Source organism: Helianthus annuus, chromosome 15 (assembly GCF_002127325.2).
Source record: "Helianthus annuus cultivar XRQ/B chromosome 15, HanXRQr2.0-SUNRISE, whole genome shotgun sequence".
NCBI classification, from domain to species: domain Eukaryota; kingdom Viridiplantae; phylum Streptophyta; class Magnoliopsida; order Asterales; family Asteraceae; genus Helianthus; species Helianthus annuus.
This window is the reverse complement of record NC_035447.2, coordinates 53,661,970-53,734,058: the sequence shown is the minus strand read 5'-3', so window position 1 is coordinate 53,734,058 and position 72,089 is coordinate 53,661,970. Positions and strand designations below refer to the sequence as shown.

Below are 72,089 nucleotides of genomic sequence, written 5' to 3'. Positions count from 1 at the left end.
ATAAATAAGATAATTAATCAATTACCTTTATGCCCTTTAGTAAAAAAACACTATATGACACATGTCACAATGAGATTGCTTCCTACACTTTGTAGAAAAAACACACTTTGTAGAGGAACCCCACCCATTAGATATATATATAACTTTCTAGGTACGTACAATTTATTCTCTTCAACAGTTTTCAAGTTTTTCCCATGACTTGCTATTGGAAATTAACCATGATGTTCATATTACATAAACAATAATTGTTATAGAAAATTAACACTTATGTTTATATAATGTTTTTTTATGACGCTAAAAAGATGAAACACAAAAACACTTTCATAAGTTAATTAAATTTTGCACAACCATGATATTTTTTTCTTGACACGCATTTAAATGTCATAAAATAAGTGTGTGTCATTATTCACGTGTCAATATTAATCTTGTTTTTTTTATGACACTAAAAGGATGACACACAAAAAAGTGTGTCATAAATATATTGAATTTTGTGTAACCATGACATTTTTTTTCTTGACAGACACTTTCGAATGTCATAAAATGAGCGTTTGTCATTGTTTGCGTGTCAAGATGAATCTTGTTTTTTTTATGACGCTAAAAACATGACACACAAAAAAGAATGTCATAGATTTATTAAATTTTGTATACCATGACATTTTTTTCTTGACATACGCTTTTGAATGTCACAAAATATGCGCGTATCATTGTTCGCGTTTCAAGAGGAGTGTATTTTCTAGTAGTGCATTTTAAGAGTTCAATGCCAACAACAATAAGAATGTAATTTATGTTTTAATAATATAAATAAATTGTATAGGTGAATAGGGTCAAGTTATTCTACAAAGTCTTCTAATTGTAAGAAGTGTAAGAAGGATTTATAGAGTAACAAGTGTCTAATAACCTAAAACTAAACCCACTACATCACCACCAAAAACCTAAACACCCACCCCCCCCCACCACCCAAAAACCTAACCCCCCCCCCCACCCCACCCCCCCCCCCCCCCGGGGCAAAAAAAAACTATACCTCACAAAAAAACCCCTAAAAAACCTAAACCCCCTCCCCCCACCCCCACCCCCCAAAAACCTAAAAAAACCTAACCCCCCCCACCCCAACCCCCCCCCCAAAACTTAAAAAAAAATCTAAAAAAAACTAAACACCCACACCCACCCACCCCCACCCAAAAACCTAAACCCCCACCACCTCGGCAAAAAAAAAAAAAAAAAAAATTTTTTTTTTTTTTAGGGTGGGTGATGTGTGGGGGAGGGGGGGGGGTGGGGGTTTAGGTTTTTGGTGGTGGTGGATGTTTAAGGTTTTTTTTTTTTTTTTTGTAGTGGGTTTTTTTGTGTAGTGGGATTAGTTTTAGGTTATTGGACACTTGTCACTCTATAAATCCTTCTTACACTTCTTACAATTAGGATCCTTTGTATTTGATCCTAATCCTAGGTGAATATGTCAGTTAATATTATCTGTAAATGTGGGGTAAGCTCACTTGATAGAGACTCTTGTCTCTTTGTGGGAGGTCTTGGGTTTAATCCCGAGCAAAAATAGACTAGGGTTAAATTTGGTGTAAATTAGGAGTGAATAAGGATTGAGGTTAAAAAAAATTGCTAATATTTTCTTCCAAAATAGGTAAAACAAATCCATAATAAATTGGATTTCATTTGGGTCATGCTTCTCCGACTGTTTAGCTGCTTGGGCTTTTGATTTTGGCTTTTGGGATGAAGTTTAAGACTATTATTCTTTGGAAGGACGTACACCATCGTAGTAAAGGACCTAAGGTTATGTCATCAGCCCATGTAATAAAATAATAATAAATGATTCTTTGTTTTTATAAACTACCTTAATAATAAAGGACTCTTTGTTTTTTTTTTTTTTTATAAACTACCTATATACACGTGAATCCTCTCGCACACCTCAAGTACCGTGGACATGACTAGTTGAATTTACTATAGGCAAATATATACTATCTATAAACACGCAAAAAATTCTTTAACCAAAGTAACATACAAGCATATATGTCGGAGATTTCTGATACAATTTTTGGATAATCTGAGAGTCGTGATGCACTTTCAGATCGAAATAACTTGGGGTTGAATCCGAATTAATTAATTGTGTAAAACTCAGAGTTTCAAGAATCAACTATGTGATCTGTGTGATTTTTTGAACTAGTAGTTTCTGACCAAAAATTGATTATCTCATATTTACTGGGTTGGAGTAAGAAAATTGCCTTCGGCAGCTATTTTTCAAAGAGTCTGGTTATCCACACATCCCCTCAATTTATCCACACATCCCCTAACCCTATACACCCCTCATTGCCCTATACGCCTGAATATGGACCCACCTGATAAGCCCTCATTGCCCTATACGTTTACTTTTTGGTTACATTTTCACACATCCTATTAATTGTCAATGATTGGATGTCAGCCAATGATTGCCCAATCATTGGCTCTTTTGTGTGGAATAAAATTGGGGGGATGTGTGGGTTTTCATTGGGATGAAATATTATTTAAAAAAAAACTTTATATATATATTTTTTAAATTGTTGTTAAAATAAAAAAAAATATAAACATTTATATTTATTATTATTTATTGTTATAAAAGGAAGGTATATAAATGTCATTTTTTATTTAATATATTTAGAAAAATGGCAACATTTTTATTAGCTAATTATTATTATAAAACGTCAATATTTTTTATAATTAATATTATAAAACTTCTACATTTTTTATCAAGTGTTAGTATAAAACGTCAACTTTTTTTAAATTAGTATTATAAAACTTCTACATTTTTTATCAACTCTTAGTATAAAACGTCACCATTTTTTTAATTAGTATTATAAAACTTCTACATTTTTTTTTATCAAGTGTTATTATAAAACGTCACCATTTTTTTTAATTAGTATTATAAAACTTCTACATTTTTTTATCAAGTGTTATTATAAAACGTCACCATTTTTTTTAATTAGTATTATAAAACTTCTACATTTTTTTTATCAAGTGTTATTATAAAACGTCAAATTCTCTATAATCCAAAACGCAAATGTAAGTGAACATTGTTTGATAAAATAACACAAAACACAACACTTTCATACAAAATGTAATACAATACATAGCCGAAACCCTAAACCCTACACACTAAATCGCTAACTATTACATATTATTACTTAGATTCACACGAACCCGTTGTGTATCTGAATCAGGTTCTCAAACAAACCGTGAAATCGAACAGTTTCTTCGTACAACTGTGGCTAATGGAAATGCATGAAGGGTATGGAGGGTTTTCATTGGGGTGAAATATTATTTAAAAAAAACTTTATATATTTTTTTAAATTGTTGTTAAAATAAAAAATATATAAACATTTATATTTATTATTATTTATTGTTATAAAAGGAAGGTATATAAATGTCATTTTTTTATTTAATATATTTAGAAAAATGGCAACATTTTTATTAATTAATTATTATTATAAAACGTCAACATTTTTTTAATTAGTATTATAAAACTTCTACATTTTTTATCAAGTGTTAGTATAAAACGTCAACATTTTTTTTAAGTATTATTATTTATTTTTTCATTATTATTATTTAAAACTTCATATTTTATTAAATGAATTGTGTGTATTATAAAATATCAAATTTTTTATTTATCAAACTTACTTTCCATTTGTTCGACGGTCCGGAGGTTTACCCGAACCATTCCATTTTATTGATCGCTTATGTCGAAGGTGTTTATTTTATCGTGGCTAAGTTAACGGGATGATTGCCCGTTAACTTATCGACCTATATGACCCTTATCGACCAAGAATGTTTATTTACCCAAGCATACATGATTTATTTGATTCAAAATTTTTCAAACTCATAATAATAATAATAATTAAAATAATAATAATAATAATAATAATAATAATAATAAGAATACGAGTGAATTTCAAAGATTGTCCTTTATCTTTATACCTATTTTCAGGCGCTGTCCTTTATGTTCAAAATTAATAAGTTTTGTACTTTATGTTTTAAAATCGATCACGTTTTGTCCTTTAGGCATAACTCAGTTTGTTTTTTCAGTTAAATGTGACCATATGCAGGTCACATGAGGGTACATTTGTCATTTAATGTCTCTTTTATTACCAACCTACCATGTGCAAATCATTTCCCCTAATAACTTCTCATTTCCCCCGAAATACAGATACAGGGTATATAAATTTGATCTTTAATCCCCAATATTCAACAAAATTATTCATCAACTCAATCCAAAATTAACAACCCAATCAATCCATTAAGGTGATTAAAAAGACTTGAGTAATTACCCAAAAAAAAAACCCCAACAATTTTATCCTTCAAACCCCACAACCAATCGTTAATCTGTTGAGAATTATTGGAGTCAATCAAACAAAATTAAAGGAAATATAGATGCACGTTCTCAGCTCACCTACCTCATCCTTCACAGCCCCATCATAATCACCAACACCATCACCACCATGATAAGCAACTCCATCACTTCTAGAACCGCCTCTGCCGCCACTCCTACCACCTCGCCTGAAGCTATCCCCTTCATCATTTGAAGAGAACCAACTGCCGCCACTGCTACCCCAACCACCCCTTCTAGAACCTCTGCAACTAATAACATTCACGGTTGTCACTTCGCCCAACCCCCAAATCGCAATTTCAGATCTCAGATCCACCGCCCAACCCCCAAATCACTATTTTAGATATGCGATTGCAATGGTGGTGGGAAGATGGTGCAGTAGGTGGTTTTGAGATGGGCCTGTGATGAGGTTGGAGGTGGTTTTGAGATGGGTGTTTGGAGGAGATGACGGTGCAGGAGTGATTTTAAGATGGATATAATTTTGACCAGCTTCAACTTGGGGGCAGGGATCTTGGGGTGTGCTTGTTTGAGAGGTTATTTTGTGTTTAAGGATTTTGTGTTTTTAGAGTTATTTTAAACCGTTGGATGAGGGGTTTGAATGGATGGTGGATGAGGGGTTTGGGATTGAGATCCATGTGGTGTGCTTTCTCACTGAGGGTAAAAGGTGTGTTTAGAGTTTAGACATGTGCTTTCTCTAGTGATGTGTTATATTAATATAGTTTAATTTTTTTTATCAGGTTATTTGTTTTTTGTTTTTTCTTATTAAATTTGATGGTTACTAGAAAAAATAATTAATGTTACAAATGAAAATTAAAATGTTTATTGATGTCTTGTTGTGTGGTATAATGGTATTATTAAATAGTTCGTTAGGAACGGCCGAAATACATAAGATTAATGTATATTTTCTTAGATTTTATTAATTTTTCACTATGTCATATGTCATGATAATCTCGATTGTCTTGGTGGTGGGTCGGCTAGGGTGGTAGTGATGGTGGTGGGTCGGCTATGTTGGTGGCAGTGGTGGTGTGTCGGCTGTGGTGGTGGTGGTGGTGGGTCGGCTGTGGTGGTGGGTCGGCTGTGGTGGTGGTGGGTCGGATCGGGTGGTTGTGGTGGTGGTGGTGGGTCGGTTATGGTGGTGGTGGTCCGGCTATGGTGGTGGTGGTGGGCCGGCTGGGGTGGTTGTGGTGGGTCGGCTATGTTGGTGGCAGTGGTGGTGTGTCGGCTGTGGTGGTGGTGGTGGGTCGGTTGTGGTGGTGGTGGTGGTGTGTCGGCTGTGGTGGTAGTGGTGGTGATGGTGGTGGGTCGGCTGTGGTGGTGGGTCGGCTGTGGTGATGGTGGTGGGTCGACTATGGTGGTGGTGGTGGGTCGGCTATGGTGGTGGTGGTGGTGGGTCGGCTATGGTGGTGGTGGTGGGCCGGCTGGGGTGCTTGTGGTGGTGGTGGGTCTGCTAGGGTGGTGGTGGTGGGTCGGCTATGTTGGTGGCAGTGGTGGTGGTGATGGTGTGTCGGCTGTGGTGGTGGTGGTGGTGGTGGGTCGGTTGTGGAGGTGGTGGTGTGTCGGCTGTGGTGGTGATGGTGGTGGGTCGGCTGTGGTGGTGGTGGTGGTGTGTCGGCAGTGGTGGTGGTGGATCTGCTAGGGTGGTGGTGGTGGGTCGGCTATGTTGGTTGCAGTGGTGGTGATGGTGTGTCGGCTGTGGTGGTGGTGGGTCGGTTGTGGTGGTGGTGGTGTGTCGGCTGTGGTGGTGGTGGTGATGGTAGTGGGTCGGCTGTGGTGGTGGTGGTGGTGGTGTGTCGGCTGTGGTGGTGGTGGTGGTGATGGTGGTGGGTCGGCTGTGGTGATGGTGGTGGGTCGGCTGTGGTGGTGGTGGTGGGCCGGCTATGGTGGTGGTGGGTCGGCTATGTTGGTGGCAGTGGTGGTGATGGTGTGTCAGCTGTGGTTGTGGTGGTGTGTCGGCTGTGGTGGTGGTGGTGGTGATGGTGGTGGGTCGGCTGTGGTGGTTTTTTTTTTTTTTTTTACAATATAAAAAAACATGCAATTTTTTTATTAAAAGTATACACAATTCATTTTATAAAAATATAAAGTTTTTTAATACTAACAAAATATTTTATAACAACATTTTATAAAAAAAAATTAATTTTCTTAATATTTCACCACTTCCCCATACAAATACCCTATCAAAATAAAGTTACTTACACCCCAATCATTGGTAATCATTGGCTGACACCCAATGATTAGCATTAGTTTGAGGCGTATTGGGCAATGAGATGCGTATAGGGTTTAATGCTCCAACTACCACCTTTTTAATACACTGCTCATAGGGCAATGATGGTTGTATAACTTTACTTTTTCTAACATAATTAATGCACTCAACCCCCTATACAACCCTCATTGCATTATATGGGGCTGCTAGGGGGGTGTGTCATTACTTTTAGGGGATGTACCAATACCCTCACCCTTTTCAAATTCAAACTACAGCCAATCTTGACAAATTATTCCGCCAATTTTAACCTCGAATTTCACATGTGAAATTTCTGGAAAATAAAATCTATGAATTTTTAACGAGGAACCCTTCAATTATCCAATGATACCTTCTATACTTTTTGTTAGCCCTTCAAATGAATACACAAATACCTCTTGGACTTCATGCTAAATTGTCAAATATACACATGGGTATCGTATTTTGATATTAGTCTTTTTGTTTAGTAATTAGATACGGACACTCTATCCAATTAGATAGAAATAAGGCTTGCCTATATTCCATTATTTCTAGACGCTACGGATAATTTGGTTATGGATGAGATTCTATTGGGCATGGTTGTTGTTTTAGTCTTTTTGTTTAGTAGTTGTATGATATTGGTTGATGTTTTTGCTTAGTAAAGTATGATGTTAGTTCATCTTTTCATTTAGTAGCTAATTGTACGATATTAGTCCTTTTGTATAGTAACTATGTGTTTTAGATGTGGTGAAGACTATTTATTTAAATTCCTCCTTAACTTTTGAATGTATAAGTTTTTATAAATATTTCATAAGTTACTGTTATTTCTCTGTGCGTTACTCTGCCTCCTTTACAGGAACAACTCCACTCAACATCATCTATGTATGCAGTGTATAATTGTATCCGGTTAGCGAATAGAATAGTTGAAGGACTTCGGGTTGACCAGCTGAATAGTTGAATACGAGTATCCAAACATGATCCATATATTTTTTCGTGTTACAAACATCAACCCTAACCCTGACATACTTAAAATCGTATTTGTATTGTGTTTCGGGTCGACTCGTTTAATGTTCTTTTGCGTACATGAGTAACATGGTGTATTGGTACATAATATAAGCAACTGATAACTTCATCTCAAAATAACTTTTTTTCAATGGAGTACAACAGACTAAATACCAAAGGAATTGTCTATCAGTGAAAACGCATGTTTTATACAGCCACAGATGATGCCAACAAGCAACTCCCCTCCATACAATCTCAAAGACTGAAGTTTTGCCACGAAAGATCAAAAGTTAAGTTGATCATTATTTGTGTGAATCTCGGCCATCCTCTAAAACTGGCATTGTAAGCCACTCACTTCTTGTGTTAAAGGGTATTAAAAGGGTTATTTGTTAAGATGTTAACCGAATGTTAAGATATTGACTTAATTATTCTATTCTTTTTGTAAACAAAAAAAGACTACTAAAAATAGGGTTAGATGAAGTTAATGGGGTTAAACCATTTCCTTGGAGTAAGGCATAGTGAAATAGAGTGAAAATAAGTGATGTGACACTTAGATGGAGTTAAGAAGGGTTAAAGTATACCACAAGGCCTAATTAATTTTACCAAACCGCAATGGTATCATTTATGTATATGACTAGTTGGATTCTCTATGCTTTGCAGCGGGCTTCTGGTTGATATTGGTTCGGTTCATTGCAGTATCTATACGATTGATGCGTGTGAAGTGTTATATATTTTAGGTGTATATTTTAAGCCCTTTTTACACTTTTTAGCCAAGTTTTAAATTTATAAACACGATATTCACTAACACTAAACACACATATGGGCAAGTGCACCCATCGTGGACGTAGTATAGTGTTGGTAAGATACCGAGGTCGTCCAAGGACACAAGAGCTTTTAGTACCAGTTTATCCTCAACGTCTAATCAAATCAAAATGTTAGAAAAAGGTTTTTAAACTAGATAAATAAAATTAACTAAAATGCTGAAAATAAAATAAAAATAAAACAGATAGACAAGATGAATCACTTGGATCCGACTCGTGTGTAGTGTAACCTTTGATTATTTTCGCACTTTTGCACTTGTTTAAGAGATTATCTTAGTTATTATAGTAGGCCCCTCTTTTGAAAGCGACGTTACCCTCAACCCAGTAGTTTGAGTCAGCAAGGATACAATCCTAAAGGGTCGGATTATTGAAAGATAATTAATTAAGTTATTAATGCATAATGTGGTAGGCCCCTCTTTTGAAGGCGACGTTACCCTCGGCTAAGTAGTCTGAGTCAGCAGGGATACAGTCCTAAGTAGTCGGGTTAAAGTTTTAATAGTAGTTTAACTTATGAGGGGATCAAAGAGTTTGGACCCCCGCCATCCAATACCGTTGGGTATTGAAGGAGGTCCTACTAAATTTGACCCAGGTCCTTTGCAGGATCTATACACTGAACAATGACAAGACTCTTACCAAACCGTTCCCTTAACGCCCGACCAGGTAGCCAACATACCTCCATATAGACCGTGGAGATATGAATGGTGAAAATCTTTTATTTTATATAGACAGTAAAATAATGCCAAGACACCACGGACAAACGATAAGGAAGAATCACCTTCAACATAAGAAACTAGTAATTAAAGTCATTAATACAAAACCAATTAAAAGTGCAAAAGATTAAAAATAAAAAGTATTACACTAAACACTTGTCTTCACCAAGTGATGTAAGAGACTTAGGCAAACATGACCTTTGATTGTCAAGAACTCTTACGATCAATCTTGGATCCCGAGACGACTCACACACTCTATGATGGACAATGGATGATGGTGGTGGATGATGGTGTTGTGATGGTGGTGGGTGGTGGGTGAAGTGTGAGAGAGGTGGTGTGCCAAGTGATGAGTTGCAAGAGCTCCAAGCACTCCTATTTATAGGCTGAACAGAAGCTCGGGCACGACCCTGTGCCCATCTGACTCTCTCTCTTCATTAATTGCAATTTCATTAAATGCTTCTGCATTAGTTGACCCCGCCCCCGTGTCTGCTGAGCACGACCCCGTGTGCAGAAGCATATCTGTACTATCAAGATTTGCCTGGATTTCGCGAATCTTATAGTTGACCACGGCCCCGTGTCCGCTGAGCACGGCCCCGTGGTGGGCAATAGAAGCTTCTACTACTTTGTCTTTTCTGCTGACACTTGGGCACGGGGGTGTTCTGGCTTCTGTCTTCTTGTTTTGCTTGGGAAGATGCTGTCGGGAGGTCGGGCATGCCATGTTTGTTCCTTTTCTTGTATTTATGTTAGATTTAGCCGCCTTTTTGCTTCTTTTGTTCATTTGAGCTCATTTAATCCTGAAAAATACAAAAGGAAGACAAAAGCACACTTTTTTCCAACATTAGTACTAAAAAAGGGTTAGTTTTATGCCACAATTGATGTAATTTATATGTTGCATTTTGTGCATATCAAATACCCCCACACTTGAATCTTTGCTTGTCCTCAAGCAAAACTCCTTATAATGTGGCTTTTTTCACTCCCAAATGGAATGGGTAGAAGAGAAGGTTTTAGGCTTGTCATAGAGTGTCGGGATTTCCAAGATTCTTTATTTAAGTTTTTATTTTTATTTATTTACAATCCTATTCGTCATGATTTATTCGAAACGTTTCATAAGATAAATTACTTATTTGGGCATAACATGCCTTTTTAAAATTCCATTTATATACAAGTTCACATACCTCACGGGGGATCACTCAACACTCGGCCGAAGGTGTATTTTTTTAGTGAATCACTCGAGAGCGGCATGGAACTTACTCCTACCATATATAAGCTTGCCAAGCAATCAATCCTCCTCCTTTTTAACTATATACATTTGTAAATATCAAGAGGACTTTTTGGGTGAAGGGTTAGGCTTGGGCTAAAGGTGGGTGGTTGGGTTAGTGGTTAGTGAAAAGGCGAAAAACGTAAAAAGCGTCGGTTTTTGAAAGACTTTTTATTTTTCACAATTTTATTTTATTTTGATGAACCATTTCTTTCAAACAAAGTAATTTTTGATGAACTTGTTTGTTTATTTGGTTTCATCATCAAGATATATATATATATATATATATATATATATATATATATATATATATATATATATATATATATATATATATATATAGTAGGAGTTGGGTGGAAAGTCTATTTTTCCTAGAAAGTTTAGGAAGGAATAAGAATTGGACATGTGTCATTGAGGGATTTTAAGTAGAAGGGCTATCATGTAATTTCACATTTTAATTTTATTTTTGGAATGTATCTTCATTAACTAAAATTCAATGATTTTCGGAATTTTTATTATTTTCGAATTCAAATCTGGAAGTCAATGTGTTCATTAACTAAAATTCCATGTCACATTACATCGCATATTCAATTGTTCAGAAGATTACTGGAATTTATCAGCATGTTCTTGGTGCTGTGTTTTAACAGTTTACAGGGCTAAAGTCAATTTTTTTATAGATCCCACAATATAAAGATGGTAAAACACAGGGTATGAATCTGATTGCTGTTAAAACACAACTGTATGAATCTGAATGCTAAAACACAACTGTATGAATCTGATTACTGTTAAAACACAACTGTATGAATCTGAATGCTAAAACACAAGTGTATGAATCTACTTGCTGTTAAAACACAACTGCATGAATCTGTTTGCTGTTAAAACACAACTGTATGAATCTGAATGCTAAAACACAACTGTATGAATCTGCTTGCTGTTAAAACACATTTGTATGAATCTGGGTGCTAAAACACAACTATATGAATCTGAATGCTAAAACACAACAGTATGAATCTGCTTGCTGTTAAAACACATTTGTATGAATCTGCTTGCTGTTAAAACACAACTGTATGAATCTGTTTGCTGTTAAAACACATCTGTATGAATCTGAATTCTAAAACACAACAGTATGAATCTGCTTGCTGTTAAAACACAATTGTATGAATCTGTTTGCTGTTAAAACACATCTGTATGAATCTGAATGCTAAAACACAACTGTATGAATCTGCTTGCTGTTAAAACACATCTGTATGAATCTGGATGCTAAACCACAACTGTATGAATCTGCTTGCTTCTAAAACACAACTGTATTAATTTGCTTGCTGTTAAAACACATCGTCAAGAAAACGGAGATGATAAGAACAATATTTGAATGGTGATGATGAACTCGGAGATGGTGGAGATTGGAGAAGTGTTTTAATTTGATCCGGTGCTCTCCATCGTTTCTAAAGTTATCTTCTTCCATGATTGTAGTTATTTTTGGTGGGGATTGGAGTTTCCAAGATGGGTTTGGAGAGAGAGAGGGAAAATCAATTGAATTTAGGAACTGGGCGGTTATCTAATTAATTTAAACACGACCATTGACAAAATTGCCCCTACTCATTAAAAACAATCAATTAATTAAACTCAAATACTACAAGATTGCCATTGATTTAATCTCAACCCTTAAACACTCCAATCGGATGGACCAGATCGCTTCCTAGACTTTCTAGGAAAAACACACTTTTTGTGTGAACCCTACTATATATATATATATATATATATATATATATATGTCATAAGAAAAACCGAGCTTTGTTACTAAAAGAAAGGGTTAAAATAAAAAGGTTTAGGTGGGTAAAAAAAGGGTGATTGTTTTGGGTTAAGAAATGAAAAGGTTTAGGCTCAAAGGGGTTAACTAGGGGGATTTTTGGTAGGTGGTAAAAAAAATGAGAAATAATGGTGTAGAAAGAAAAAAAGGGGTTAGTCCTAATGCCTCCATCATTTACTTACTCGGGTTTAAGTTGGTAAGGACCGGGAATGCATTGTTGTGGCAAGTTCTAGAGTCGTACGAACCAAGCGACTATTCTCTATGCTTTGCAGCGGGCTTCTGGTTGATATTGGTTCGGTTCATTGCAGTATCTATACGATTGATGCGTGTGAAGTGTTATATATTTTAGGTGTATATTTTAAGCCCTTTTTACACTTTTTAGCCAAGTTTTAAATTTATAAACACGATATTCACTAACACTAAACACACATATGGGCAAGTGCACCCATCGTGGACGTAGTATAGTGTTGGTAAGATACCGAGGTCGTCCAAGGACACAAGAGCTTTTAGTACCAGTTTATCCTCAACGTCTAATCAAATCAAAATGTTAGAAAAAGGTTTTTAAACTAGATAAATAAAATTAACTAAAATGCTGAAAATAAAATAAAAATAAAACAGATAGACAAGATGAATCACTTGGATCCGACTCGTGTGTAGTGTAACCTTTGATTATTTTCGCACTTTTGCACTTGTTTAAGAGATTATCTTAGTTATTATAGTAGGCCCCTCTTTTGAAAGCGACGTTACCCTCAACCCAGTAGTTTGAGTCAGCAAGGATACAATCCTAAAGGGTCGGATTATTGAAAGATAATTAATTAAGTTATTAATGCATAATGTGGTAGGCCCCTCTTTTGAAGGCGACGTTACCCTCGGCTAAGTAGTCTGAGTCAGCAGGGATACAGTCCTAAGTAGTCGGGTTAAAGTTTTAATAGTAGTTTAACTTATGAGGGGATCAAAGAGTTTGGACCCCCGCCATCCAATACCGTTGGGTATTGAAGGAGGTCCTACTAAATTTGACCCAGGTCCTTTGCAGGATCTATACACTGAACAATGGCAAGACTCTTACCAAACCGTTCCCTTAACCCCCGACCAGGTAGCCAACATACCTCCATATAGACCGTGGAGATATGAATGGTGAAAATCTTTTATTTTATATAGACAGTAAAATAATGCCAAGACACCACGGACAAACGATAAGGAAGAATCACCTTCAACATAAGAAACTAGTAATTAAAGTCATTAATACAAAACCAATTAAAAGTGCAAAAGATTAAAAATAAAAAGTATTACACTAAACACTTGTCTTCACCAAGTGATGTAAGAGACTTAGGCAAACATGACCTTTGATTGTCAAGAACTCTTACGATCAATCTTGGATCCCGAGACGACTCACACACTCTATGATGGACAATGGATGATGGTGGTGGATGATGGTGTTGTGATGGTGTTGTGATGGTGGTGGGTGGTGGGTGAAGTGTGAGAGAGGTGGTGTGCCAAGTGATGAGTTGCAAGAGCTCCAAGCACTCCTATTTATAGGCTGAACAGAAGCTCGGGCACGACCCTGTGCCCATCTGACTCTCTCTCTTCATTAATTGCAATTTCATTAAATGCTTCTGCATTAGTTGACCCCGCCCCCGTGTCTGCTGAGCACGACCCCGTGTGCAGAAGCATATCTGTACTATCAAGATTTGCCTGGATTTCGCGAATCTTATAGTTGACCACGGCCCCGTGTCCGCTGAGCACGGCCCCGTGGTGGGCAATAGAAGCTTCTACTACTTTGTCTTTTCTGCTGACACTTGGGCACGGGGGTGTTCTGGCTTCTGTCTTCTTGTTTTGCTTGGGAAGATGCTGTCGGGAGGTCGGGCATGCCATGTTTGTTCCTTTTCTTGTATTTATGTTAGATTTAGCCGCCTTTTTGCTTCTTTTGTTCATTTGAGCTCATTTAATCCTGAAAAATACAAAAGGAAGACAAAAGCACACTTTTTTCCAACATTAGTACTAAAAAAGGGTTAGTTTTATGCCACAATTGATGTAATTTATATGTTGCATTTTGTGCATATCAAATACCCCCACACTTGAATCTTTGCTTGTCCTCAAGCAAAACTCCTTATAATGTGGCTTTTTTCACTCCCAAATGGAATGGGTAGAAGAGAAGGTTTTAGGCTTGTCATAGAGTGTCGGGATTTCCAAGATTCTTTATTTAAGTTTTTATTTTTATTTATTTACAATCCTATTCGTCATGATTTATTCGAAACGTTTCATAAGATAAATTACTTATTTGGGCATAACATGCCTTTTTAAAATTCCATTTATATACAAGTTCACATACCTCACGGGGGATCACTCAACACTCGGCCGAAGGTGTATTTTTTTAGTGAATCACTCGAGAGCGGCATGGAACTTACTCCTACCATATATAAGCTTGCCAAGCAATCAATCCTCCTCCTTTTTAACTATATACATTTGTAAATATCAAGAGAACTTTTTGGGTGAAGGGTTAGGCTTGGGCTAAAGGTGGGTGGTTGGGTTAGTGGTTAGTGAAAAGGCGAAAAACGTAAAAAGCGTCGGTTTTTGAAAGACTTTTTATTTTTCACAATTTTATTTTATTTTGATGAACCATTTCTTTCAAACAAAGTAATTTTTGATGAACTTGTTTGTTTATTTGGTTTCATCATCAAGATATATATATATATATATATATATATATATATATATATATATATATATATATATATATATATATAGAGTAGGAGTTGGGTGGAAAGTCTATTTTTCCTAGAAAGTTTAGGAAGGAATAAGAATTGGACATGTGTCATTGAGGGATTTTAAGTAAAAGGGCTATCATGTAATTTCACATTTTAATTTTATTTTTGGAATGTATCTTCATTAACTAAAATTCCATGATTTTCGGAATTTTTATTATTTTCGAATTCAAATCTGGAAGTCAATGTGTTCATTAACTAAAATTCCATGTCACATTACATCGCATATTCAATTGTTCAGAAGATTACTGGAATTTATCAGCATGTTCTTGGTGCTGTGTTTTAACAGTTTACAGGGCTAAAGTCAATTTTTTTATAGATCCCACAATATAAAGATGGTAAAACACAGGGTATGAATCTGATTGCTGTTAAAACACAACTGTATGAATCTGAATGCTAAAACACAACTGTATGAATCTGATTACTGTTAAAACACAACTGTATGAATCTGAATGCTAAAACACAAGTGTATGAATCTACTTGCTGTTAAAACACAACTGCATGAATCTGTTTGCTGTTAAAACACAACTGTATGAATCTGAATGCTAAAACACAACTGTATGAATCTGCTTGCTGTTAAAACACATTTGTATGAATCTGGGTGCTAAAACACAACTATATGAATCTGAATGCTAAAACACAACAGTATGAATCTGCTTGCTGTTAAAACACATTTGTATGAATCTGCTTGCTGTTAAAACACAACTGTATGAATCTGTTTGCTGTTAAAACACATCTGTATGAATCTGAATTCTAAAACACAACAGTATGAATCTGCTTGCTGTTAAAACACAATTGTATGAATCTGTTTGCTGTTAAAACACATCTGTATGAATCTGAATGCTAAAACACAACTGTATGAATCTGCTTGCTGTTAAAACACATCTGTATGAATCTGGATGCTAAACCACAACTGTATGAATCTGCTTGCTTCTAAAACACAACTGTATTAATTTGCTTGCTGTTAAAACACATCGTCAAGAAAACGGAGATGATAAGAACAATATTTGAATGGTGATGATGAACTCGGAGATGGTGGAGATTGGAGAAGTGTTTTAATTTGATCCGGTGCTCTCCATCGTTTCTAAAGTTATCTTCTTCCATGATTGTAGTTATTTTTGGTGGGGATTGGAGTTTCCAAGATGGGTTTGGAGAGAGAGAGGGAAAATCAATTGAATTTAGGAACTGGGCGGTTATCTAATTAATTTAAACACGACCATTGACAAAATTGCCCCTACTCATTAAAAACAATCAATTAATTAAACTCAAATACTACAAGATTGCCATTGATTTAATCTCAACCCTTAAACACTCCAATCGGATGGACCAGATCGCTTCCTAGACTTTCTAGGAAAAACACACTTTCCGTGCGAACCCTACTATATATATATATATATATGTGTATATATATATATATATATATATATATATATATATATATATATAAGTCATAAGAAAAACCGAGCTTTGTTACTAAAAGAAAGGGTTAAAATAAAAAGGTTTAGGTGGGTAAAAAAAGGGTGATTGTTTTGGGTTAAGAAATGAAAAGGTTTAGGCTCAAAGGGGTTAACTAGGGGGATTTTTGGTAGGTGGTAAAAAAAATGAGAAATAATGGTGTAGAAAGAAAAAAAGGGGTTAGTCCTAATGCCTCCATCATTTACTTACTCGGGTTTAAGTTGGTAAGGACCGGGAATGCATTGTTGTGGCAAGTTCTAGAGTCGTACGAACCAAGCGACTATTCACACAAGAAACGAAAAATGAGCATTTAGTGTAAAGATATGTATTTGTATGCTCAATAAAGGCTCAAAACTCACTTTTGTGGGAATGGGTTTTTATGTGATCAAGTATATATAATCAAATTTTAACTAAGCTTGTCATGCCGTTTCATAATTTTCTTATGTTGGTTCTTTTTATCACGATGCTAGCGGTTGTAAACTTGTAGAAATATAACCTTTTTTAGAACTTGAAATTCCCAACTTAAACTTAGACAAGTAAAAAAAAAAAATTTTTTTTTGAAAAAATTTGGGGTGATTAGCGGTTCCAATAGAGTTTTGTGTAAGACTTGTTAATTAGGACTTGCAAGATTCAAAGTTTTAGTATCCCCCCCCCCCACACTTAAATTACACATTGTCCTCAATGTGTCCCAAAAATAAGTTTTTTGGTTGATTGAATGTGTAAAAGGGTGTTAAAAGCAAAATTTTATGTTACTGGCATTCTGTACACGGCCCCGTGTTCAGGTGCCAGTGACAAAATTTAGTAAAGAGAAACAGAAGCCTAGACACGGGGGCGTGTTCAGTGAACACGGCCCGTGTCCAGTTACCTGAACTGGGAGTTTTCTGCAGATTGTGCAGCACGGGGCCGTGTTGGACAGACACGGCCCATGTTGAACTTGCTGTAATGAAGAAATTTCTGTCGGATGGCCCTGTTTTCGTGCATGGGGTGATGTTTCTTGTTTCCCTTGTTATCCTTTACCATCCCGAGTGTGTTTTATTCCTGCAAATTAAAATTAAACTAAAAATTAATCTAAGCTAAACTAAGGATAGTTCCACGTGGTGCGCCACGTTTATAAGGGTCCTTGGCTAGACCCAAAGTGAGGTCATATATTTTCCGAGCGGGATGTTTTGCATCCCATGTTCCACCGTCGGAGAGCATCATCCAAACTCGAATCAATGACCTTCATGTAGTTGACCGGGTCATCGTCCTCTACTCTCTTCCCAACCCCAAATTTCACTTCCTTATCCCCAAACTTCAAAGTAAGTGTTCCGTCATTCATGTCTACCATTGCTTGCGCGGTGGCTAGAAATGGCTTCCCTAGTATGAGGGGGACTTCGGTGTCCTCTTCCATATCTAGTATGACAAAGTCGGCCGGGTAGACGAAATTGTCGACTTTGACCAATAGATTTTCAGCGACACCTTGCGGGTATTTGACGGATCTGTCGGCAAGTTGTATACTCATCTTGGTAGGGCTTGTTTTTCCTAGGCCGAGTCATTTGAACATTGATGCAGTCATGAGGTTAATGCTAGCCCCAAGGTCGGCTAGTGCATTACGAACGGGGGATTCCCCGATCGAGCAAGGAATTGTGAAGCTTCCAGGATCAATCTTCTTTTGTGGGAGTTTGTTGAGTACGAGGGCGGAGCATTCTTCGCCTAAGTTAACTAATTGCAATGATTTAATTTTTCTTTTATGAGTGAGGAAGTCACTCATGAATTTTGAGTATTTAGGCATTTGAGTTAGGACTTCGATAAAAGGAATATTAACATGCAATTGTTTTAGTAGATTTTCGAATTTTGCGAATTGCTCATTGGTCTTTTGATGAATTAACCTACAGGGATATGGAACCGGAGGAGCCTTGGTAGGCTCTTGAATTAGAGGAGAAGCCTTCTCTTGTTGGGGCGGTGTTGTGCTTCCCTCAGTTGGCGGTGGTGGAGCTTCTTCGGAACCCACGACACGGTTTCTTAATGTTACGATGTAACACCCAGATTTCCAAATCCGAAAGTAATATTATCATGCTATTATTATAATAAAATTCGGGCATGACCCGTTCGTAATAAGAGCAATTCCCTGTTTGACCAACTTATAAGAACTTAAATACGACGCAACGGAAAACATGAGTCCAAAAATTTCGTTCTTTATTAGACATGTCAATCACATGAAGGTTCAAATACGAAATACCATATATTCATTTAAACAGATTTACACATCAAGACTTATATAAATCTCATTGTGTGATCGTTCTACCCCGTACAATCCTTGCTCTCAACTCGAACTAAGCCCTGCTTGACTTCAATAAATGTAGAGAAAACCCAAGCGATACCTGTGGACACCACGTACAACCAAACCATTAGTCATTAACATACCATACAACATTAACCTACATAATAGAATTTCGTAGAGCATTCCATAAAGTAATCATGGAATTGTCCAAGCGCTTTCTTAAATACTCTTATCCAAATCCAGCTCCATTTCTTCATGAAGCCAACAATCCCATACCTACATTACATTCCAACTCAACGCACATCATTAGTAACCATAAATACTCGAACACTTTGATAACGTTCATGCATATGTCTTAAGCATTGAACATTCATTCACACATACATTCATACCTACGTACTTATTATCATACATACGTACATATATATATATATATATATATATATACTTATATATACATGCGTACCTTCATACATGCCAATGATTACTTCCTACGCACAATCAATTAATCACGAATATATACACAAGCTTCTTTTACCATTTCTTACATGTAGGTTTATGCCAGAATGACACATTCCCAACCTTACATAGCATAGACAATCTATGATTCAACCCACGTGCCTTTTGGATTCCTATACACATATACTTATAAATTTTCCTACACTAACACGAAACGATCGGTTCATTCACTAACCGACAACCTTTACATCATTGATATATGAAACCATCCTTATCATAACGTACGTGGCCTTAGAAAAATCATTTTTAGACAAGTCTCATACTCAAAACATCACAATTTCAGCAAAAAGCCGACAGCACGGTCCCTCGCGGGCCGCGTAAGCCATAGCTTACTATTACGCGGGGCGCGACAGCTCCACCGTAAGCTACGGTGGCTACCGTAGCTTACGGTGGCCATAAAACCCTTACGGTGAAGTGCTGCTGCCTTACGGTGGCCCGAAAGACTTCAGAACCCACCGTAGCTTACGGTGGCTACCGTAAGCTACGGTAGTGCCCAGCTCAACTTCCATTTTAAACATTAAAACTATCATATCTTGACCCATACACAACAGAATCATATATAAAACTTGTTCCTAATGGTCCGGAAAATGTTCCCCTTACATAATTGACTAAAAATTCTTACCCAAGGTCTTAACCATAACGAATTTCATTACATTACGCAACACATGCACATAAAATTCGACCCGTTTAAACCCACCAATTTTACTTTCGGCTTAAATAACAACCTTCTTCAATAATGAGGCATTATTAACTTTGTACTTCTAATTATTACATGTTCTTTCATGATGTTTCATAAACATAAGTATTAAAATCTATTAAACCTACTAAAAAGTGAATCGAAATTCACTTACCTTGAGTACTCCAATAAGTGTATTTGTCACCTTGCCTTATCTTGACCCGTTATCCTCCTATGCTTGACCTCTCCTTGACACGTTCCTATTATCTCATTCCATTACATTCATTCAATAGTTAGTATACATAATCATACGCATCACTAATCACACTTCTATTCACGTGTCAATCGCTTAACGAGTTCAACATGTATCATAATACTACAATGCTAATCAATCTAACAATTTATCATTCCATCATCACAAAAGTCATACATGAGCTTCTAGCATGCATAATTATGTATTTACATCATGTTCGTTATTCTTTCAAAATTTCCATACTTAGAATGATAACATTTTCTAAGTTAGGCAACTTGCTTCATATGTTAAACATTTCATACCATTTCTTAACACCTTGGTTTTTACACATCCATTCTACTATTTTCTATCAACAACCCGTTTCGACCCGTTGATGCAATTATATGCATAAACTAGTTGGTAAGTGTTTTAGACACTTAAAACAATCAAATAACTTACTAATAATTTATTAAAATCAGTAGTTCATGATTCATACAAGTGTGCATAGCAATACAACTATTTTTACTGAATATTTATACTAACATTTGTGCAGCAACTTTCTGCGCAGCAGCTGTTCACGACACATTTTAACCCATTTATCTTCTGATTCAGTTCTTCATGTTCAAATATGAAATGATCTACACTCAGAGATCTTTCTAAGCATATAAAGATCGTAACAATCGGACATTCCTATGATTTTATATGATTTTTACAAAATCAGCACAGAAGCTGAAATGCTTCCAAACAGCTTGTTGTCAAAACGAATTTACTAACTTTTCATGCTGTTTTGACCCACTAAATCTCATAACCAGCCTGTTATGACCAAATATGAAACGTAATATGCGAAACAACCTTTTCAACGATATAAGGCTCGTTGTCTAACTCCTAATAACGAATGAGATACGGCCTTTACAAGATGACTATCTAAGGCTGTCAAAAGTGACGAATTTACTAACTATTTTACACAAACTTTGTAGGCATTTTATCAAACACTTGGCGGGTTTCGCATTTAAGCATAATGTACAAATACTCTCATGTTCATCTTCCTAATTCTTGTGCTCACTTGCCATTAACATCTAAATAAAACTCGCATAACTTCACACCATACTAAATCTAACTGACAAAAAAACCAATAACATAAATCATAACACATCCGAATTTGCATAAGATTTGACATGGGTAGTATACCCATGTCGCCACCCTACCTATAGCAAATGGGTTTTCCCCCAATATTCATCATAATCAAAATTAAACATACTTTGGCATCTACACATTCATTATCACTAACATTCATGCTTAAATCTTACACTATAATCACAGATTACACAAAACCCACTTGATCAAACATCATTAAAATACCAAATTCGACTTACATGATGGTAGAAACACTTAAATGATCGACATTCCTGGTTCATGCATTCGATTAGCCCTTCAATCCTCCTTCAATTTGATGGATTTTGGTGATCTAGGGTTTTACCCCTTTTCCCTTCTCTCCTGGTCGAACATCGACCCACACACACACACTGAGTGTGTATTTTTTTTTGGGGTTTTAATTTTTTATTTTAATTAAACATAAACTTTCCTCTTTATTGACAACCTTGGCCCCTCTAGTTGTTACTTGATCACAAATGTAGTAATTTCCTTCCCTTGATTGTTTTCTTAAACATTTAACCAAGTTTAATAACTTAGTTATTATATTTATTTAATTAAACATGGTACCCTTCTAACGAATTTTAAAATTCGCGTTTTGGGATGTTACAAATCTACCCCCCTTAAAGGAGGTTTCGTCCCCGAAACCTCTTTCTCGTTTCCATTTGATACTAATATCTCCCCTTCGTAATTTATACATACCCCCTTTATGTTTAACTTTAACAATTGCATCATAATTATAAGTAACCATCCGATCTCAGTTCATATATTATTCATTCAATTGACTTTTTTTTTTCTAACAAGTCTATACTTTCTATACCATACTTCCACCTAACATCCTCATTTCCTTGACCCGTTAGTAATAGGTTAATATACATACTTATTCAAACTTGTAATAATACTTACATTCATACAATCCGTTCATAACAGATCTAATACCTTCACCTCATCCTTTAAGATTTCATTCTTTACATTTATTACATAACATTTAATTATTATTTTGTTATCACAACGAAGTTTCTATTTCATGGTCACGCGTACGTGCTTAACACCAAGGTCAACATCATTCTACATTTCCTATAGTGGTTTGTACCATGCATACCCTTACGTTACCTTCAACTCACCTCATTCATTCTACATTACTATTCCTTTCATTTCATGCATTACTTAAGTCGCATAAGCAAGCACGTCATGCAAGTTCATTAGACGAGAGCTTAACTAATACCCGAAATTTTTTATTTTTTTTTATATTTTTTTTTGCTCAAAACCTTCAAGATTTAGTTCTTAATGGCATAGTTTTCTTCTAACGTCAACTATTAAAGTCAAACATTCCATACCATACCATACCTATCCCATCACTCATCTCGTAAGCCGTTTTCAATTTACTAATCCATATCTATCTGGCATGAGTTAAAACATTTTACTTACCTTGATTTCATTTCATACTTCAGCGATCCGTAAACCATATTGATCCGCTTCTTCACAAGTACTAACCGTACCAGGCCAGCTTTCATTCATTCTTGTAATGGGCTTCCACTCGTGCACATTCTTTCAACAATTCGATTGGTTTCATCATATTCAGAATTCCACCATTAACATCTACAAAATTGTCGATTAGCACCTTTCATTCAAACAATCATTATACTAGATGATACCCACCTATTATCCCTTTACTTCTTCCTACATACATGCTATAACACATCCCACATTTCATCCCTTACATGCAATTCTTTTATTCCAGTTTCTTATTTCGTCAACCTTTACAGTTTGACTTTTCGAGGTCAAACTGACATGTCTTATTTATCGTATATGTATTAAAGTACACGTTCTTACTCCTTTTTCATTCATGCTTACTTGCCAAGACATTCATTACATCAATTCAGTATTCTTGCCATAACTTACCCTTCCCAATTATACTTAAATTATTGTCCGGATCGTAGCCCGTCATTTATTACGACTCCTAAGAGTCGATTACTAACACATCTAAAACATAACATGTTCAAAACTTCTTTCTTTCGTCAAAATTTAGGTTTACGTGCCAAACATTATGCTCACCTACAAGTATAAAACTTAACAAATCAAAACACTAAATATCGGTTTAAATGGCGATTACCATTTGACCTGCATGACTCATTCGTCTCTTTAACCATTCTTGCATATAAACATATTTGTATATATATATAAGTTTAAGACATAACTTGGATAATATTTGCTTTTTAAAGAATATTTAATTCCTTAGTCCGTAATTACCTACAACTTCGAATCTTTTCATTCTTATCGTTTATTATGTTTCTAACCGTCACGCGGTTTCTAACATATCATTCATACTTTCTTTCCTTCTTTGTTTCGAATCCATCTCGCGGATTCTAACATATCTTTCATACTTTCATTCCTTTCATGTTTCGAATCCGTCTCGCGGATTCTAACATATCATTCATACTTTCATTCCTTTCATGTTTCGAATCCGTCTCGCGGATTCTAACATATCATTCATACTTTCATTTCAGAAAGTCTTACATTTCTTTTCACCCTCATGTCCACCCACTACCTAATTCTAACTGACATACCTGTAACAATCATTACGGTCTCACGAACATCATATGTTTCTTGTGTACTGGCCAGGTACACAATCCACATACTAGTTTCGTGTCTTCGTGTAATCGTCACCTTATGTCCGAAGAATTAGGTTTCGGCACGTGTAACATTTTCATAACTTCGTTTCCATTATATTATTATATTTCATTAAAATTTTCCTTCACTCGATAACTTTTAGCATTACATGCACCCTTATGCAAAATTTACGTACCTGGGCAATGGTCTCATTACATACCTTGGTGTCGGTCCTAGACCGCATTCACGAATCATCCTCTTCCAAGCAATTATCCTTACCTTACACATGACATACTGTTAGTTTTCAAATACATACTTAAGTACACACTTACATTCGCTTCCACCTTTAGATCTTGATCGAGTCTCGGATTGTACGGGTTCCTGATCACAAGAGCGCGTAGGTTTGAGTTCAAGTATTTGCCTCATCATACTTGATTTCGCTCAAACCAGGGCTCTGATACCAACTTGTAACACCCAGATTTCCAAATCCGAAAGTAATATTATCATGCTATTATTATAATAAAATTCGGGCATGACCCGTTCGTAATAAGAGCAATTCCCTGTTTGACCAACTTATAAGAACTTAAATACGACGCAATGGAAAACATGAGTCCAAAAATTTCGTTCTTTATTAGACATGTCAATCATATGAAGGTTCAAATACGAAATACCATATATTCATTTAAACAGATTTACACATCAAGACTTATATAAATCTCATTGTGTGATCGTTCTACCCCGTACAATCCTTGCTCTCAACTCGAACTAAGCCCTGCTTGACTTCAATAAATGTAGAGAAAACCCAAGCGATACCTGTGGACACCACGTACAACCAAACCATTAGTCATTAACATACCATACAACATTAACCTATATAATAGAATTTCGTAGAGCATTCCATAAAGTAATCATGGAATTGTCCAAGCGCTTTCTTAAATACTCTTATCCAAATCCAGCTCCATTTCTTCATGAAGCCAACAATCCCATACTTACATTACATTCCAACTCAACGCACATCATTAGTAACATAAATACTCGAACACTTTGATAACGTTCATGCATATGTCTTAAGCATTGAACATTCATTCACACATACATTCATACCTACGTACTTATTATCATACATACGTACATACATACATATATATATATATATATATACTTATATATACATGCGTACCTTCATACATGCCAATGATTCCTTCATACGCACAATCAATTAATCATGAATATATACACAAGCTTCTTTTACCATTTCTTACATGTAGGTTTATGCCAGAATGACACATTCCCAACCTTACATAGCATAGACAATCTATGATTCAACCCACGTGCCTTTTGGATTCCTATACACATATACTTATAAATTTTCCTACACTAACACGAAACGATCGGTTCATTCACTAACCGACAACCTTTAAATCATTGATATATGAAACCATCCTTATCATAACGTACGTGGCCTTAGAAAAATCATTTTTAGACAAGTCTCATACTCAAAACATCACAATTTCAGCAAAAAGCCAAAAGCACGGTCCCTCGTGGGCCGCGTAAGCCATAGCTTACTATTACGCGGGGCGCGACAGCTCCACCGTAAGCTACGGTGGCTACCGTAGCTTACGGTGGCCATAAAACCCTTACGGTGAAGTGCTGCTGCCTTACGGTGGCCCGAAAGACTTCAGAACCCACCGTAGCTTACGGTGGCTACCGTAAGCTACGGTAGTGCCCAGCTCAACTTCCATTTTAAACATTAAAACTACCATATCTTGACCCATAAACAACCGAATCATATATAAAACTTGTTCCTAATGGTCCGGAAAATGTTCCCCTTACATAATTGACTAAAAATTCTTACCCAAGGTCTTAACCATAACGAATTTCATTACATTACGCAACACATGCACATAAAATTCGACCCGTTTAAACCCACCAATTTTACTTTCGGCTTAAATAACAACCTTCTTCAATAATGAGGCATTATTAACTTTGTACTTCTAATTATTACATGTTCTTTCATGATGTTTCATAAACATAAGTATTAAAATCTATTAAACCTACTAAAAAGTGAATCGAAATTCACTTACCTTGAGTACTCTAATAAGTGTATTTGTCACCTTGCCTTATCTTGACCCGTTATCCTCCTATGCTTGACCTCTCCTTGACACGTTCCTATTATCTCATTCCATTACATTCATTCAATAGTTAGTATACATAATCATACGCATCACTAATCACACTTCTATTCACGTGTCAATCGCTTAACGAGTTCAACATGTATCATAATACTACAATGCTAATCAATCTAACAATTTATCATTCCATCATCACAAAAGTCATACATGAGCTTCTAGCATGCATAATTATGTATTTACATCATGTTCGTTATTCTTTCAAAATTTCCATACTTAGAATGATAACATTTTCTAAGTTAGGCAACTTGCTTCATATGTTAAACATTTCATACCATTTCTTAACACCTTGGTTTTTACACATCCATTCTACTATTTTCTATCAACAACCCGTTTCGACCCGTTGATGCAATTATATGCATAAACTAGTTGGTAAGTGTTTTAGACACTTAAAACAATCAAATAACTTACTAATAATTTATTAAAATCAGTAGTTCATGATTCATACAAGTGTGCATAGCAATACAACTATTTTTACTGAATATTTATACTAACATTTGTGCAGCAACTTTCTGCGCAGCAGCTGTTCACGACACATTTTAACCCATTTATCTTCTGATTCAGTTCTTCATGTTCAAATATGAAATGATCTACACTCAGAGATCTTTCTAAGCATATAAAGATCGTAACAATCGGACATTCCTATGATTTTATATGATTTTTACAAAATCAGCACAGAAGCTGAAATGCTTCCAAACAGCTTGTTGTCAAAACGAATTTACTAACTTTTCATGCTGTTTTGACCCACTAAATCTCATAACCAGCCTGTTATGACCAAATATGAAACGTAATATGCGAAACAACCTTTTCAACGATATAAGGCTCGTTGTCTAACTCCTAATAACGAATGAGATACGGCCTTTACAAGATGACTATCTAAGGCTGTCAAAAGTGACGAATTTACTAACTATTTTACACAAACTTTGTAGGCATTTTATCAAACACTTGGCGGGTTTCGCATTTAAGCATAATGTACAAATACTCTCATGTTCATCTTCCTAATTCTTGTGCTCACTTGCCATTAACATCTAAATAAAACTCGCATAACTTCACACCATACTAAATCTAACTGACAAAAAAACCAATAACATAAATCATAACACATCCGAATTTGCATAAGATTTGACATGGGTAGTATACCCATGTCGCCACCCTACCTATAGCAAATGGGTTTTCCCCCAATATTCATCATAATCAAAATTAAACATACTTTGGCATCTACACATTCATTATCACTAACATTCATGCTTAAATCTTACACTATAATCACAGATTACACAAAACCCACTTGATCAAACATCATTAAAATACCAAATTCGACTTACATGATGGTAGAAACACTTAAATGATCGACATTCCTGGTTCATGCATTCGATTAGCCCTTCAATCCTCCTTCAATTTGATGGATTTTGGTGATCTAGGGTTTTACCCCTTTTCCCTTCTCTCCTGGTCGAACATCGACCCACACACACACACTGAGTGTGTATTTTTTTTTTTTTTGGGGTTTTAATTTTTTATTTTAATTAAACATAAACTTTCCTCTTTATTGACAACCTTGGCCCCTCTAGTTGTTACTTGATCACAAATGTAGTAATGTCCTTCCCTTGATTGTTTTCTTAAACATTTAACCAAGTTTAATAACTTAGTTATTATATTTATTTAATTAAACATGGTACCCTTCTAACGAATTTTAAAATTCGCGTTTTGGGATGTTACATACGAGGTGGACTTGTGCTTTTGGGTTTGTTTCGGTATTACTTGGTAACGCGCCTTGTGGTCTCTCGGAGAAATTTTGAGCTAATTGATTTATTTGTTTTTCAATGTTTTGTATACTAGCTTGTTGATTTCTAAAATTCGATTCCAATTGTTGAAATCGATCCGAGTTTTTCTTTTCAGTGTCGGAGATGAGGCGAGATATAGTATCTTCAAGCCTTTCTCGTCCACCTTGTTGTTGAGGAAATTTTGTGACTCATTTCTTGGTTGTTAAAAGTTTGTTCGTTGGTTTAGGTTTTGTTGGTTGCTACTACTGCCGGGTTCTCTCCAACCAAGGTTAGGGTGGTTACGCCATCCTTGGTTGTAGGTACCCGTTGGAGGACCCGACGGCCTAGGTCTATTATCAATGTAGTTTGCCGACTCTGGTTGATCATCTGTTTCTTTCATACAACTCCAACTTTCATGTGGCCCACCACACCTTTCACAAGCCATAACCGAGACTGTTTTTTTTTCATTTCTAACTTTTTGATTTTTGAAGAAAGAGCCTCGATTTGGGCTTGTAAAGAAGTGTTTTCATCAACCTTATAGGCGCCCGGGGCAATAGATTTATTGCCTCGGGAGTGTGCCACTGAAAATTGGTTTGAGCAATTTCCTCAATTTGATTGTATATTTCATGTGGGCGGTGATTACCTAAAAGTCCCCCGGAGCTAGAGTCAAGTGTTTGTCTTGTGTGTGGCAACAACCCATTGTAGAAAGTGGATACTTGTTGCCATACCGCAAGACCGTGATGAGGACACTTTCGCAATAACTCCTTGAACCTTTCCCAAGTTTCATATAAGGATTCCCCATCCTCTTGTGAATATGTATTAATTTCAGTCATTAATTTAGCCGTTTTAGCGGGAGGGAAATACTTATATAGAAACTTTTGGGCTAGTTTATCCCAGGTGTTTACCGAACCAACTGGGAGGGCGTTGAGCCAAGCTTTTGCTCGGTCTTTTAGTGAAAATGGAAACATTCAAAGGCGGATGGCGTCATTTGATGCTCCATTGATCCGAAAGGTATCACATATTTCTAAGAAATTAGTAATATGTAGATGGGGATCCTCGTCCGCAAGCCCATGGAAGGTTGCGGAGTTTTGAAGCATTTCTATCAAATGTGGCCGAAGTTCGAAGTTGTTAGCTTCGACATTTGGTGCATTGATAGCGGCCCCGAGATTACCCACGGTGGGTCGTAGGTAATCCATGAGGGTACGTTGGTCCGCCATTGGAAGTGGGTCCCCCGAAACCTTCTCTTGGTTTTTAGCTTTAAGTCTTTTTCTGAGAAAGCGTTCGGGTTCTTCTAGAGGTTCTTTTATGTCTCTACTAGAACTGGAGCTCATACACTACGTAGAAAGTTCAGATGTGGTGTCTGGTTCGAAGTCCAGCAATAAAAACAGAAAAGAATGTTGGTCAGGAAGTTCACCACGGCGTCGTGCTCAATGAACACGGCCCGTGGTCGGAGGTATAGCGATTATTTTTCGGATCCCTGTTACTGGAAAGTTGGACACGGCCCCGTGCTCAGGTCTCTGTAACTCAGAAAATAAAAACTGCTGGGCACGACCCGTGTCCGACCAGGCACTGCCCGTGCTGAGCTCTGCAGAAGCTGAAAAATTAAGAAAATCCAAAAACAAAAAAATAAAAAAAAATAAAAAAAAATGATTAGGCCGCTGATTCCTAACTTTCTTAAAATCCTTGTGTCCCCGGTAGCGGCGCCAAAAACTTGATGCGTGTGAAGTGTTATATATTTTAGGTGTATATTTTAAGCCATTTTTACACTTTTTAGCCAAGTTTTAAATTTATAAACACGATATTCACTAACACTAAACACACATATGGGCAAGTGCACCCATCGTGGACGTAGTATAGTGTTGGTAAGATACCGAGGTCGTCCAAGGACACAAGAGCTTTTAGTACCGGTTTATCCTCAACGTCTAATCAAATCAAGATGTTAGAAAAAGGTTTTTAAAGTAGAAAAAAAAACCTAACTAAAATGCTGAAAATAAAATAAAAATAAAAGAGATAGACAAGATGAATCACTTGGATCCGACTCGTGTGTAGTGTAACCTTTGATTATTTTCACATTTTTGCACTTGTTTAAGAGATTATCTTAGTTATTGTAGTAGGCCCCTCTTTTGAAGGCGACGTTACCCTCAACCTAGTAGTTTGAGTCAGCAAGGATACAATCCTAAAGGGTCGGATTATTGAAAGATAATTAATTAAGTTATTAATGCATAATGTGGTAGGCCTCTCTTTTGAAGGCGACGTTACCCTCGGCTAAGTAGTCTGAGTCAGCAGGGATACAGTCCTAAGTAGCCGGGTTAAAGTTTTAATAGTAGTTTAACTTATGAGGGGATCAAAGAGTTTGGACCCCCGCCATCCAATACCGTTGTGTATTGAAGGAGGTCCTACTAAATTTGACCCAGGTCCTTTGCAGGATCTATACACTGAACAATGGCAAGACTCTTACCAAAGCGTTCCCTTAACCCCCGACCAGGTAGCCAACATACCTCCATATAGACCGTGGAGATATGAATGGTGAAAATCTTTTATTTTATATAGACAGTAAAATAATGCCAAGACACCACGGACAAACGATAAGGAAGAATCACCTTCAACATAAGAAACTAGTAATTAAAGTCATTATTACAAAACCAATTAAAAGTGCAAAAGATTAAAAATAAAAAGTATTACACTAAACACTTGTCTTCACCAAGTGATGTAAGAGACTTAGGCAAACATGGCATTTGATTGTCAAGAACTCTTACGATCAATCTTGGATCCCGAGACGACTCACACACTCTATGATGGACAATGGATGATGGTGGTGGATGATGGTGTTGTGATGGTGGTGGGTGGTGGGTGAAGTGTGAGAGAGGTGGTGTGCCAAGGGATGAGTTGCAAGAGCTCCAAGCACTCCTATTTATAGGCTGAACAGAAGCTCGGGCACGGCCCTGTGCCCATCTGACTCTCTCTCTTCATTAATTGCAATTTCATTAAATGCTTCTGCATTAGTTGACCACGCCCCCGTGTCTGCTGAGCACGACCCCGTGTGCAGAAGCATATCTGTACTATCAAGATTTGCCTGGATTTCGCGAATCTTATAGTTGACCACGGCCCCGTGTCCGCTGAGCACGGCCCCGTGGTGGGCAATAGAAGCTTCTACCACTTTGTCTTTTCTGCTGACACTTGGGCACGCCCCTGTGCTCACTGAGCACGGGGCGTGTTCAGGCTTCTGTCTTCTTGTTTTGCTTGGGAAGATGCTGTCGGGAGGTCGGGCATGCCACGTTTGTTCCTTTTCTTGTATTTATGTTAGATTTAGCTGCCTTTTTACTTCTTTTGTTCATTTGAGCTATTTAACCCTGAAAATACAAAAGGAAGATAAAAGCACACTTTTTCCAACATTAGTACTAAAAAGGGTTAGTTTTATGCCACAATTGATGTAATTTATAGGTTGCATTTTATGCACATCAACGATTCTGACACTCAGTATAGCAACTGAAAGAGATATGCCCAAGAGAATATCAAAAAGTATTTTACATATATCGAAAAAACAGACTAAAGTGTTGGTATTGATGTTGTTCGGCTAGCATTGGTTCGGATGTATCGGTTGCGATACGCTGAGAAAACCATAAGAAAAAATAATGTACTAGTACCTAAGTTGTTTGGATGGTATCGGTTGGCTTCGTTACAGTAATGATAAAAAACCAATTGCATTTGTCCTCATTGTAATTAAACTTTTATGGAATCATAGATAAAGAATAAGTACGTCGCAACTACGTATTAGAAATTTCTTGAAATGTTATATTATAGGCAAATTGGATTTAAATAATCTCATCTTTCTCAATTTGGTCGATAATAATCTCAACTCAGTTATTGGCCGATAATAATCCGAACTGGTCCACTTTTGGCCGATAATAGTCCGCCATTAAAAATAACTTAACGGAGTTAAGCTTTTTTCCAAATTACAAACTGATGTTTTATGGATTTTGATCAGAACGAGGGTACGAGTCGATTTATGTAAAACTTACCTCGAAATGATGCTTCAAACGGCTTGATTTTTGTTAATTAGAAGTTTAAACACCCGAATTGAAGCACCGTTTTCGTCGTTTGGGGCAGTATTTCGAGATAAATTTTACGTCAATCAACTTTTATGCTCGTTCTAATCAAAAGCGCTAAAACATCAATTTGTAATTCAGAAAAAAACTTAACTTCGTTAAGCTATATTTAACGCAGACTATTATCGGCCTAAAGTGGAACATTTCGGATTATTATCGGCCAATAACTGAGTTGAGATTATTAGCGGCCAAATTAAGAAAGCTGGGATTATTTAAATCTAATTTGCCTATATGATATTACTAAAATTACGAAAAGAGTAAACGACGTCGCTTTATAAGAAAAATATATATCTAGATGTAGATAAAAAGAAGTACGTCGCAACGACATACCTATAATTTATAAACATCCTCTCTAAAAGGTTATAAGAAAAAAAAAACTAACATGCTCAAAAGTAGTAGAAGTAATAACAATAATAAAGTCTTATAAAAATTAAATAATAAAAAATAAAAATTCAACGAACTTAGAATTTTATACAAGATCTTCTCTAAAAGGTTAGACCATCACCAATGCAAGGTGATAAATACATTAAAAACGTGCCTAGTCAGCTGGCACATCAGATTTTCACAAATACACTAGTAATACACATTTTTACTCTAATCCTAGAAACATCTTTACCAATACTTATATTTCCACATCATCACCACTTTTACATTTATTTTTTAATAATTAAGTTATTTCTATTAATATATATATATTTATTTTCTCATTATTTATATAGAAAGTTATAAAAACAAAACATTGAACTTCTAAACATGAACATTAATATACACGTATCTTAAACATTTGTATTATTTTTTATTGAAGTAGCATCAATAAACTTATGTTTTAAAATAAAAACATTACATTTTTTTTTGTTATTTTGTCTGATTACTATATTTGAAATGAATAAAAAATGATATACAAGTTACTAAAGTTTACAATGTACAACTTTTTTATCTATATCAAAATAAATTAAAACAAGAAAAGAATAAAATAAATACAAAACAAACATAGGGGCCCATCATCTCACCAAATGCACCATTCTTCCCCAAGAACATTCCACTTACATGGAAACTCCTCCAATGCATTTTCCCTCAAATGCTAAATCTACATAAGCTAAGTGCTTTGCATTGGCAATGGTCTTATAAGAAAAAAACTAACATGCTTAAAAAGTAGTAGTAATAATAATAATAAAGTATTATAACAATAAAATAATAAAAAAATAAAATTCCGCTGCCTGCTTGGTACTATTCGTATTGATAATTTCAAATAGGGGTTAGTGTTTCGTGGTTCCGACTCGCGAGAACCTTGAACCCGAACCTTTTTGAATATATAGGTCCGTTTTCGGTTCTAAATTTATATGAAATATCAGTTCCGGGTTGGGTCGATTCCGACCCGGCAGTTCTAATATAAGAACCACCAAAACCGTTTGTATTTTAATTAGAACTAGTTTTTTACTATCGCCACGTTGCGGCGACCGTTTTTTGTTGTTTAGTCTGTGTTTACATGTGTTTTGAAATCACCACAAACGCGTTGCGTACGGAACCGCTGATAAGAATAAAAAGACAATATAGAAAAAAAAAACATTAAAAGATAACCAAAAGAAAACCAACAAAAAAAGTTGTGTGATAATGATGTTGTTCGTATGAAACTTGTGGTCAAAAATGAGCAAATGATACTGGGTACTAGTAGCGAATTTCCCGAACTGAAAGATCTTAAGTACCAATTCGGTACGACTTTTGGTGTTCCTTGTACCGGTTCGCTACTTGTTTTTACCTTCATATATACCGATACCGTAACTGCCGTAACTGGTATTTTCGGTACCAGTACCAATGTTTTGAAATCACTACAAGCACGTTGCGCACGGAACCGCTAACAAGAATAAAAAGAAAATATAGAAAAAAACACTAAAAGATAACCAAAAGAAAATCAACCAAAAAAGTTATTTGGAATGATGTTGTTCGTATGAAACCTGTGGTCAGAGATGAGCAAATGATACTGGGTACCGGTACCGAATTTCCCAAACCAAAAGATCTTAAGTACCAATTCGGTACGACTTTTACCGGTTTTTAGTTTCATATACCAGTACCGTAACTGGTATTTTCGGTACCAGTACCGATTCGATATTGGTTGGCACCAAGCTCATCCCTACCCCTGAAACGAAAAAAAGAAATCATTAAAAGTTGAAGAAAATCAACAAAAAAAGTTGCACGATACCGTTGTTGTTCGTACGGTGCCCGTGATCAGGGATGAACAAATGGTACCGGGTAGTAGTACCGAATTTCCAAACTAAAAGATTTTCAAAATCAATTCGATACCAACTTTTGGCGTTTTCTATACCAGGCTGGCGTCGGTTTTTACTTTCATGTACCGATAACTGCACCGGTATTTTCGATATCAATACCGGTTGACACAAGCGTATCCAACTTAAAAATAAAGAAGATAATAAAATCATTAAAAAAACTATATATTATTATAATACTTAGATCACTGTTCATTTGATTCTATTTTTAATTTTAACTAGATTTTTACCATGCCGCGCGTTGCGGCGGCACCAAAAACATAACCGGCTCAATATATTTTAAATGTGTACATAATTACTTCCATGCATTTACATATTCTGTAATGCAAGTAAATGTGTTTCTTTTCCCCCTACAAACTGACCCGTTCTCATCAACATCTTCAGTTTTTCATTATTAACAGATGTGTTCATGCACATGTAATATAAACTATAAATATCATGCTCCTCCAAGTTCACCAACTGCTCAGTAGTTAATGAAATGTAGATTCCAAATGAAATTAATGTGGGCTTCAACTTAATAAGATATAAAATTAGAAACATATCAAAAGGAAATAAAACAAACAATAGGGGTGCACAAACTAAAAACAAACCTGCAAAAACGAACCAGGTGATTGCGCCTACTCTTCGCAGCAAATATCGACTTAACATTGCAAACATTACCCGTAACTGATATCAACATACCATCGTCAAGTAATTAACGGAAATAAGCAAATTGCGAGCACAGGCCTGGGAGCAAATTGAAATCAGTTGGTAATTGGTATTGAACATATTGAACACATCGACTGAACGTACTTAAAGACTAAACCGAACCCTAAATATTTGTTTGATTAAACCGAGGCCCTGAATTTGGCAACATCTGAGAGAACACACTGAAAACATAGAAGGAAAAACTTAAATTCGTGAAACTAAATCGAAATAACGACGCATGGCAAACCCAAAAAATAAAAGTTGTAATCACTATTCATGGTTGTTGTGTCCTAACTACAATATGGGTGTTGAAGACATTGAGCATGTTCTTGTTTCATGCCCCTTGGCTAAGGAGGTATGGACTCAGATGCTTGCTTGGGTTCGGATGCCGACTTCGCTGCCCGAGGATGGAGTCAATGATATTCTCCATAATGTTTTGACTTGGAGTTCCAACTAAAAGACTAAAAAAGTGCTCTACACTGTTTTTGACTTGTTTACAAAGGCCACCGATATTTGTAATTCATAAAAAAACAATAAATATCCAAAAGCTAACTATGATACATGACCATAAACATTAAAATTTTAAAACAGCTTAAAAGAGAAGGTTCTTACATCAATTATTTTCTCAATAGTAGCTTCCTTGACCTTGAGTGTTTTCATCCACGAAAACTCAGAACTGTTGACTGAAGCAAATGCCCTACCAAAATACTCTGCAAATCTCATGAGCCGCATATCCCTGGTTGCGATTTATATGGTTCCTGCACGAAACAACAACAAAACCTAATTAAAATTCGTGTTCGAATTCACTGATCAACTCAACTTAAACCACATAAGTTCAATCAAGTCACAATTAGTTATCCCCAAATTACTATGACATCATACCGCATAAACGATGCCCATCCTTATCTTTTTCTTTAAACCTCATTTATCATGTTACTTCAGACCAAGGCTCTTCGGTCTTCTTTTCCATCTTTCTTATGGCTCCAACAAAGTAACATTTCAATTCTCACACAACCAACCATATTATCTCTTCAAGTAAGGTTAATTCCTAAATTACCTAAGTATTCTAATGCCAGTTCCATATTAGTTTTATACTTAGTACAGTTCACTTGTTACACCACAAACACACAGCGAAAGAGAAAACAACAGTATAAAGTGAGACATAATAGCAGTATAGCACGAATGCACGATCAGAGCAAATTAGAAAGATGTAGATGCAAACCAATAGCAAGAAAAGCATGAGTGAATATGGGATTTGGGCTTCAATGGGGATGCCAAATGCAAAAAGGAGGTGGCTAATATCAAATTCATCAAGTTGAATGACATGAGTAATTTATCAGATAATCGGGTTAGGTAAATGGCTCTATCACCACATATCAAACCCTCAAAAAATAAATAAAAACTAATCTCAAACTCAGCCCCAAACCAGATTATTCAACCCCAATCTCATCTCAAATATATTAGGTTTTAAGTTACCCATATCGGGTTCGAGTAATCGAGTTCAATTACAATGTCTGCTTCTCATTTCACACCCAAGACAGAATGACACCTCAAAGTCAGACTATCCACCTAGTGAGTGGCAATTAAATATTTGAAACATCTTATCTATAAAAAAATTGGTAGAACAATATTTTGGTAAACGTTATATATTCAAGTCTTCATCAACATTTATAAACATTTGTTGATATTTTCGTAGCAACGCGAGAGTACAGCTTCTTGTTTATTTGTAAAGTTTGTTATTAATCAAACAAATTGTTATAATTTTGAAATTACGTAACTTACCAAAAACGACAATCGCTGGAACCGTGTAAAGCCGTCGTCACCATCCATAGCCCGCCACCATCACCACCGACAACCGTTGTATCGGAACCCTAAAGGGTTCGATGAGCAAAACGATACGAAAAACATCAAACGGAGGCGGCAACGGATCTAGATGACAGAGCATAGCCATCGTCCACATTGACCGAGGCGCACACAGCGAAGCAAGACGGAGAAGATACCATAGATCGAGATACAATACAATCGTCGCCGGCAGGGACAGTCTCCGCATCCGATCTCTCTCTTCTCTCCGCCGGCGAGCATCTCTCTCTACGCTCTTTCTCTTTTTCTGTCCGATCGCGCCCTCCCTTTTGGCCGCCGGTGAGCATCTCTGTATCCGCTGTGACTGTCTTTTATCCGGTGACCATCCCTCTTTGTTTCTATTAAAAACCCTGAAATACCCCTAAGTTTTACTGTTCATTTCATTTACTGTTCATTTCATACTGTTATTAGGGTAACTAGTGGTATCAAATCGGAGCGTTGCTCCGGGAATTCACAGCGTAACACGACGGGAGCAAACGATGGTAATTTGGTCGGTATCAATTTGTTTCGTTATGGAACAAACACTCGTTATATAGTTATGACAACCTATTGATAAAAAATAAGTAAATAAAATTGTGATATAATCAAAAGAATACAACCTTTGATTTACATCAATGGAAGACAATTGTTCGGTAGGAATTGATTCGGCTCATTATGACAGAAATTCTTCAACTTGTAGCTGTATAGGCACACAAACGCAAACTCGGGAAAATCTATTGTACAAATGTTAACAGGTGAATGCAACCCGCTAGATCAAATTGATACAAATACATTAATTTACAACTTTAGAGATTGTGACAAAATGTTTAACAACAATAGAAGTGTCATATTGAAATGGAAGATATGAATGAGCTAAAGTATTAAAATGTTCAGAGACAAAATGTGAGTATGCAATGTTTCGAAGGTTGTTCGATTTCTTTACGAAACCTTTGGTATGACCGTATGAGTTGAATCGTCCTTTCCTGTGCGTGAGTAGTTTGGCATAGGGATGAGCGAATGGTACCCGGTGCCAAACCAGTATCGTACCAGTATCAGTATCGGTACCAAACCGTACCGAACCCATTCAGTACACCTCATCCCTAGTTTGGCAAGGGTCTTCTAGTGCTGCGAAGCTATAACGCATTATATTAGTGACACTATATTTGTAAAGATGCATCTTTGACCCGTTTAATTGTCACGTACTTCCTTATTTAAAAAAAGCTTCCTTAATTCATTGGATTGACCTGACCTGTTCTATTTCTAGAAAAAAATTATAAGGTTCTAATGTTCTAATGTACATCGGCTGTGATCAAATACTTATTTAAGTAATACAACTTAAGTAACTGAAATTTGGAATGTGGCAAGAGTTTTTTTTTACCTGGTGTCTTGCAGCTTTGCTTGCATAAGGCAATTGTCACCCTCGATCTCAGCACTGTGAACTCTTCCAGCTTTCCTATGAAAAAGAAGAAATTCAATGCTTGTAAATCATAATAAAATTCAGCAAAGACAAAACAAAAAATAACCTACATCGATTTTAACCAAAAGATCGTAACTACAAATTCCAAAACACAGAGTGTTGACTATTGACAATCAGGAAAAGCAAAACCTCAATATCGATCACTTTTCGCATTCCAAAGTCGGCTCATTACTAAATTCCATGAAAGATATATATGAAATTCCCGCAAAATAAGAGCAACCACGGTTACCCATTCCTTGGTATATTTTCCCTCACCCTTAAACTTCCAGCCATGGTACAAACACTCGTGTCTTTTATCAACAATTTGGCCCTCAGAAATTTTTTCTAGCTTAAACAGAATTTACGCGCAACCATTATAACGCGAAGGTAAAAAAAATCGTTGCTTTCCTACCTTGTTACAACTTATAGAGAAAGAATTTGGTTTCTAATCAGCTGCAAATAGGTCAACTTTTTTGGAGCCCAATCCACAACCTCTAACGCCCTGCTAGAAGTATTTGTAGGCCTGTGAGCATAAATTTCATAACATTGCTTTAGCTATAGATTATGGTAGCGATTAAAAATAAGCTATGAAAGTGAGTAATGATACATTTTTAGTTGATTGTTTCTAATGGATCTTTCCGTTCTAAAACTCTAGATGAGAAAACAAATTTAAATAAGATGAACTTGAATGTGCGAGTACAAAGCTTGACATATACATTCTTATAAAGCTACGAAGTGAGTAATGATACATTTAAGTTGACTTTTTTTATAAATCTTTCAGTTCTAAAACTCTATATGAGAAAGCACATTTAAAAGCGACCACCTTACCTGTTTTCGGCCTTCGTACGAAGCATTCGATTCATGCAAATCAATTTCAGCCTTCCTGCTGCTATCCTCCGTCAGCCACTTAAAATAAAACGGAAAATTAGTTAAATCCTGACTACAACATATCCAATGGACATAAAGATAAATAATTTAGTATCAGGTAACAAAAGGAATAAAATCTCAGTTTCACTTCTAAGATCTGGATACTACAGTCTCGCATTATGGAAATTAAATTCGAAACCTAAATAGCTATAAATTATTTGACCAGCCAATTTCGACCACTCTTGTCAACGTCTATACACCGGAGCTGTGGGGTACACATATGTAGATGGAACAGAGCTATTCCCTTCCCCTACAAAGCTGTTCCTTTTTTCCAGCAAACACGGTTTACTTTTAATATGGCATGGTTAATGTGAATTCATATGTATGTTTTTAACATTCCTTAAGTTCTCAGGTTCTTCGTTTGTCACAAAGGAAGTTTCACTGTATAGGAAAAAACTATTATTGTGAATTATCTCAACACATTTTGCTCTTTTCCTTTATTTCGTGAAATATATTGTTATAAGTAATTGATATTATTTTGCTCACAAACGTACATTTTATTTTTTTAACAAAATAATTTTAGCTATATCGACAAAATGGGTCACCTTTTCATTTACAATTCCTGAACAGTAAAGAATTTTCATGCCAGAAAATGACTATCAGTTAGTTATGGAAAAAAATGTTCACAAAACAGCAACGTTCTTCTAGTGATAAGGGATTAAAACCTCAAAGCTGCATAATTTGATTCTTTAACAGACAAAATTAGACTTCTTTGTTGACAATTGAGTACCAAAGTTTAGCAGGGATAGAAGATCTACTTGGACTTTAAAGCGTTGGGTCAAACTTGTTCATATCGCAGATCCCCTAGGGCAGGGGGAAAAAAGCAAGAGATCATTAGCTTTCTCTGTAAAAATCATGTTCCAAAAAAGGAAAAGAGCACGACCCAATAAAAAAGTGAACTCACCGGAATCTTAGAAACCCTAGCCGACACATTTCACCGGTCACCTGTACCTCATCAGATCTGGCCCGTTCTGCAAGAGGACGAGAGATGCGTCTCACCGTTGCTTGTTTGTCGACTGTACACTGAAACCCTAAGCCGTCGCTGACCTAGTCTTGCACCACCACTATCGTTCATCTGCTAAACCCAACCATCGGCCTCTTTGTCGGTCTGCTACGGCGGCATTGTTCCGGTACACTCTCTAGGTCTTTCCCCCTCTCCTATCCAAAGCGCTCCCCCTCTCTCTCTTACTTTTGACATTGTAATGGGGTGACACATGGTGACCGTGGTGGTGGTGTGACGGTGATGACCCTCCGGTCACCGCCTCACCAACACAGTCGGCGGAACTTCCCCGGAGTTCCCTTTTCTATGGTCGGCTCCCTCTTTCTATACCTAGGGCGGAGACATGTGTGGCCGCCAGTAACCACCTGACGGCATCTGTCGCCGCCGGCAACCACTGACGGCATCTGTCTTTCAAGGGTGGGTGTAGGGCAGGGTTAAGGGGTCAGGGGAGTGAGGATGAAGATGCGTATGAGATACCCAAATAACCCTTGTTTACTGTTCAAAACGTTCGATTACTGTTCAAAACGTTCTTTTGTTAATATATAGGAGAATATATATAGGGTAATTTAATATATATGTAAATGTAAATTTATAAAAAACCTACGATTTTAGAAATGGTGCAATAAATTTGTACTCTTAACGCAAAAATAAACAATTATCTTCTTTCGTCTCTTCGCTATTATCTTTTACGTGTTATTGTAATCGATTTCACTTAATATTAATACAATGTTATAAAGTATTATTTTAAATAATAACAACGTATTTTATGTGAAATATTTTCCAACTAGATGTATATGTATGGATACGATATATTACATAATATTTTTATTATATCCAAATTTGAAGTATTGGGAAAAGATCAAATAGGAAGTTTAGTTTTGGTAGGAAGGATAGAAAGCAATAAGAGGAGGACATGTGGCAAAGATGAAAAAACACAAGGAGGGACATTTTAGTCAAAACTCACAATCTTCAAAAAAAACCCAGCATCTGCAATTCATTTCTCTTCCCCGTATACTCAAATCCACCATTTTCAAAATCATAAACTACCACATCACAACCAACACCACCACCACCTCCACCACTATAACAACCCTCCTAAAATAATTATAACGACCCTATACGCCCTAAAATACACCCCGTATACGAAAATAGACCCTAAATACCTTTATTTTCATAAAAATAAAATAAAAACAAAAATTATTGGTCTCTGGCGGGGCGCGACACACCCTTGGGTGTCTGTCGCGGGGCGCGAGCGTATAGCTACCAGGCGCAGCCCGGTGCTGCCATGTGGTAGCAGCGTGTCGAGGCTATGGGACCAACTCAGCAAACCTAAACCCTAGCACCCCTAGCTTGCGGGCCGCGACGGCCATGGTTAACTCTCTCGCGGGGCGCGAGAGAGTGTCTGATCAGCCCTATAAATAGATGGGATCGGCCCCAGTTCACAAATCGCTCAACATTCAAAATTCTCTCTAAAATTATGAGCATTTGAAGTAGTATCGGGCATAATACCCCCTAATTAATGAAGCTCTGCCTCGTTGTAAGTATTTTAACCTCCGGTTACGTATTAGATACGTTGCCCGATTGATCTAGGGCTCCGTTACGGCTGTCGAGGCTCTGCCCGATGTAGTCGTTGGAGTTTCTGTCTCTGTATCGGGGAGGGTATAACTAAGTAAATTGGGTTATTATACTAACGCGTGTGCATTGTTTATTTAACTAGATTATAACCAGGAAATCACAAAGGAAAAACCTAAGGTAGCAATGTGAGTAATCTCCTTTTTGTAAACTATTTTTACAAAACCTTAAATAATTTAAAATATAATTAGCAGTGATTGAGTCTTTGTAATTCTTCAATTACTGCCGGTATGTTGGGGTTTTGTATACAAAATGTGGAACACGTTACCATTGGACAACGAGATAGCCAATGAATAATATGACCCACCAGTTAGGATTGACAATACTGATTGAGTAATTGTGTAGATATAAAACATTGTAACCGCTCTCAATACTGTAAAATGATAAAACTCTTCTTGATTAAATTGGGATTCACTCACCAGTATTTCCCACTGACAAAATGTTTTAAAACGCGTTTTAGGTAACAAAATGTGAAAGCCAATTAGAAGCCAGCTGGACAACACTAAAGGCTTGGAAAAGTGGCTATAAAGTTACCTAAATAAAGAAGATGTTTTATTTCAATAAAATAGGGTTTATCCCTATAAAATGTTTGTAATGGAAACTTGGGAATTTCCCATGTATTTAATATTATAAAATGTGGTATTTTACTCTGATAAAATATTTCCTAACTACGGTCCTGATGTAAATTCTGCTGCCAAATTGATAAATACCAATACCACTGAATCTGAGTTCGCGGCCGCCCGCTCACAGGTAATTAGGGGTCGGGGTTGCGCCAGAAGGTGGTATCAGAGCTACAACCACTGATTTCAGTCACTGAAGTGTTCTGCTGACACCAAAATTTTATCCATTATGTTAGGAAATAATCTACGTGATTACGTGCATATCTGTATATTATTGTTTTGTGTTATTTGACAATTTGTTAGTTTACAGTATGAGTGATCAAGGACGTCAGACGCTTATCGTCAATTGTCCAGCTCTACTAGGGGCGAAGGAAATTCTTCCCAGCCTACCCCCTCGGGGTATCCAGCTGATACCGAAGAAGGGATTTTCGTATTCAAAGCGCAGTCTGAAGAGCCATTCCCTACCAAAAAGAAAGGATGGTTCAGCAGAGGAGCTCACGAACGTAGATAAGAATGGGGAAATTACAGCAGCAGAGAGCTTTTGTTAGCGGAAGCCGTTATCATAATCGACATCGTATTCGTGTTCGTGTGTGTGTGTTTGTGACTCTGTACGTGTTTGTACAGAGAGTAACGAACTCTTGGTAAATGGATATTAAACTTGAATATCTTGGTGCCGAAAATATTACCAGCAAATGTTGTTATATACATACGAAGAGGGCAGTTACTTCGGTCGGTTATTCTCGGCGGGAATAACTACGGTTTTAAACCGGTATGTCTCAACCATCATGCCCCTTCACTTATTCGAATATACACATCTGTAATGTAAGTATAACTATCCTAACGACATATGTCACATAATAAATATAAAGTTTAGTTTAGAATCTAATAGCTTTAGCATCTGTGAATAGGGAGATGAATGCTCAAACTCAGGATATAATCAATAGATGACTTGCCAATTTCCATATACTAGCTACCACAACTGCAGACCCGAACCTAGAACAAATCATAGCACAACAGCCACTACCCTTATTCCCAACACAACCTATGGAAATCGAACCCAACCCAGGAGACCAAATTCCAGCACCTACTTCTGACCCAACTGAAATCTCTAGAGTCCCAGCACCCCATCCCCCAGATTATGATCCATGGTTTGACGACCACAGGGATTACCCAGAACTCCACCCACAAGAGGAACCCATGCAAAACCCAGTAGCACCCTATCTAAACCTGGACCCTCTAGATCCATACTGGGATAATGACCAATATATTCGAGAGATCCTAGAGAACCCGTACCCTTACGAAGAACCAATGCCACAATACCCTGACCCGATACCAGCACCCGCACCACCCATGAGCACTGAGAATGTGCAAGAACTCCGCACTTTCGGTGAGGAGTTGTTAGATGAAAGTGATAGGATAAGGCAAATAGGGGAGAGACTCGTCTGGAAATACGACGAGCGTAACATGCAATATTGGATGAACCCCTATCAGTAATACTAATAATAATAATAATAATAAGAATAACAATAAAACATATATATATATATATATATATATATATATATATATATATATGTATGTAAGTTGAAAAAAAATCCAATACCTATTGATGCATACTAGTATTGTATTTTAAATTCCAGTTGTGGTTGTAATAGATATAGATGCATATATATAAAATAGAGTAAAGGTCGCAATGCACGACGATTTTGGATTGATGTGTTGTTGTGTGAATATTCGCATTAATTATTGTTTCGTGATATTAATACTTGGTAAATGTTTATAATCCAGATGGACAACGAAGTGAATCAAGAAAACCAGAATAATGATAATAACGGAAACCAGATAGATAATAGTGCCATCCAACACATAGTGGCACAAGTGATTATAGACGCAATGCCATATATTATCAAAACGGTTAAGGAAGCAGTAAATAATAAAAGTAATAGTGAAAGTAAACGACCACCTACTGAACCTAGTCACAGCGTAAACAATGGACCATTACTTCAAGTGCCTACTCCAAAAAGAAGAAGAACCATGTCTTATGGTTGTTCTTACAAAGAATTCTGGTCTTGTAAACCAATAGAATTCTCGGGCAATGAAGGAGCCATTGCAGCTCTACGCTGGATAGAAAAGACTGAGGCAATCTCAAAAATAAGCAAGTGCGCAGAAGAGGATAAGATAATGTTTGCTTCCAATCTGTTTAAGAACGCAGCTTTAGAATGGTGGAACACTATCCTCCAGTCTAGGGGAAGTGACAGAACCTATAATATGGAATGGACTGAATTTAAGAATATGGTTGAAAGGAAATTTTGTCCTCCCAATGAAAAAGAACAGATAGCTAATAAGTTCTTAAACCTTAGAATGACTGGAGTAGATAGTAAGGGTTACACTATTGTATTATTTGAATATGCTAGAATAGTGCCAACCCTTGCATCACCAGAACCAGTATTAATCTCCCGTTACATCTGGGGTTTAATTAGTGAGATTAGGCATGTAGTCAAGGCAGCTAGACCACAAACTATAGAAGAAGCGGTAGAACTAGCAAATACCTTGACTGATGAATTAGTGCGTACGCAAGAAGAGAACCAAAGGAAGAACCTAGCTCAAAAGCTTACCCAAGAATTTCGCTATGGAAATTCCAGTCGTGGGAAAAAATGTAGGTTCTACTTCTACTCCTTACTGCAAGTATTGCAAAAGTAAGCATTCTGGAAGATGCTCTATATACTGCAATTTCTGCAAAATATATGGACACAAGGAAGAAGACTGCAGGAAGAAACCTAACAATAGGATATGCTACAATTGTGGAGAACAAGGTCATATTAAGCTGAACTGTCTGAAACTAGCTCCAGCCATGAACAACAAAACTACTAAGAATGTTAGGGCATTTGTTCTGACTGCAGAAGAAAGCCAAAATGGTTCCGGACGTGATTGCCGGTACATTTTTAGTTAATGATGTTTTTGCTAAAGTATTATTTGACTCTGGTGCAAACCAAAGTTTTATTAATACTTTATTTTGCAAACTTCTAAATCAACCATTAACTAAACTTCAACAAGAATGTCTGGTAGAGACAGCAAATGGAGAATCCATTAAGATTACTGAAATCTTGCAGGGAGCAAGAATAGAATTTTTAAATCAAAAGTTTATTGCAAATCTTTACCCAATGAATCTGGCATGATTTGATGTTGTACTAGGAATGGATTGGTTAATAGCCAATAAAGCATGATGTGTGTAAAATGCGACATATAAATTACATCAAATAAGGCATAAAACTAACCCTTTTAAGTACTAATGTTGGAAAAAGTGTGTTTTTGTCTTCCTTTTGTATTTTCAGGATTAAATGAGCTCTAATTAACAAAAAAAGCAAAAAGGCAGCTAAATCTAACATAAATACAAGAAAAGGAACAAAAGTGGATTGCCCGACCCCTCGACAGCATCCTCCCAAGCAAAACAGAGAAGGAAGAAGACTGAACATGCCCCGTGCTCAGCGAGCACGGGGCCGTGCCCAAGAAGTAGCAGAAAAGACAAACCTGTAGAAGCTTCTATTGCTCACCACGGGGGCGTGCCCAGTGAACACGGGGGCGTGCCCAAAGTACTGCAGGCGCATTAATTGTAATTGCGAATTACAATTAATGAGGAGAGATAGTGTCAGACAGGCACGGGGCCGTGCCCAGCGGACACGGGGCCGTGCCCAGGCCTCTGTTCAGTCTATAAATAGGAGTGCTTGGCTTCATTGCAATTCATCCCTTGGCACCACCTCTCTCACACTTCATCCACCACCCACCACCATCACAACACCATCATCCACCACCATCATCCATTGTCCATCATAGAGTGTGTGAGTCGTCTCGGGATCCAAGATTGATCGTAAGAGTTCTTGACAATCAAAGCCATGTTTGCCTAAGTCTCTTACATCACCTGGTGAAGACAAGTGCTTAGTATAATACTTTTTATTTTTAATCTTTTGCACTTTTTATTTGGTTTTGTATTAATGACTTTAATAATTAGTTGCTTATGTTGAAGGTGACTTTTCCTTATCGTTTGTCCGTGGTGTCTTGGCATTATTTTACTGTCTATATAAAATAAAAGATTTTCACCATTCATATCTCCACGGTCTATATGGAGGTATGTTGGCTACCTGGTCGGGGGTTAAGGGAACGGTTTGGTAAGGGTCTTGCCCTTGTTCAGCGCTTAGAGGTCCTGCAAGGGACCTGGGTCAAATTTAGTAGGACCTCCTTCAATACCCAAAGGTATTGGATGGCGGGGGTCCAAACTCTTTGACCCCCTCATAAGTTAACTACTATTAATACTATAACCCGGCTATTTAGGACTGTATCCCTGCTGACTCAGACTACTTAGTCGAGGGTAACGTCACCTCCAAAAGAGGGGCCTACCATAATTTGCATTAATAACTTAATTCATTATCTTTCAATAATCCGACCCTTTAGGATTGTATCCTTGCTGACTCAAACTACTGGGTTGAGGGTAACGTCGCCTTCAAAAGAGGGGCCTACTACAATAACTAAGATAATCTCTTAAACAAGTGCAAAAGTGCGAAAATAATCAAAGGTTATACTAACACACGAGTTGGATCCAAGTGATTCATCTTGTCTATCTGTTTTTATTTTTATTTTATTTTTCAGCATTTAGTTAGCTTTATTTTCTTAGTTTAAAAATCTTTTTTCTAACATTTTGATTTGATTAGACGTTGAGGATAAACCGGTACTAAAAGTTCTTGTGTCTTTGGACGACCTCGGTATCTTACCAACACTATACTACGTCCACGATGGGTGCACTTGCCCATATGTGTGTTTAGTGTTAGTAAATATCGTGTTTTATAAATTTAAAACTTGGCTAAAAAAGTGTAAAAAGGGCTTAAAATATATACCAAAAATATATTACACTACACGCACATCAAAGCCAGTATTCTATGTTATCAAAAGTCAATCCAAGTAAATTCACCAAATGGTGAAAAGATCACAATTAAAGGAGATAAGCCATCTAGATCCACAAAATTTATCTCTGTGATGAAAACAGCCAGTTATGCAAGAAAAGGATCACTAGTGTATATGATTTCTATAATCATTAACACTAAAGGAAAGGAACTGAAAGATATTCCCGTAGTATCTCAGTTTCCAGATGTGTTTCAAGAAGAATTACCAGGACTACCACCAGACAGAGAAGTTGAATTCAGAATTCATCTGCTACCAGGGATAGCGCCAATTGCCAAAGCAATCTACCGTTTGGCACCAGCATAAATGCAAGAACTAAAGAAACAATTGGATGATCTTTTGGAGAAAGGATTCATACAGCTCAGTTCATCGCCATGGGGAGCACCGATCTTATTTGTCAAAAAGAAAGACGGGTCAATGCATATGTGCATTGATTACCGAGAATTGAATAAGGTTACGATTAAAAATCGGTACCCATTACCGAGAATCGATGATCTGTTTGGTCAATTGCAAGGAGCTCGATTTTTCTCTAAGATCGATTTACGCTCAGGGTATCATCAATTAAAGGTATAGGAAGAGGACATTCCTAAGACCGCTTTCAGAACAAGGTATGGCCAATATGAATTTACTGTCATTCCATTTGGTTTAACTAATGCCTCAGCCGCATTTGTGGACATGATGAACCGAATATGTAAGCCATATTTGGATAAATTCATAATTGTCTTTGTAGATGATATTCTCATTACTCTAAGAGTAAAGAGGAACATGCAGCGCATCGGCATGTACTTCTAAATTTGCTGAGAAAAGAAAAGCTTTATGCTAAATTTTCGAAATGTGAATTTTGGTTAGAAGAGGTACATTTTCTTGGACATCTAGTTAATCATGAAGGAATTCATGTGGATCCCACAAAGATTGAGGCAATTACTAAATGGCAATCCCTTAATCACCAACGAAGGTTAGAAGTTTCCTAGGATTAGCCGGTTATTATAGAAGATTTATCCGAGATTTTTCTAGAATAGTCATTCCTTTAACAAAACTGACCTGTAAATCTGTTAATTTTGAATGGGGACCAAAACAGGAAGAAGCATTTAGAATTCTTAAGCAAAGATTAACCAACGCACCCATACTAGCATTACCAGAAGGAACTGAAGATTTTGTAGTCTATTGTGACGCTTCTAAGTTAGGTTATGGATGTGTGTTGATGTAACGTCAAAAGGTTATAGCCTATGCGTCTAGACAACTTAAGAATCATGAAGAAAATTATTCAACCCATGATTTAGAATTAGGAGCCATAATTTTTGCCCTTAAAATTTGGAGACATTACCTTTACGGTAGTAAGTTTATCATTTTTACCGATCATAAGAGTTTAAGATACATTTTTGGGCAAAAGGAATTAAATATGAGACAAAGACGATGGATGGAAATTGTTAGTGATTATGATTGTAATATCCAGTATCATGCGGGAAAGGCTAATGTAGTAGTCGATGCTTTAAGTAGAAAATATCACGAAAAGCCAAAAAGAGTACGTTCTCTTAAATTAAATCTACATGTAGATTTAAATGAGCGAAGTAGAGAAGTACAAGAATCAGTAATCAAGGATGATGCTGAGAAATTGAAAGTAATGATTAAGGAATTAGAACAAGGGACAGATGGAATTTGGAGATTCCATAAGAAAAGGATGTGGATACCTAAACAAGGACACCTACACCACCGAATATTAGAAGAAGCCCATAAGTCTAAGTATACGATGCATCCTGGAAGAAGCCTTTAGAATTCTTAAGCAAAGATTAACCAACGCACCCATACTAGCATTACAAGAAGGAACTGAAGATTTTGTAGTCTATTGTGACGCTTCTAAGTTAGGTTATGGATGTGTGTTGATGCAACGTCAAAAGGTTATAGCCTATGCGTCTAGACAACTTAAGAATCATGAAGAATATTATTCAACCCATGATTTAGAATTAGGAGCCATAATTTTTGCCCTTAAAATTTGGAGACATTACCTTTATGGTAGTAAGTTTACCATTTTTACCGAGCATAAGAGTTTAAGATACGTTTTTGGGGCAAAAGGAATTAAATATGAGACAAAGACGCTGGATGGAAATTCTTAGTGATTATGATTGTAATATCCAGTATCATGTGGGAAAGGCTAATGTAGTAGCTGATGCTTTAAGTCGAAAATATCACGAAAAGCCAAAAAGAGTACGTTCTCTTAAATTAAATCTACAGGTAGATTTAAATGAGCGAATTAGAGAAGTACAAGAATCAGTAATCAAGGATGATGCTGAGAAATTGAAAGGAATGATTAAGGAATTAGAATAAGGGACAAATGGAATTTAGAGGTTCCATAAGAAAAGGATGTGGATACCTAAACAAGGACACCTACGCCACCGAATATTAGAAGAATCCCATAAGTCTAAGTATACGATGCATCCTGGAAGAAGCCTTTAGAATTCTTAAGCAAAGATTAACCAACGCACCCATACTAGCATTACCAGAAGGAACTGAAGATTTTGTAGTCTATTGTGACACTTCTAAGTTAGGTTATGGATGTGTGTTGATGCAACGTCAAAAGGTTGTAGCCTATGCGTCTAGACAACTTAAGAATCATGAAGAAAATTATTCAACCCATGATTTAGAATTAGGAGCCATAATTTTTGCCCTTAAAATTTGGAGACATTACCTTTACGGTAGTAAGTTTACCATTTTTACCGATCATAAGAGTTTAGATACGTTTTTGGGCAAACGGAATTAAATATGAGACAAAGACGCTGGATGGAAATTCTTAGTGATTATGATTGTAATATCCAGTATCATGCGGGAAAGGCTAATGTAGTAGCCGATGCTTTAAGTCGAAAATATCACGAAAAGCCAAAAAGAGTACGTTCTCTTAAATTAAATCTACAGGTAGATTTAAATGAGCGAATTAGAGAAGTACAAGAATCAGTAATCAAGGATGATGCTGAGAAATGAAAGGAATGATTAAGGAATTAGAACAAGGGACAGATGGAATTTGGAGATTCCATAAGAAAAGGATGTGGATACCTAAACAAGGACACCTACGCCACCGAATATTAGAAGAAGCCCATAAGTCTAAGTATAGGATGCATCCTGGAAATGATAAGATGTATCAAGACTTAAGAAAAAATTTCTGGTGGATAGGAATGAAGAAGGATATAGCAGCTTATGTTGCCTTTATCTATTGTTTCTGATAGAGTTAGCCGTTTTACTTCTCATTTTTGGACAAGTTTCCAAAAAGCAATAGGAACCAAGCTAAATCTAAGCACCGCTTATCATCCTCAAACGGATGGACAAAGCAAAAGGACAATTCAGATAATGGAAGATATGCTTAGAGCTTGTGTAATTGATTTCGGAGGAAATTGGGACCATCATTTACCATTAATATAATTTTCCTATAATAACAGCTATCATACCAGCATCAATGCTGCACCATTCGAAGCACTTTATGGACGAAAGTGCCGAACTCTAGTCTGTTGGACAGAGATCGGAGAAAAGCAACTGTCTAGACCAGAAATAGTACAAGAAACAACGGACAAGATTATTCAAGTCAAAGAAAGACTGAAAGCAGCACACGATCGACAAAAGAGTTATGCTGATAACAGACGAAAGCCGTTGGAATTTCAAGTAGGAGATAAGGTATTATTAAAAGTTTCTCCTTGGAAAGGAGTGGTAAGATTCATCAAAAGGGGAAAGTTAAGCCCAGGTATGTTGGACCTTTTGAGATTATTAGAAGAATAGGACCTGTAGCCTATCAGCTACAACTGCCAGAGGAAATGGCAGGAATACATGATGTATCATGTATGTAATCTCAAAAGTGCTTAGCCAATGAATGGCTAGTAGTACCTCTTAAGGACATAGAGGTAAATGAGAAACTTAAGTTCGTAGAAAGACCTCTACAAATTGAAGACAGAAAAGTCAAGAATCTCAAACACAAGAGATTGGTTCTAGTCAAAGTGAAATGGGATTCCAAAAGAGGACCAGAATACACTTGGGAGCTTGAATCAGAGATGCAGAGGAAATACCCACACCTATTCCAGTAGACCTCGAGGACGAGTTCTAAAACAAGATGGGGAGGATATAACGACCCTCCTAAAATAATTAAAACGACCCTATACACCCTAAAATACACCCCGTATATGAAAATAGACCCTAAAAACCTTAATTTTTATAAAAATAAAATAAAAACAAAACTTATTGGTCTCTGGCGGGGCGCGACACACCCTTGGGTGTCTGTCGCGGGGCGCGAGCGTCTAGCCACCAGGCGCAGCCCGGTGCTGCCACGTGGCAGCAGCGTGTCGAGGCTATGGGACCAACTCAGCAAACTAAACCCTAGCACCCCTAGCTCGCGGGCCGCGACGACCATGGTTAACTCTCTCGCAGGGCGCGAGAGAGTGTCTGATCAGCCCTATAAATAGATGGGATCGGCCTCAGTTCACAAATCGCTCACCATTCGAAATTCTCTCTAAAGTTCTGAATATTTGAAATAGTATCGGGCATAATACCCACTAATTAACGAAGCTCTGCCTCGTTGTAAGTATTTTAACCCCCGGTTACGTATTAGATACGCTGCCCGATTGATCTAGGGCTCCGTAACGGCTGTCGAGGCTCTGCCCGATGTAGTCGTTGGAGTTTCTGTCTCGGGGAGGGTATAACTAATGTAAACTGGGTTATTATACTAACGTGTGTGCATTGTTTATTTAACTAGATTATAACTAGGAAATCACAAAGGATAAACCTAAAGTAGCAATGTCTCCTTTTTGTAAACCTTTTTGTAAACTATTTTTGCAAAACCTTAAATAATTCAAAATATAATTAGCAGTGATTGAGTCTTTGTAATTCTTCAATTACTGCCAGTATGTTGGGGTTTTGAATACAAAATGTGGAACACATTACCATTGGACAACGAGATAGCCAATGAATAATATGACCCACCAGTCAGGATTGACAATACTGAATGAGTAATTGTGTAGATATAAAACGTTGTAATCGCTCTCAAAACTGTAAAATGATAAAACTTTTCTTGATTAATATTATAAAATGTGGTATTTTACTCTGATAAAACATTTCCTAACTACGGTCCTGATGTAAATTCCACTGCCAAATTGATAAATACCTATACCACTGAATCTGAGTTCGCGGTCGCCCGCTCCCAGGTAATTAGGGGTCGGGGGTTGCGACAACCACCACCTACGATCGCCACCATCTTTCTAAAAACTAGATCTGAAACCACAACCACCACCTTCAACCACCTGTTGGTTTTTCAGATCTGAATCCACCATCCACCGCCACCGCTCCACCACCCACCGCCACCGCAACAAGTTTCCCCACGGTGTATCAGAGTTCTTTCTCCGTCCACTGTCGTTAATTAGAGTTCTTTTGTAAGCTGTGTTATTTTTTATTTTCATTGTGTTTTAGGTTATCAAACCTTAATTGCGTTTTTCACCTTATTATGTTTTAGTTAGAGTTCTTTTTCATTTTTGTTCTTCTGGATGTTAAAGCAGAGGCATGACCATGCTAAAATAGAAGCATGATCATGTTGGAACAAAGGCATGACCACGTTAAAACCCATTGCGTTTTAAACCTATAGTGCAAAGAACATGACCATGCTAAGACAGAGGCATGATTATGTTGGAACTAAGGCATACCCATGTTAAAACTACATTGCTTTTTAGAACCTATGTTAAAACTCCATTGCTTTTTAGAACCTGCAGTACAAAATATTAATTTTGGGTTTCATTGCGTCTTACAACCTGGAGTGTAAAGAACATGATCATGCAAAAATAGAAGCATGGTCATGTTAGAACAAAAGCATGATAATGTTAAAACATTAACATGGCCACGTTAAAACTCCATTGCTTTTTAGAACCTACAGTGCAAAATATTGATTTTTGGTTTCATTGTGTTTTACAAGCAAAGAACATGATCATGCTAAAATAGAAGCATGGTCATGTTGGAACAAAAGCATGACCATGTTAAAACATTAACTTGGCCATGTTATAACTCCATTGCTTTTTAGAACCTACAGTGCAAAATATTGATTTTCGGTTTCATTGCATTTTACAAGGAGATAACATGATCATGCTAAAATAGAAGCATGCTCATGTTGGAACAAAAGCATGACCATCTTAAAACATAAACATGGCCATGTTAAAACTCCATTGCTTTTTAAAACCTACAGTGCAAAATATTGATTTTGTATTTTGTTGCGTTTTACAACCTGTAGTGCAAAGAACATGGTCATGCTAAAATAGAAGCATGTTCATGTTGGAACAAAAGCATGACCATGTTAAAACATAAACATAACCATGTTAAAACTTCATTGCTTTTTAGAATTTGTAGTGTAAAATCTTGATTTTGGGTTTCATTGCATTTTAGAACTGGAGTATAAAAGAACATCAAAGAACGTGATCATATTAAAAGGGAAGCATGATCATGTTGGAATAAAGACATGACCATGTTAAAACATAAACATGGCCATGTTAAAACCCATTGCGTTTTAGAACCTGGATGTTGGAACAGAGGCATGACCATGTTAAAACAAATGCATGGCCATGTTAAAACAGAAACATGACCATGTTAAAACAAAGGCATGGCCATGTTAAAAGAGAAACATGACCATGTTAAAACAAAGGCATGACCTTGTGAAACCCATTGCGTTTTAGACCTGGAGTGTACGTTTTCAGAATTTGAGTGCAAAGAACATGATCATGCTAAAACATAAACATGATCATGTTAGAATAGAGGCATGACCATATTAAAACATAAACACGACCACATGAAACCCGATTGCGTTTTAGAATCTGGGTTATAGTGTGTTGTTCTATCCATTGCGTTTTACGCATCTGGGTTTTTGAAAAAAAAAATTAAAAGTATAGCAATATTGTGCTCGTTTTAAAGATAAAAAACGCTCGTTTTTATAGTGCAATTTTTATAAAAAAAATATTGTCGTATGAAAAGTTATTAACGTTTTAAAAACGATGGGGAGTTGGAGGAGAGAGAAACTATTCACTTGGATGCACTAGAATACCCTCAAACTAACTCACGCGCCTCTTTTTTTGTTCATTTTCACCCATTTAATCTTAGCCATTGATTATTAATAGATGGTTAAGATTACTTACTAGCATTCCTACCCAAATAAACTTCCGAGTATATCCGGACCCATAAGATATTTATATATGTTGCTCTAATTTGTGATAAAAATAAATGCAAACACACCACAGATTATGGTATAGTCTTATTACATAGCTTTGGATTACTAGATTATGTTTAATTGGGTATGTTCTTATCTATATATACAGGTATCTTTGTTTTGTGATGTATACATAATGGATTCACAAATGTATCGAGTGACGAGAATGCCACAAAAATGTTACTAAAACACAAGGCGGGGAATGAAATTGACTTAGAAAAAAGGAAGCTCATGTGCTATTGTTGGAACCATATGAAGGAATTTTTTGAAGAACATGTTAAAAGAATGGGAAGATGTAACCCTTCAAAGGCCTATTACATAAAAGGTTATGACCCATTAGACCCTTTACGTGACCCATTAGAACCTCTAGGACCCGAAACCACATAGCCTTTTAAGGTTCATTTCATGGTTCTCAATGTCATCAATAAAATAGTATTCGTTTCCGGTGGGTTCAGGTCAGATCAAATCGGTTCTGACCCTTTACACAACACTGTTTTGTCAATGAGCTAGTGGTGGAGTGGTAAGGAAGAGACCTTGTGTTTCAAGTGACCCAAGTTCAATTCCTGCCCCTAGCATTTAGTTTCTGCGGCACCTGGTGATGATGGGAGACTAGGCGAGTAGGCGGCGATCGCTAGTTCGATCCTTGAACTGAGCGGGTTTTACCTCACCGCACTGTCGTGCCTTCGGGCGAGTGTTCATGGGCTTCGGCCCTAGGTGAGGGTTTTCCCCGGTTCGGAAGACGAGTGTATCCCGATGTAGTGAATTTCGCTAGTAACCCATTTGGAGGATTCGTTGGCGGTTCAAAAAAAAAAAAAATAGAAGTGTTCCCTTACAATTTTTTTAACAAACAGAAAATTGCAAAAATTCAACTAGGTAGCCACTTGATTATATGAAAAAATATAATAAGTTAAATAATACAAGAATCTCTAAATACCTAAATAATTAACCATTTCAAATAAGTTGTTCGACTTTTACACAAATGTAACAGTTAAATAATAGAAGAATCTTTAAATATCTAAATATTAACCATTTCAAATGAGTTGTTCGACTAAGTGTCCAATATCAAACATGCCGTTAGAACAATTCACCATGCTAACCACCTGAAGGAAAGCAGACACACTACATGGCATCACTAACCGGCTCTTATGGTTTATGAGCCTTCTCTAATAACATTCTGAAGAGCGGGTGAGAAAGGTAGTGTGTGGGAATCAGAAAGCGTTGTCTCTCCTCTCTGACATAAATTGCAAAAAAATCCTATTGGGGTTGATGGAGCATAGGGATGGGATTGGTACAGTACCCGTGCCAGTACCGAAAATATCGGTACCGAATTTGAACAAAACTAGGTACCAAATACCGTACCAAATATATAGGTACGGTACGGGTATGAGTACGGGTACTGGTACGGGTATTTTCGGTACAGTACCCGCTTGGTACCATTTCGTTTTTATTTACTTTTTGAGCATTTGTACAAGGACTAAATAGGTAAAATTGACATGAGTACCAATATAGTACGAGTACCAAATAGTTAAAATTGGTACGTGTACCAATACGATACGGGTACCATATAGGTAAAATCAATACGAGTACACTATAAATACCATAATATGAAATAAAACATAATACAAAAAAACTTTTAAAGGTATACATAGAATTCGGTACCAATACCCGTTTTTACCCATACCCGTACCCGTACCAATACCAAAAGTACCGAATACCAAAATCAATAAAACTGGGTACCAATACATGTACCAAATACCTAAAATCGGTACGGGTACAGGTACGGGTAGGGGTACGGTACGGGTACGAGTACAGGTATTTGGGAAAAAAAGCCCATCCCTAATGGAGCACGATCATCTCCATCATATGTTGGCGTCAAAAGCTTGTACTTCGATGGTTCATTGTTTGACCACGCACCTTTGACCTTAATCGTCATGGCTAGTTTCTTGAAGAACTCAATCTTTTCCCCCAACATTTCATAAAGGAGAAAGAAGGAATGGTCTATATGTTGAAAAGGGTATGGATTGTTTGGCTTTTAAATTACAGAATTTTGATATTGTTTTCAGCTTTGGTGTTTGTTTTCGTTCTTAGACCATCCGTAGTGAGGCGTTATTTTTAAAAAAAATTGAAAAAAAACGCCCCAAAACACCCCCTCCCCCACTACACTAGGTGTTTTGGGGCGTTACTTTTTGAAAATTTGCATACAAGCGTTTTAATTATAACGCTTAAGAGATAAAGGGTGGCCAATGAGGAGTGGTTAACTGTTTGACTAACCAATGAGCACTATCTTTGTTTTTTTTTTTTTTTGTTTAATGATTGGAAGGGGCATTATTCCCACTACACCACTTTTGCAATAACGCCCCATGCTGATTGGGATGACAAGTGTCGGATAATACCCCATTGTAGAGGCATTATTTTTCTTAACCACTACACATGGTCTTAGCATTCTTACAGACTTGTTCTTATCTTGGATATACATCATTTTCAAGGTATTCTATTTCATGGGGCTCCACTCTGTAATAATAATAATAATAATAATAATAATAATAATAATAATAATAATAATAATAATAATAATAATAATAATAATAATAATAATAATAATAATAATAATAATAATAATAATAATAATAATAATAATAGTAATAACAATAATACTAATAGTAATAATAATAGTAATAGTAATAACAACAACAATAATAATAGTAATATTACTATAATAATAATAATAATAATAATAATAATAATAATAATAATAATAATAATAATAGTAATAACAACAACAACAATAACAATAATACTAATAGTAATAATAATAATAATAATATTAATAATAATTATAATATTAATAATAATAATAATTTAATATATATAATTTAATTATTTATTTATTTATTTAATATGTTTAATTGGAAATTGAATATTAATAGTGATTTAATTCTTATAATAATATATGGTTTTTAATATATTTTATAATGATTTAATTATTATAATTTATTTAATATATATATATATATATATATATATATATATATATATATATATATATATATATATATATATATATATATATACTAGTCACTTACCCGCGCGATGCGGCGGGAGTGGTATCACTTAAGTTGGTGAGTTTAGGGCTATCTACGGGGATGTAGTTTCCAATGTGGCTTGTGACGACGATGGTGGTAGTGTAGCAGAATGTGATGGTCGGTTGAGGCCTTCTTCAGCGGCGAGAATCAGCGATTTGCGGCGATTGGTGGTTTCGTGATGGCGTTTGGTGGTTATTGTGCGACTCAGGAGAAAACAAAGAAAATTGTTTGATTCTAGTTATGTTACCTGAAATAGACGGACTACCTAGGCTTTTGTTGGTTCAAATTGTGATACAAATTCACAAATAACTAACATTAACTACTATATTGTAAGATGTACAAAACATAGTCAAAAATTTCCCAAACAGTCTTAGGTTTGTAAGAGTCCTTAATCTTGAATTCCTAAGGTTTGGAACTGAAATTTGTCACAAAATAAAGGATTTCCTTCAATTAGTTTCTTAAGTTCAACCAGCATCATACCTCGAGCAGATTTAGTATCTCCATATTTGGATAATTGTTCATTCTCCCTAAAGTAGTGATCTATAAAAGTCAGTCAGCAAAGGCGCGATAGATGATGCTTAATACAAAAATTAAAGTAAGATAAATAAGTTCGTTTACAGACAAATGGTTACAAACAAATCAATCGAGTCGTTAATCAAACGATTAAACGCATAAACAAAACAATAAATATGAATTTGTACATTCTGATACATATCTACTTAGAGGTGGCAGTTTTTTTATTTTTTTATTAGCCATGCCGCTGCGCTCGTTGCGGCTGCCCTCACCGCGCCGCTGCGGCTGCACTTGTTGCGCTCGCATGCTCACTGCACCGATCAAATTTTAGTAAAGTACACGGATGGTAAGCCAGAGACAACTGAGGTGATGGCACCAAGCAAGAATGACACAGTGCTGAACACTGCTGTTCCCTATTACCCTGCATATACCAAACAAACTTGCGATTAGTTTATGCACAGCTATTCATAATCATTTTATCATGAAATAAGGATACCTGAACAAATGTCTCGCTCGACCAATAGTTTCCCTTGACGCATTATGCAAGGTTCGCTCGGTCCAACAACTTAAGCAAATGTTTTCTATGTTTTTTAGGGGGAAGATGGGTGCTTCTCTCCACAGGGCATACAAGACACAGGTTGTTGGCGGAAGCCCGCCAAATTTAACATATAAAGTTTTTTTATATGTTAAATATGGCGGGTTGCCGCCAATAACCTGTGTTTTGTATGCCCTGTGGAGAGAAGCACCCATGTTCCCCCTAAAATGCAAAGAAAACATTTGCTTGAGTTGTTGGACCGAGCGAACCTTGCACAGGCTCAGTTTTTGCATCACAGCCTCAAACACTTTCAGTTCAGATAGATTACACAGGCTCAGTTTTTGCATCACAGCCTCAAAACACTTTTACTTCAGACAGATTAAGAACACAAGCTCAGCTTATGCATCATAGACTCAACACTTTTAGTTCAGACAGATTAAGAACACAAGCTCAGCTTTCGCATCACAGCCAAACACTTTCAGTTCAGACAGATTAAGAACACAAAATCCGGAGTACACAACAAGAGTAATTTGCCACTAAACTTAAACAACCTTTAAAGCATGATGTACACGTGTTTTAAGCACAAGAAACAAATATGTAACCTGACAGACTCAGCTTATGCATCATAGCCTCAAACACTTTCAGTTCAGACATATTAAGAACACAAGCTCCGTTAGTTCTCGCAAAGTCAACCATCATAAAAAGAAATCAAGTATTAGTAAAGATTTGATATTAGTTATAACCAGTACACTATTAACTTAAAATAAATTTAATATAAATCACATTTTGTCAAGTTGCAAATATAAAAACCTTTATTCTAATGAAGCAGCGTTCAGCGTCACTAAAGCCGATTCCGAGACTCTCCAAGCAGATACACTTTCTCCGGCTGCCAGAAGATCGGAGTGAGCTTGTTCTGTAATAATAGTGATCGTGACAGTCGTTAACCAAAGGTATAACTAATTAAATTCAGTTCAGGAAAAAGCAACACTTTAATTTTGTGTGATCGACAGCTTGCTTGCTGCAGTCTCTATAATATATCAACACTCTTCCATACACTGTTTGAAAGACACCATGCTTGAAAGACAGCATGCTTGCTTCAGTCTCTATAAATAATTCAGAGATATCTACACTCTACTCACACTTTACAAACTCTCAACTACACTCAACTGAAAGACTCAGACATGTAATTGAGAGATGAACACAACTACGGGTAAAGCCATGGCTGCAACACACGGTTGCAAAGTGAGAACTATGCAACCTGGATATTGCCCCGCCAAGATGCTACTCGGATCTTCTATGTACCCTCAAAATACAATCATCATCACAGTCTATTGTGTTATGTAACCCCGCTTTAAAGCATGATGTACAAGAGTAATTTTCCACTAAACTTAAACAACCTTTAAAGCATGATGTACAAGTGTTTTAAGCACAAGAAACACATATGTAACCTCACAGGCTCAGCTTATGCATCATAGCCTTAACAGTTTCAGTTCAGACATATTAAGAACAAAGCTCAGCTTATGCATCATAGAGTCGACAGGCTCAGCTTATGCATCATAGCCTCACAGGCTCAGCTTATGCATCATAGCCTCACAGGCTCAGCTTATGCATCATAGAACACTTGGGAAATGAAAAAGTATATCAAAACATCCCACAGAACAAACTAAAATCAAAAGTACATAACAATCTATCTTTTCACTATTCCATATCTAAAATTGACCTAACTATCATAATTTTCATTGAACTACAACACTTATCATCCCCAAAAATGACCTAAATATCATAATTATCACAAAACCATGACACTTATCAGTCCCAAAATTAAAGGAAAAGATCAAAATATAACAGAACAAAGTAAAATCAAAACTACAAAAACAATTTATCCTTTCACTATGTCATATCTGAAATTAACCTAACTATCATCACCAAACATACAAATTCAAATATCACAAAACTTTCAACCTAATTTGAAATAACCGCATCTACTAACAAATCCACATCAAGATTAAAGATAAATCAACATTTAGAACCTAACCTGAGTCGATTCATCACAAAACACATGCGAAAATCCTTCGTAAACCTCAGCTTTCGTCCTTTGAACATCCGTCAATAAGGATATGTGAAGGACAAGATGGTAATTGAACAAGGTGTTGAAAAAACACTTAATGCACAATGTACAACTGTTAAGGCACAAGAAAACACAAACCCTTTTACCCTTTACAAGGGTATACATCTGCCGTCCAAATGTTTTACTTTCTCACACGGATAAATTGAGAGATGAACACAACTACGGGTAAAGCCATGGCTGCAACACACGGTTGCAAAGTGAGAACTATGCAACCTGGATATTGCCCCGCCAAGATGCTACTCGGATCTTCTATGTACCCTCAACATACAATCATCATCACAGTCTATTATGTTATGTAACCCCGCTTTAAAGCATGATGTACAAGAGTAATTTTCCACTAAACTTAAACAACCTTTAAAGCATGATGTACATCATGCTTTAAAGGTTGTTTAACTTTCTCACACGGATCAACATCGGGACCGTCCATTTGACTTCACACGGATCACCATATGCTTTGTCTCTCAATGCTCACACATCTCACAAAACAACATCAGATCTTCTCCATTGATCATCATCACAGTGAGGAAGAGCTTGACGGATGTTCAATTACCATCTTGTCCTGGATCATCATCACAGTCTATTATGCATCATAGCCTCACAGGCTCAGCTTACGCATCATAGAACACTTGGGAAACATCCAAGTGATATATCGTATAGTACTTTATAGAGACTGCAGCAAGCAAGGTGTCTTTCAGACATGTACTTTTAGATCTGTGAATCTGTGATAATACTTTTACAACTGGAAGACTCAGACATGTAATTGGGAGATGAACACAACTACGGGTAAAGCCATGGCTGCAACACACGGTTGCAAAGTGAGAACTATGCAACCTGGATATTGCCCCGCCAAGATGCTACTCGGATCTTCTATGTACCCTCAAAATACAATCATCATCACAGTCTATTGTGTTATGTAACCCCGCTTTAAAGCATGATGTACAAGAGTAATTTTCCACTAAACTTAAACAACCTTTAGAGCATGATGTACAAGTGTTTTAAGCACAAGAAACACATATGTAACCTCACAGGCTCAGCTTATGCATCATAGCCTTAAAGATAAATCAACATTTAGAACCTAACCTGAGTCGATTCATCACAAAACACATGCGAAAATCCTTCGTAAACCTCAGATTTTCACAAAACCATGACACTTATCAGTCCCAAAAATGAAGGAAAAGATCAAAATATAACAGAATAAAGTAAAATCAAAACTACAAAAACAATTTATCCTTTCACTATGTCATATCTGAAATTAACCTAACTATCATCACCAAAAATACAAATTCAAATATCACAAAACTTTCAACCTAATTTGAAATAACCGCATCTACTAACAAATCCACATCAAGATTAAAGATAAATCAACATCTGTCTTTCAGACATGTACTTTTAGATCTGTGAATCTGTGATAATACTTTTACAACTGGAAGACTCAGACATGTAATTGAGAGATGAACACAACTACGGGTAAAGCCATGGCTGCAACACACGGTTGCAAAGTGAGAACTATGCAACCTGGATATTGCCCCGCCAAGATGCTACTCGGATCTTCTATGTACCCTCAAAATACAATCATCATCACAGTCTATTGTGTTATGTAACCCCGCAGGCTCAGCTTATGCATCATAGCCTTAACAGTTTCAGTTCAGACATATTAAGAACACAAGCTCAGCTTATGCATCATAGAGTCGACAGGCTCAGCTTATGCATCATAGCCTCATAGGCTCAGCTTATGCATCATACCCTCACAGGCTCAGCTTATCCAAGCCATCTAGGTCGTATAACTTAGGACCTTAGTCCGACAACCATCAAACTCTGCCATCTGTCCGGCCCTTAGAAACACCTTTGTCTTACTAATCTGCATGTGACATATAAACAAACAAGTAAACATAAAAAAAATTAAAAAGGTAAATCCTAACTAAAACATCGGATGTAGGAAATAACCGCATCTACTAACAAATCCACATCAAACGGATCCCTTGTTCAAATCTGTGGATCCCTTGCCAGATAAAGCTCGTGATACATCTCATGAAACCCTAGATCTGCTCATCGAGCATCCCACAGAACAAACTAAAATCAAAAATACATAACAATCTATCTTTTCACTATTCCATATCTAAATGACCTAAATATCATAATTATCACACAACCATGACACTTATCAGTCCCAAAAATGAAGGAAAAGATCAAAATATAACAGAATAAAGTAAAATCAAAACTACAAAAACAATTTATCCTTTCACTATGTCATATCTGAAATTAACCTAACTATCATCACCAAAAATACAAATTCAAATATCACAAAACTTTCAACATAATTTGAAATAACCGCATCTATCTACTAACAAATCCACATCAAGATTAAAGATAAATCAACATTTAGAACCTAACCTGAGTCGATTCATCACAAAACACATGCGAAAATCCTTCGTAAACCTCAGATTTTCACAAAACCATGACACATATCAGTCCCAAAAATGAAGGAAAAGATCAAAATATAACAGAACAAAGTAAAATCAAAACTACAAAAACAATTTATCCTTTCACTATGTCATATCTGAAATTAACCTAACTATCATCACCAAAAATACAAATTCAAATATCACAAAACTTTCAACCTAATTTGAAATAACCGCATCTATCTACTAACAAATCCACATCAAGATTAAAGATAAACCTAACCTGAGTCGATTCATCACAAAACACATGCGAAAATCCTTCGTAAACCTCAGATTTCGTCGTTCGAACATCCGTCAACCGCTTCACCAGAAAAGTAAGAATCACAAAAGAACATGGTAAGATATATAACACTCATTGCAACAACATCAGAACATCAAACGGATCCCTTGCCAGATAAAGCTTGTGATAGATCTCATGAAACCCTAGATCTGCTCATGAAACGGATCTGGTGATAGATTCAAACGGATCTGGTGATAGATCTCATGAAACCCTAGATCGCCCAAAAGAGAGAGAGAAGAGAGAGAGAAGAAGATCTGATGTTGTTTTGTGAGATGTGTGAGCATTGAGAGAGAAAGCATATGGTGATCCGTGTGAAGTCAAATGGACGGTCCCGATGTTGATCCGTGTGAGAAAGTAGTATAGATGGACGGCAGATGTATACCCTTGTAAAGGGTAAAAGGGTTTGTGTTTTCTTGTGCCTTAACAGTTGTACATTGTGCATTCAGTGTTTTTTCAACACCTTGTTCAATTACCATCTTGTCCTTCTAATATCCTTATTAAAGTAGTATAGATATATATATATATATATATATATTAAAGAGAAAGGTCGGTGGCTACATGCCACGAACCCTACTCTCATTTTCTTTTGTCTTATATGCTATTAATTTCTTTTGTCTTACTCTTGGGAAAGTGACAATATGACAAATTGGTTTACTATATGCTACTAATTGAAGCTTAATTGGGTTTTTAACTGCCTTTTTTTTATAATGCAAGACACACGTGTGTTTCGGGTGATTACATGTTTTTTTTTATTATTTTTTTTCATCCTTATTCAAAAATATTTCATAATCTGATGTACTCGAAAAGGTTTTTGTTGAATACACTTTAATGTAATTTTTGTTTGGAAACAAGGCGAGTCAACAATGTAAAGTTTTGTTTTTATGTACGTTTTGAGTTGCACTTTATTTTGTCGTAAATTTTGTTTGGAAACAAGTCGAGTCAGATATAATACATTTTTCATTCAACGGTATGAATTTGGATTTCTCTACGCTTCAACGTAAATTTAGTTTGAAAACGACTCGGCGCCACCGCAACACGCGTCAGGTAAAAAACCTAGTATACTATTAAAGATAAAGGTCTTGGTGGGTGGAGACCTTTCTCTTTTAACTCTCAAGTTTTTTACTTTTTCACTTCTTTAAGGCCATTTTTTTGTCATGAAACACTATTAACGCTTATCTTTAAGTAAGTTGTACATTCACTTTTAACTTTCATTAATTGACAACTTTGACCTTCTTAACCTTTTCTACTTAATAACTTGAAACCTCCTTTGGTTTAAATGACTTTTACGACTTTACACCGCAACGTGGACAAATTATTATACTTTTTTTTATCTATGTTCTACTTATATTGTGTACGTTTTTTTAAACTGTATTTGAAAGCAAGTCGGTTCAAATATACTACGTTTTCATTCGATGGCGATGTAATTTTTTTTAAGTAAAGAGTCGGGTCAAATATATAGTACAAATACGAGTTACTTTAACTTTCGACGCCGCCGCAACGCGCGACGGGTCAAAATACTAGTATAATTGGAATTGGAAAGTGAGTATGAATAGTGATTTAATTCTTATAATATTATATAGTTTTTTAATATTTTATTATTTTATATTAAAATAGTTTATTATTATATTTATTTTAAGTTTTAACATATCTTTGTTTCCTTTTTTAAAATCATATTTCCTTTATCATTTGTTTTTTTAATAATTCTCATTTTAGTTTTTTTAAATTATATTTCCTTTATCAATTAATTTGATATATCTTTAATAACTTCCGTTAGTTAATTTTGTTTCCTCGACATTATGGTATAAGTTTTGTTAAAAATGAAGTTGTATACAAATTTGAGTTTTTATTTGGGATCGTAAAATGGTACGAATATAACCTTAACCTGAACGGATTCTAATGGTTTGACTTTCTAAATTACAACATGATTCATTTTCAAATAACGTTTGTTTTACATTATCATTTGTTTCGTTTCGCCGCAACGTGCGACGTCAACAAGTATAATTAGAAAGTGATCATGAATATAAATTGATTTTTATAATATCTAGATTTTTTTCGTCGCGCGTTGCGGCGAAACAGAGAAAATGATAATGTTAAACAAAAGTTATTTGAAAATGTAGCATGTTGTTTAGAAAGCCAAACCGTTAGTATCGGTTCAGTTTATCATCGTATCATTTTACGATACCAAATAAATACTTTATTTTTAATACAATTTCGTTTTTAATAAAACTTGCACTGATTGAGGGTAAAATTTAAGCACAGCTATGTAATTAAGCTTTTAGAAAAAAAATAACGAACATAAGTTATTAAAGAAATATCAAATTAATTGATAAAAAACATGATTTAAAAAAAAGAAAAAAGAATTATTAAAAACAAAAATAAATGATAAAGAAAATATGGTTTTAGAAAAAAAGGAGAAAATGAAAATATGTTAAAAGTTAAAATTAAATATTAAAAATAATATATTGATATAATAAATTATTAAAAAGCTATATATTATTTAAATTTAAATTTACTATTCATGGTCCTTCGAAAACTATATATATAAAAAAGTAAAAAGGAAAACATGAAAATATGTTAAAAGATAAAAGTAAATATTAAAAGTAATATGTTGATACAATAAATTATTAAAAAACTGTATATTATTTTAAATTTAAATTTATATGGTCCTTCGAAAACTATACATATAAAATATATATAGTTTTTTCCATACTTTTATCAATTCAATATTATAATAGATTACTATTATAGGGGGAGGTTCATTTGAGAAGAAAATTAAATTGAGAAGAAAAAGAACAAAGGGTACAATTGTAAAACATTAAATAGTTTTCTCTCATCTCATTTATTATTCTTTTTGACTAATTAATTAGTCATAAAGATTATCATTCTCCACACTAAAATTTTTGCCTAGACACATCAAAATTTATCCTACACGTTTTTGAAATTTATCCTACACATATTGAAATTTATCCTACACAACTCGTAATTCATCCTACACACCTCATAATTTATCCTACACCTTAAATTAATTTTTTTCTTCTTTGAAAAGATGTTTTTTTTTTTGAAAATAAGTTACAAATTTAATTTAGTTAGCTATTAAAAAGGAAGACTAACAATTAACGATCTATCTAATTTTACCAATATACCCTTACACCCATATTAAATACAAAAATTAAATGAAGTAAAATAAAGCATTCTTATTGGTTGAAGTTTGTTCTTTTTTATTCTTACAAAAAAATTTTCTCATTTGAACCCTCCACTACTATTATATTTACTTTAACCTTAAACATATTTCTTTAGTTTTAACTTTTAATGATTTTCTTTTTTTAATATTACTAATATTGTACGTCTGAACAACGTCATTACTATACCGTCTAATATATTGGAAAAGTGGGTACGGATAGTGATTTTATTTTCTTTTCCTTTTTTTAAAAGCATATTTCCTTTATCATTTGTTTTTTGCTTTTAATAATTCTTTTTTTTTTAAATTATATTTCCTTTATCAATTAATTTGATTTCTCTTTAATAACTTCCATTAGTTAATTTTTTGAGTAAATTGCCATTTTCGTCCCTGAGGTTTGGGCACTTTTGCCATTTTAGTTCAAAATGACAGTTTGGTGCCATTTTGCCCCCCACGTTTGTAACTTTTTGCCATTTTCGTCCAAATGCCTAACCTAGTCACTTTGTAACGTCAAATTGGGGTATTTTTGAAATTTGTTAATGTTAAGGGGGTAACTTGTAACTATGGATTGTAAATATAATATCAGTCATTTTACAGACATTTACAGACATAAAAGAAAACCCTAAATCTCCCCCTTTCTTCTTCATCTCAATCTTCAATGTCATCTCCCCAACTCTCTCTCTCTCTCTCTCTCTCTAAATTACGGTGACCCACCATCACTCACTCACCACCACCACCACCTACCTCGTCTGTCGCCACAATCATCTCTACCACAATCACAATAACCATCTCCGAAACCACCTCGTTCGCCGGAATCAAAGCACATTAGGAAGTGTTAGTGCAGTAATGTCTATCGCCTCCGTCAACTCCGTTAGTAGCAGAAACCAAAGAATTTAAGTGTTTATGTTGTAATATCTAGTTAGTAAAGGCAAGGTGGCATTATTGTAAATAAGGAAAGATTCCTTATTGCCTTGGCCTATAAATAGAACCCTTAGGGTTAGAGTTTAGAACTTTTTCCATTTTGGAGCTTTGAAGGTTAGAGGTTAGAGAGAGAAGCTAGAGAGAGAAAGTAGAGAGAGAAAGGCAAAAGGTTATTCGTGTTGCTTGTATATTTTCATACGTTTCTATAGAATCACAGATTGAGTACGTCTCGTGTGTTTCGGTCGTTCACGTTCACGGATTCCGCACGTCGAACGTGTCATACGCAATCGTTTCGGAGTCAAACCGGTCCTAACAAGTGGTATCAGAGCAGGAGCTCGATTGCACGGATCAAACGCACGAATTCGCACAGAAATTCATCAGATTCAGAGTCAATTTCACTCAGATTTGTCAAAATTTCTTCACTTTTTCATCTATTCACGTTTTTGACTGAAAATCGCAAAATTAAACGACTTTTTACGGTTAAAAATTGCTGAATTTTTGATATGTTGTGCGAAACTATCTGATCTACAAGCCTACAAATTTTCAGGTCAAAATTTCAAGCCGTTTGAGAGAAATCTGAAATTTTGTGTTCGAAAAAGTTGTTCAACATGTTCACTGTTGATGTTGAAGATGGATGTCAGCCGATCGGCTAGCCCAATCGATCGGCCGGCATCTCTAATTGTTTCAAGGCAACATTGTTAATAGCATTTAAAAACGTTGACTTGTTGACCCTACCGATCGGCTAGCACCCTAGCCGAACGGCCAGCCTCATTGTCCAATCAACCGACTTGTGCAACCAATCATTTGCACAATTCACATCACTTAAAGTCAACATTCTGCAATATCTGTCACAAGTAATAGAAGGCCAAATCAGAATCATTTGTGCACGTGCACTGATAATTGACCCAAAATCAAATACCATCTTGCACCGACTCACTAAAATACACGGTTCAATCATCTTGTTCCATTTACATTACGGTCCAATCACAAGTTGAGCATTTATTGTTTGTCAGCCCTATCGTTAAACGAAGATTAATAATCAGACCCACTTAATACATCGGCCCAATCAATGTATCATATTATTTTGGTGGCCCTTGTGCATTTACATTGAAATAATTGTTTGCATGTGATAAAGTTGAACAACATAACTTGAGGTGCAATCATAGTGAAGCATGAAATCAGGTTGATGATTAATGTGATATTTGTCGTTTATATTGATAAATGCATATGATTGTATTGTGAGGTCATAAAGTGATCACGTGAATATTGATCTGTCATATATCTATAGCATTTGGATCGAACAACAGTCTTAGGTGTCACTTGGATCTGCTGGCGTAGCCGATCGAACAGCAGCAGTTTTAGTTCGATCGAACACCACTGTTTCCCAGCCGATCGAACCAGCCACTCGATCGGCTAGCAAAACTTCCTGTTCGATCGAACCAGCCACTCGATCGGCTAGGCTAATCGATTCATTACATTTCATTAAAAGGGTTGACTTGTTGACTCTAGCCGATCGGCTAGGACTTCTATTCGTTCCACAGTAACAATCAACCAATCGAACAGCATTTAATGAGTTGACTTTTTGACTCTAGCCGATCAAACAGCAACATCACTGACACTCATTTTAGACAGACGTTGACTTGTTGACCCTAGCCGATCGGCTAGGATTCCTGTTCGATCCACCGTCACATGCATCCAATCGGCTAGCATCCAGCCGATCGGCCAGCTTTCCTATTCGATCGACCGACTTTTGCATCCAATCAGCTAATAACATTTTTCATTAAAGTCAACATATTCAGGATTACATGTGAACTGATGTCAGCTATTAAATGTGCATGTAAAGCTATTGACAGTTGCATATTTTTGAAAGGCACAATCATAGTTTTACTGTGAATTAATTGTCGGCCATTAATTTCTTAAATCACTGCATTTCAAGTGAACAAAATTAGCGGCACATTTGTCTTTTAGTACCATTAGGCACAATGAATGGTTGACTAGTGTAACTGTTGGTCGAATGAGTTTTGGGTCGGTTTAAGTGGATTCAGATTAGCCATAGGATGTGATATAATTTTTTTTGGAAAGTTGAACACGTGTCTTTGAACGGTTAAGTCTTGTTGTTTAGTGCCAACAGATTAAAATCTGATTTGAGAAGTGTTTTCATTCGGTTAGTATAACCGATCGGCTAGCTACCTCGATCGGCTAGCATTGTGTTAAAATTCATTCGATAGGCTGGGAAATCTCTTGATCGAGTAGCCTACTTGATCGGCTAGCATTGCATTGTCTTCAATCGAGTAGTTCACTCGATCGGCTAGGAAATATTTTGATCGAGTGGCTCGTTCGATCGGCCAGCAATACTTCTCGTTCGATCGGCTAGAAGCAACTCTCACTCGATCGGCTAGCAACAACTCCCGTTCGATCGACTGGCAGCATATCTCGTTCGATCGGCCAGCAATACTTCTCGTTCGATCAGCTAGAAGCAACTCTCACTCGATCGGCTAGCAACAACTCCCGTTCGATCGACTGGCAGCATATCCCGTTCGATCGGCTGGCAACATATCTCGTTCGATCGGCTAGCAGCATATCTCGTTCGATCGGCTAGCACTGTCTTGGTTCAGCCAGTTCACTCGATCGGCTGGTGTGTTCGATCGAACAGCAGCATTATTTACCAACCGATCGAACTGCACAAATCACTATCAAATTGTTCAAACTCCCGTACGTACAAGTCTCTTGATATTTTTGAACTAATCATTTGTTTACGTGATTGATTCAGGTGATTCAAGGTAATTCAAGAAGTTCAAACCATGGCTGAGGAATTTTACAACACGTTCTACAACGCGTTTACATCTGACTCGTCTGAACCATCAACTGTCACACCAAAGTCAATAACAAAAATGATCAATGAGAACATCAAGCATGATAACTTCTACGGAACACATTCAAAACCACCAACGCTCGAAAGTATTGAAGACTATACTTGGTGGAAAGAACGGTTCATTAACTGGGCGAAAGCATATGCGCATGAAAGTTGGTTCTGTCTAGAGTATGGATACGAAAAGCCAAAAGATGACAAAGGTGAAGAACTACCGTTCAAAAAATTCTCCAGAGATGACAAAGCAGAATTTGCCGCCGAACAAAGGATGATTGCGTTGATACAGTCAGCAATTAGGAATGATATATTTGCATTACTTAATCATAGTGGGTCATCCAAATCGGTTTGGGAAGCTTTACGTGTTAAAGATGAGGGTGGCAAACAGATAAAAAAGAACAAAATCGCTTTACTTAAAAAAGAATTTGATCTTTTTGATGGTTTAAAAGGAGAATCGGTGAGGCAAATGATAGAGAGATTCTGTCACCTTAAAATCAAGCTTGAACGTTTTAAAATTGACAAAACAAGAGAGGAACTTATAGATAAAGTAATTGAAGCGTTACCACGAGTTGATCAGTGGCAAACGTTTATTTTTATCTTAAAAAATGATGCTTCATACGATGAAATTTCTCTTGATTCTTTGTTTGAAAAGATTGAAAGTCATGACTTGGAGCTACAAAAGCAAAGCAAAATGACTGGTTCTTCACATCAACAGAATGTTGGATTGTACTACAAAGGCAGTGTACCTTCTGATAAAGGCGTTGGTTCACCAAAAACAGCATTCAGTGGTGAAAAGATGAAGGAGCCACAAACAACGTCAACAAGTCATCATTCTGGATATCATTCATCCTCACAAACTAGTTCTGAAGATGGAGAGGAGATTTTGTGCAACATTGCTCTTAAACTAAAGAATTCTCCTTCGATGAGCATCAATGCAGCAAAGCAGCAAATGAGCTTTCTTGCATCCGTTCTGGAATCATATGAAGGTCTTGTAGCTGGAAAAATCAGTAATTCTGAACTGACAAAAGAAGACTACGACCAGATTGATCCAGAGGAAATGGAGCTTATTGATATTCGTTGGTGTTTGGCAAGCTGCATTCGAAGAGCTCAAAGATACATGGAAATTACTGGGAAACAATCTCTTGGTGGTCCATCAACGAAGCTCGGATTCGACAAGTCAAAAGTGACCTGCTTCAGATGCAAGCAAAAGGGTCATTTCAAAAGAGAGTGTAAAAATGCAGAAGTTGCTGAAGTAAATGAACGTCCTTTCAACGATGACTATTATCGAAAGGCGATCTACCACCGAAGCAGAGAAGAGCCGAAATTAATCGAAGATAAACCCAAGGAGAAATCAAGAGCCTGTTTTGTGATTCATGATGATGAAGGGTTTGACTGGAGCGAAATTTGTCCAGAAGAAGATCGTTTGGAGAATGTTCGAAAAACAGCTCATGGCAGGGCTATTACAGAAAAAAGAAAGTTTGTTTTCGTTGCTGAGATTCAAGATAAAAACAAAGACAAAAACACTGCTGAAATCCATGAAGAAAAAGTTGAGATCAAGGAGAAAACTCGAGAAGAGATCTTGAGTGAGAAGACTTACAGAGAAAGAAATGTGGTCTACAACAGAATGGATGA

At 36.3% G+C, this 72,089-nt stretch overlaps 3 long non-coding RNA genes and 1 other non-coding gene across 11 annotated transcripts; 1 reads left to right on the top strand and 3 right to left on the bottom strand.

The window, feature by feature from the left end:
- Window positions 1–18,544: 18,544 nt before the first annotated feature.
- On the bottom strand, window positions 18,545–27,510 carry LOC110942357. Of its 3 annotated transcripts, XR_002594790.2 has the most exons (4): window positions 27,351–27,510; window positions 25,921–26,005; window positions 21,451–24,649; window positions 18,545–20,105 (listed from the first exon to the last, which is right to left on the bottom strand). It is a non-coding gene; the product is annotated as an uncharacterized LOC110942357 (long non-coding RNA). The 3 variants fall into 3 exon arrangements; XR_004882106.1 differs by lacking the exon at window positions 25,921–26,005; XR_004882105.1 differs by lacking the exons at window positions 25,921–26,005; window positions 27,351–27,510 and having other exon boundaries at window positions 21,451–25,911.
- A 1,007-nt stretch (window positions 27,511–28,517) lies between these two features.
- Window positions 28,518–28,624, top strand: LOC118487912. The gene has a single exon (XR_004882845.1). It is a non-coding gene; the product is annotated as a small nucleolar RNA R71 (small nucleolar RNA).
- Window positions 28,625–37,280: 8,656 nt separating this feature from the next.
- Window positions 37,281–40,615, bottom strand: LOC110942356. 6 transcript variants are annotated; one of them, XR_002594787.2, is made up of 6 exons: window positions 39,987–40,611; window positions 39,813–39,886; window positions 38,984–39,061; window positions 38,568–38,678; window positions 38,078–38,152; window positions 37,281–37,832 (listed from the first exon to the last, which is right to left on the bottom strand). It is a non-coding gene; the product is annotated as an uncharacterized LOC110942356 (long non-coding RNA). The 6 variants fall into 6 exon arrangements; XR_002594788.2 differs by having other exon boundaries at window positions 39,841–39,886; XR_004882104.1 differs by having other exon boundaries at window positions 38,984–39,865; window positions 39,987–40,615.
- Window positions 40,616–58,222: 17,607 nt separating this feature from the next.
- LOC118487603 lies at window positions 58,223–58,647 on the bottom strand. The gene is made up of 2 exons (XR_004882100.1): window positions 58,587–58,647; window positions 58,223–58,511 (listed from the first exon to the last, which is right to left on the bottom strand). It is a non-coding gene; the product is annotated as an uncharacterized LOC118487603 (long non-coding RNA).
- Between the last annotated feature and the right edge of the window lie 13,442 nt (window positions 58,648–72,089).